The sequence below is a fragment of the Eubalaena glacialis genome, chromosome 18 (genome assembly GCF_028564815.1).
Source record: "Eubalaena glacialis isolate mEubGla1 chromosome 18, mEubGla1.1.hap2.+ XY, whole genome shotgun sequence".
Classification (NCBI taxonomy): domain Eukaryota; kingdom Metazoa; phylum Chordata; class Mammalia; order Artiodactyla; family Balaenidae; genus Eubalaena; species Eubalaena glacialis.
In genome coordinates this window covers 61,771,640-61,843,728 of record NC_083733.1, presented here as the reverse complement: position 1 = coordinate 61,843,728, position 72,089 = coordinate 61,771,640, and the positions used below count along the sequence as shown (strand labels likewise).

General features: G+C 41.1%; 4 protein-coding genes across 4 annotated transcripts in view; 3 read left to right on the top strand and 1 right to left on the bottom strand.

Annotated features, from left to right (window-relative positions):
• The first annotated feature begins 14,880 nt into the window (after nucleotides 1–14,880).
• Nucleotides 14,881–17,851, top strand: LOC133077719 (binder of sperm protein homolog 1-like). Its single transcript, XM_061172487.1, has 3 exons — nucleotides 14,881–14,974; nucleotides 17,195–17,326; nucleotides 17,709–17,851. Exons 1-3 carry the CDS (start codon nucleotides 14,881–14,883, stop codon nucleotides 17,849–17,851), a joined length of 369 nt encoding a protein of 122 aa, XP_061028470.1.
• Nucleotides 17,852–18,636: 785 nt separating this feature from the next.
• Nucleotides 18,637–46,045, top strand: LOC133077718 (binder of sperm protein homolog 2-like). Its single transcript, XM_061172486.1, has 5 exons — nucleotides 18,637–18,661; nucleotides 29,842–29,874; nucleotides 32,695–32,835; nucleotides 33,079–33,226; nucleotides 46,004–46,045. The coding sequence occupies exons 1-5, from the start codon at nucleotides 18,637–18,639 to the stop codon at nucleotides 46,032–46,034; spliced, it is 378 nt and encodes a 125-aa protein (XP_061028469.1). The 3' UTR covers nucleotides 46,035–46,045.
• A 10,710-nt stretch (nucleotides 46,046–56,755) lies between these two features.
• Nucleotides 56,756–68,418, top strand: SULT2A1 (sulfotransferase family 2A member 1). Its single transcript, XM_061172485.1, is given in 6 exon segments — nucleotides 56,756–56,785; nucleotides 57,294–57,326; nucleotides 57,328–57,421; nucleotides 62,526–62,620; nucleotides 64,320–64,495; nucleotides 68,304–68,418. Coding segments are annotated over 6 exon segments (543 nt in total).
• A 2,487-nt stretch (nucleotides 68,419–70,905) lies between these two features.
• The window catches only part of LOC133077716 (tetrapeptide repeat homeobox protein 2-like), a 2,423-nt gene continuing 1,239 nt past the window's right edge, over nucleotides 70,906–72,089 (bottom strand). The window contains exons 3-5 of the mRNA XM_061172484.1: nucleotides 71,974–72,089; nucleotides 71,787–71,855; nucleotides 70,906–71,679 (exon numbers count right to left, since the gene is read on the bottom strand). The exon at nucleotides 71,974–72,089 is cut by the window's right edge and continues 54 nt beyond it. Of these exons, the coding sequence (XP_061028467.1) occupies nucleotides 70,906–71,679; nucleotides 71,787–71,855; nucleotides 71,974–72,089 (959 nt within the window). The remainder of the gene's footprint in view (nucleotides 71,680–71,786; nucleotides 71,856–71,973) is intronic.

Sequence of the window (72,089 nt, the reverse complement as noted above, 5' to 3'; positions counted from 1 at the left end):
TGAAACTTATCCAAGGGAGAAAAGTGTGTCAGGCAGAAGAAGGCTCTAATATGGAGGATGTTTCACCATAGCTTGAGTGAACTATATATCATCGAGGTCTCTCTTTGTTCTGCCTCCACGCTTACCATACAATCTTTGAGTGGTTAATTTAGATTCCTAGATACATTGTGTGTAGCCTCACACCCACCAGAATGGATCTTATTTTTTAAAAAAGCAGAAAATAACAAGTTGGCAAGGATGTGGAAATTTGGAACCCTAATGCACTGCTGGTGGGAATGTAAAATGGTACAGCTGCTATGGAAAATAGTATGGTAGTTCCTCAAAAAATTAAAAATAGAATTACCATATGACCCAGCAATTCCACTTCTGAGTGTATACTCAAAAGAGTTGAAAGCAGGTTCTCAAAGAGATACTTGTAACACCTATGTTCATAACAGCATTGTTCACAATAGTCAAATGGTGGAAACAATCCAAGTGTCCTTCAATGAGTGAATGGATAAACAAAATGTGGTGTATATATCCATATACAAAGGAATATCAACCATCTTTAAAAGGAAAGGAAATTCTGACACATTCTACAACATGGATAAATCTTGTTGACATTATGCTGAGTGAAACAAGCCAATCACAGAAAGACAAATACTGTCTGATTCCACTCGTATGAGGTACCAAGAGTAGTCAAATTTATAGAGTCAGAAAATGTAATGGTGGTTGCCAAGGACAAGAGGGAGAGTGGAGTGGGAGTTGTATAATGGGTACAGAGCTTTAATTTTGCAAAATGAAGAGCGCTGGATATTGGTTGCACAACAATATGAATGTACTTAACACTACTGCACAGTACACTTAAAAATGGTTAAGATGGTATATTTTATGTTCTACCACAATTTTTAAAAAATGAGTATAAAGGGAGTGTCCAAGTAGGGGGGTCTGAGGTTTCAGTCCATTGGAATTATAGCGTCCCCCCTTTTAAATTAAAATATTTGCATTCCCCCTACCATGTGCTGAGTCTATGAAAGACGCTTATGTCTGTTATTTTATTTAATCTTGAAAATAGCCCCATTAGGTAAATGCCATTATTCCTCTTTCAAGGTTGAGAACTGACTTCAGAGAGGTTACATTGCATGACCAAGGTCACACAGAGAAAAAGTGGCAGACCCATGGTCCAAACCCCACGTCTGTCTGAGATTTCTACTAAGGTATATCCTCCCTACTTGGATCCAGTAATCTTTACTTTGGTCCATTCATTCTTTCCAGTTTCCAAACCCTCCCCATCATTTCCCAGTATACTCACCTCCACTTGTTTCACAGGAGTAGAGGAGGAAGGTCATGCATCCCAACAGGTAACTGGACCATCCATTCATCTTGGCTGGCTGCTTCTTTCTGGAATGAAGGAAGACAAAAATTTTACTCCCACGGGGTTCCTTCTTCTTCCACTAACTCCCAGGTTTGATGTCATGCATGCCATTTTCTTTCTATCCCCAGAGGGTAACAAAGCTTATTCTTACAGAAAAGACAAAATATATATACTGTCATTACGGAGGGGAGGGTGTGATGGAAAGGAGAGACATAGCATGTGCTGAGCACTTACTATGTTCCAGGCTAGATGCTTTACGTCACTTGGTTCTCATAAATCGAGAGACAGATATTTTTCTTTGGGGGGGGGCGTTCTCTTATTTTGTATTTTTAAAATTTATTTTATTGAAGGATTGTTGATTTACAATGTTGTGTTAATTCCTGCTGTACAGCAAAGTGACTCAGTTATACACATATATACATTCTTTTTTATATTCTTTTCCATTATGCTTTATCCCAGGATATTGAATATAGTTCCCTGTGCTATACAGTAGAACCTTGTTGTTTATCCATCCTATATATAATAGTTTGCATCTGCTAATCTCAAACTCCCAATCCATCCCTCCCCCATCCTCCTCCTTGGCAACCACAAGTCTGTTCTCTATGTCTGTGAGTCAAGTGACAGATATTTTTAATCCCCAGTTTAAAGATGAGGAAACTGAGGTTCAAGAAGCCAAGTAATCTGCCTGACTTTGTTACACAGGGAGGAAATGGCAAGATTCGAACCAACATAAATGGCTCTGAAGGCTCTACTCATTATGGGAACCGTAACTATAGCCTTAAACCCTCCTCATGCATCACACCCATCTACTTGGTTGGATATTAAAGTACCTTAATAATCAGCATTTACTATCCTCATCAATCATACTTTCTATTAGCTCTAGTTGCCTCTATGCCATTTCCTCAATGACACATAAATATGCCATTCTTAGCAGAAACAACAGTGCAGGTCTTGGAACTGGTGGTCTGGGTTTGCTTTGAGGTTCAGCTACTATTACCATTTCTACTACTGGCTACCAGTTATTGAGTGCCTACTTACTGTATGTTCTAAGTTTTGTATCCACACCCCAATTTACTCCTTCTAACAACCAGAGGAGCAGGCATGATCATCTCCATTTTGCAGAGGAAGGAAACTGGAATTTGGGAGGTTAAGTAACTTACCAAAAGACCACAGATGGTAAGTGACAGATATGAGATTCAACTGCAGACCTGTCAGTGTTTTTCCTAATCTCTCAAGTTATCATCCCAAGAGTAAAGCTTTGCTCTTCCCATCTCCTCCCTATGTCCTATTAGTCATCAAATCCAGTTGATTCTACTTTCCGAATAGCTCCTGAATCCATCCCTTTTTGTCTCTGCTGTGACTGATCAAAGTCAGGCTTTCACCATCTCTCCCCTAAACTGTTGTCCTGTTCCCCTCGCTGACATATTGGCCTCCAGTCTCTCCCCTGTCCAGTCTACAAGGCTGCTGATAGTGAATCCGAGTTCCCCTGATGAATTCATGATTAACCTCTCTATCCAAAACTTTATTCCCTTTCTTGTCCCGCCCCTGTTCCTCTCAGGAATGAGGAGTAACAAAGAAAAGGGGAGATGGAAACTGAGCAATCCCCAGATGGGCTTTTCTCTGTAGCAGACTCCTTCATATTCCAAAAGCTCTCACTTAAAGAAATACTTCAGTCTCCTGAACGTCCCTTGAGTTTCAGAAAGTCTGGCTCAAAGGTTAATGATCAGAGGAATGAGAATATTCAGAGACAAAGAACGGCAGTCGGGCAGGAGAACTGGTAACAATTTAAACAACAGATCAGCCACATAGCAGAGTCCCAAGACCTTAGTTCCTCCCTGAGGGACACAGATAACAATGTCTGATGGAGATTCCTAAACTGTTTTTACGGAAACCAGACTCCCACCAGATGAGAACTGCTGACCACAAACACAGAGACCCTAGACTGGTTGGAAACATCACCCCCTGTGACCTCACCATCAACCAATCAAAGGATTGTGCACAAGCTGATCACACACTCTGTGACCCTCTCCCTCACACTGGCTTTAAAAACCCTTCCCTGAAAGCCATTGTGGAGTTCAGATCTTTTGAGCATTAGCTTCTCATTCTCTTTGCTTCGTGCCCTGCAATAAACACTGTACTTTCCCTCACCACAACCTCGTGTCAGTGGATTGGCTTTGCTGCACGTTGTACGACTGGACCCAAGTTTGCTTCAGTAACAGTTGGATCTCTCTTGATGCATGCTTTTATGCATTCACTCAAGAACAGATATTAATTGAGCACTTACAATGGGTGGGGTGCAGGGTTAGGTGATGACTATACAGCAGTGTGTGAAACAGGCATGGTTCCTCCTTGCATGGGACTGACATTCAATGAAGGAGACAGACAAGAAATGAATAAACCAGAGACAAGCACATACAGTTGACCCTTGAACAACATGGGTTTGAACGGCACAGGTCCACTTATACGTGGATTTCTTTTCAATGGTAAATACTACATTACTATACCATTTGAGGTTGGTTGAATCTGAGGACGCAGAACCAGGAACCTCAGATATGGAGGAGCCATGGACATGGAGAAACTGAGGATATGGAGGGCTGACTATAAATTATACTGGATTTTCAACTGCCTGCGCAGTCCGTGCCCCTAATCCCCACGTTGTTCAAGGTTCAACTGTAACTCTTACTTGTGATCATTGCTATGAAGGAGAACAGAGACTGTGATAAAGGCTAACTGGGGCAAAGTGACTTTTGATCGGGAGGTCAGAGGAGGCTCTTCTGAGAAAATGACATTTGAATGAAGACCCGGAAGAAGAGAAGGATGAGTAGACATGAGGGGAGCCAGGGTGTGTGTCTGGGGGTCATCTAGGCAGAGACAGCAGGGTGTGGAAAAGGCTTGAGATAGAAAAGAGTTACATGTGGTCAAGGAACAAGTCGAGCCGGAGTGCCTGAGTGGTGCTTGGTGAGGTGGATGGAGACAGACCCTGCAAAGCCTTCCTTATATTCTAACGGCAACTGGAAACCACTGGAGGAATTAAAGTGGGGAGAAGCGGCATTCGTTAATTCAGAATTCTCCACCACGTTTGTCATAAAATCCACAGTCCATGCCAAGTCCTTCTCAAACTCTTTCCTTATCACTCTTCCCCTCCTTTGATCTGTTCCGGCTCCACTAGTCTTTTTACCATTTCTTGCACCAGCCAGCTGAGCTTGCTTATACCCCCATCTCTCCCCGTGGGGTGCTTCCTGCCCCACCTCTCCCAACCAGAACAGACAATTGCATGGCTTGCTTCCTTGTGCCTTAAAGGATTTTGTACAGACTTGAGGAGTTGATATGGGCGGCCATCCTGGAATATTAATGAGTCTACTTGGATCAAGTCGTGGATATGAATAGAAAATATGTTGGGGGTGGTTCAACGCAAGGATTGAACTGTAAAGTGAGCCTTAATATCCTTAATAGCTGAATGTCTGGAACATTCAGGTTAGGACCAAGTTACTCGTCAAGCACCTGCACATTCAAACGCTTTGGAGGACACTTTGTCCCAGGTCACGGGGTAGCTGGGGCGGGCATCCTGCCACAGTGACCATATTGTTGGCTGGTAGAAAACAGTGATGCTGGGGCTTTGGAGTCAAACCGAAGTCAGATGTGGGTGCAGTTTTCCCAATCATCAAGTGAAGGAGAATAAAACCCACCACAAAACCTTGTTATAAGTGCAATAGATGCTGGAAAGTACTTTGCAAATGGCGGAGGGTGTACAAGCTAGATAATAATTACCATTTATGGATATGGAGGGGAGACAAATTTTACCACTTCTTCTAAACTCTTTACCACCTATAATTTTATGCTTATATCCCTGTCTCACCAAAAAAACCCCCAATATCTGTACCTCCATTTATTAACCTCAAGCTTTCATTTCTATCCCTCTTCCTAAGATTCAAATTTAATTAATAATTTTTTGCCTGTATACTAAGATCCCAAAAGGCAGAATTTTGGAACGCTTAAAAGTGCCTGAACTCAGTTAGAAAGCTTTGCCTCTTACAACCTTTACAGCGTTAAGAAATTTACTCAGTGCTCTGGGTACCAGTTCTTCATCTGTAAAATGAAGACAATGAGGGTAATTGCAGCTGCTTCAGAAAGTTAGGGTGAGGTAGTTAGTAGATGCTAATACCCAGATACCCATCACCACCAAAGAGATGTCCACGCCCTAATCCCTGGAACCTGTGAATATGTTATATTACACGGTAAGAGGGATTTTGATTGAGTTAAGAATCTTGAGATGGGGAAGTTACCCTGGATGATCTGGCTGGGCTCAAAGTAACCACAAGAGTCTTTATAAGAGGGGGGCAGGGGACTTCCCTGGTGGTCCAGTGGCTAAGACTCCGTGCTCCCAATGCAGGGGGCCCAGGTTTGATCCCTGGTCAGGGAACTAGATCCCGCATGCATGCCGCAACTAATGATCCTGCGGGCCACAACTAAGACCCAGTGCAGCCAAATAAATAAATAAATAATTTAAAAAGATAAAAGGGAGGCAGGAGGGCCAGGAAATCAGCTGTAACAATGGAAGCAGAGGTTCAAGTGACGCAAGGAAGGGGCCACGAGCCAAGGAACACAGGTGGTCTTGAGAAGCTTGGAAAAGGATCCTACCCTATAGGACCCCCAGAAAGCACACAGCCCTGCCAGCACCTTGATTATAGCCCAGTGAGTCTTCGGACCTATAGAGCATAAGAGAATAAATTTGTGTTGTTATCAGACAGTTAATTTTTTACAGCAGCCCCAGGAAACGAATATAGACACAAATGGCTTAGAACACCAGCTGGCCCATAAAATGTGCTTAATAAATATTCGTCGTTATCATTTTCATCATCGCTGTCTCTGCCTGAGTCAGCCATTCTGGACTATGTCCAGAAAAGATTGTTTCAAATCCGAACCCTCCTCTCAAGCTGGCTGTGTGGCTCCAAGCAAGACATTTCACCCCTCAGAATTTCCATTTTCACAACTGTTGAATATATTCATTGTTGTGGCTTTGGCAAAGGACGGTCCAGATATGAATTCCAGCTCATCCAGGGAATCTTGAGCATTTTATGGAATGTCCTTGATTTTCAAGGTCCTCATCTATATATGCGAGTACTGAAATCTATCCCATAGGATTGTTTTAAGAATTAAATGAGACCATCTAAGCAGAATCCTTGGTACATGGTGGGTGCTCAATAAATAACAGTGGTCAGCATTTACTGAGCACTTGCTGTGTGCAAAGCATAACTTTGGGTGCATTGTTTAATTAGCATTTAATTATCACAAAACCGTATGAGGCAGGAACTAATATTAGCTTGTGTTACAGAAGATTAGGCGTGGAAAAGTAAGGTAACAGCCTATATAAAGGTAGACACATAACTCAAACCAGTAGCCTAAAGAGCCTATGCTCTTAATCATTATACCAAACTGGGCACACATTTCTACAGAGCCAAGTTTCCTTTTTTTTTAATTTGGAAAATAGTTTATTAATTCATTATAGGGACAGATACATGATCAGTGCCTTGGCTTAACACTAAAGAATATCATAGGGACTTCCCTGGTGGTGCAGTGGTTAAGAATCCGCCTGCCAATGCAGGGGACACGGGTTCGAGCCCTGGTCCGGGAAGATCCCACATGCCGCGGAGCAACTAAGCCCGTGCGCCACGACTACTGAGCCCTCAAGCCACAACTACTGAAGCCCGCGTGCCTAGAGCCTGTGCTCCACAGCAAGAGAAGCCACCGCAATGAGAAGCCCGCGCACCGCAACGAAGAGTAGCCCCCTCTCGCCACAACTAGAGAAAGCCCACACGCAGCGACGAAGACCCAATGCAGCTGTAGCAATGGAAGCAGAGGTTTATTTATAAATAAATAAAATTAAAAAAAAAAAAGAATATCATAACTGTAAGGAGGAAAAAAATGCTGGAAAAATAATTAAATAATACAGCAAAACTAAATACAGACAAATAAATGAGCAGGTACCAGTTACACTGTCATGCACCAAGAAAATGTTTTCAAATGAAACCCAAAAACCGTAAGGCATTGAAGGTAGGTGACAAAGGGATTAATACCCTGTAAGAGGCCAATGGACTCTTTTCTAATAAAAATACAGCTACAAAGACACAAATCTAACACTTCCAAATTACCCAGAGCCCAAATCATATATAATGTTAGTGAGTCATGGCCACGTTCTTATCAACTGTGAGTTATAGGCAGATACCAGATTTATTACTTATTTCAGAGCCAAGTTTCTTGAGAGAATTAAATGCAACTGTGGACTTTAAAACTCTCTTAACTATAAAATACCATACCTGTGGTTGTTACTAACCACTCTGCCTGCAGCCTAGAAGTATAGCCCAGCTTTGACATGAAGGGAAATGAGTCTGAGAATGGGGTACCACCTTAGGTTGGTTGAAGAATTAAGGATGCAAAGAAGTGCCTGCCCTAACTGTCATGACTTTCTCTACGCAGTTCCAAGTCTGACTTCAAAGCTAATATCTCAATCACATGTGGGACCGTTTGTCATTAATCTTCACCTTGCTTCCTCTAGCATCCTTTTACGATGACCTTATCAGCTATCAAACCAACACACCTCAAGCCTTTAAAGATTGTCAGCTCCCCCAACCCTACCACCCCCAACAATTCCCTTGTGACTCTGGCTCTCCTCGCTCAAACAAGGGTCACATTTCATTAAGTTTGTTAAAGACACGTCAATTACAGGAAACCACAATGTTCCAAAATATCTGGACAGGGGTGTTCATAATAGCAATAACTGGAAACAAAACTGAATGATGGGGACTTCCCTGGTGGCGTAGTGGTTAAGAATCTGCCTGCCAATGCAGGGGACACGGGTTCGAGCCCTGGTCCAGGAAGATCCCACATGCCACGGAGCAACTAAGCCCGTGCACCACAACTACTGAGCCTGTGCTCTAGAGCCCGCAAGCCACAACTACTGAGCCTGCGTGCCACAACTACTGAAGCCCGTGCGCCTAGAGACCGTGCTCCGCAACAAGAGAAGCCACCACAATGAGAAGCCCGCGCACCACAACGAAGAGTAGCCCCCCTGCTCGCCGCAACTAGAGAAAGCCCACGCGCAGCAACAAAGACCCAACACAGCCAAAAGTAAATAAATAAATAAATTAATTAATTAATTAATTAATTAATTAAAAAATAAAGTAGATAAACAACAAGGATTTACTGTATAGCGCAGGGAATTATATTCAATATCTTGTAATACACTATAACGGAAAAAATAATATGTATATGTACAGATATATATTTGTATAATCAAATCACTTTGCTGTACACCTGAAACTAACTCAGTATTGTAAATCAGCTATACTTCAATTAAAAAAAAAAGAATACAGTAGGGTGTGTTTCAGAATTCCCAACTAATCTTACTTTTCAGAGTTGTGAAATGTAAGTGACCATAAATGGTGCATTGCTTATTCCCAGAACTGCACAGCCACCGGCAGCTCATTAGCTAGATCACCAAGGGCCACCAGAGAACAGTGGCCCACACTGAAGGTTCACAGAGCTTACACAGAAGTGCTTGTATGAGCAAAGCAAACCTGCTTCCCCAGGCAGCCTCTCTGGCATCCTCCAGGGGATTCTTCAGCCCTGGCTTTCAAAGACTGGTAAGGTCCAAGATTTGGAAGAATCTCTGACTGCTCCTGGGATCCTTGTTATCATGGAAACAAATGGAAATTCTTCACTCTGACTCTTCTAATCCTTGTCTTATTGAATGCCAGTTTTTCATTAAGTACTTCTTTTTGTGTATGTCTTCCCTATGCAAGGGAGGTGGTTTGGCTTTGGGGCAGAGAGAGAGAGAGGAAGGATGAAGAGGAGGAGGGGGAGGGGGAGAAGGGAGGTGAGAAGGAGAAGGGGTATTAGAAGCAGGATGGGGACAGAAGAAGGAGGAGACTGGGGCTGATGGAAAAACAGGAGAAGCAGGAAAGGAGGAGGAACAAAGGAGGAGGAGAAAGGGGCTGTGGCTATAAAATCCTGAGGGTGAGCCGGTGGACCACTGTTCCCTGGATGGAGGAGCATGGCGCTGCCTGTGGGGCTTCTGTTGGTTTGGGTCTGCTGCCTCCACAGTGTGGCCGGTCTCCAACATGGAGGTGAGGAGCGATGTGACAGCATCTGGGGTTGGATACTTAAAAACCTCTCCCGCCATATGTAATCAAATCAGAGATGCCCTGAAGGGTAAGGGCCATCCTTATCTCATGTACCCTCAGAAAGAAAAAGATACTCTTTGTATTTTTCAGGTATTTCCATTGAATAGACACGATCCACGCATAGTTTTTTTTTTTTGTAAATAAGATTCGACAAATAAAAATACAAGGACAGGAATATGAATTAGAAAATTTTGTTGACAGAAGTCATGTTACTTGATTACCAGGTGTCTTCTTTTATGCTAATATACGTTAAATGCCTTATGGAGAGGTTTTGAAAATGGAACTAATTTTCAGAAAGCCTATTTAATTCTTATACCAAAATCATGTTGCCTTCAACAATTATAAAGTGAAATATAAGAGGGGATTTCATTACGGATTCATTTCTTACATGTCTTACACACAGTTGTGAAAACAATTTTTATGGGATGGCAAAAAACTATGATCTTGTGTGAACTATTTTCAAATATTCTTCAGGCCATCTTTGCATGGAAAAATAAATCAAACACAGTATTGATTAAACATTTTTTTTAAAAAAGGAAAAAAATGCTTTTGGTGTAACTATGACCACTGCTTTCTTATCAGTTAGAATTTTTTACACTTGTTGAAAAGTAACACTTTTGACTTGTACCTAGGTTTTTTACGAGATGTCACTCTTATACATACATTAAAAAGAAAATATACATGAAAGAAGCTGGTTAAGAGGGTCCTAAAATTTCTCCACTTTTAGTTTCTGGCCTCCTGAATTATCAGTGTCACATTTTCCCATATAATATTATCCTTTTGCTGTGCAGAACCTTAGTGATGGCAGCATTTCTCAAAACAATGCGTAAAAGAATTAAAACCCATTGGTCCTGGGCACGTAAGCCAGTCTTTACAATTAGGTGGTGATGGTCTACTCTTGAGTCTTCAGAACTGTTGCTTATTCACTACCTCTCTCTCCTCTCATAACCCAGGGGTTAAGGGAGCCTGTTCTTCCCTCTGGGAGTTTCTTTTGAGCCACTGACGTGCATACTACAAGTTTTGACGCTGACTTTTTGAATGTGATCATATTCAGTGCAGGCAATAACCACCACGTCCCCATAGCAACCTGGTCTGCAGATAATAAGATGCCTGCAAGTGTAAGGGGCATTCTGATTTCGGAGACGTTTGAACATAAAAAGCCACGCATTTTAGAGCGTTTTAGAAGCGATGAGGTGGTAGGTTTCAGATCCTGTTAGGGGCACAGGAAGCAGAGATTAAATGGCGTGAGTATCTCCACTCAGTGAGTTCACAGACTAAAGGGAAGAAAGACAAAGGGGTGTCAGTCCTAATAGCCTATACGCATATCTGGAGGTTGGAGACGTGATTGACCTGGCAAGGCTTCACAGAGGGCTCGTTTGAGAGATCTTGTTCCAGGACTAGAAATTTGCCATGCACAAAATGTAATTTCTCCGCTATGACAGGCTGTTGGGAGTACTCAGGGATCCCATGACAGTGCGGTCCCCTGCAAGAAAGACTGTCCAGGCGGGTAGACCCTGACATGCAGTGTGAACCTAAAGTCCTAGGATTGTCCATCCGTTGCCCATTACCTACCATTTCAGGATCCTGTGGGATTAGACCACCCACTGGATAATAGTTAAACTTCAGCAAAGGTTTGTGCTAAGATGTGAATCTTGCATTGAGAGAGGCTTTATTAGTTTATGGGGGCGAGGGAGTTCCTGGGCATCCCCCCCCCCTCCTTGCCTAAACTCCGTCTCCCTTGCCCATCTCCCTCCAGGCAGGGTCCTGTCCTGGCTCCATCTGTAACCTCCCGCAAGGCTCTGAGCCTCAGATGCTCTGAGTTCCTACATCTGAAACAAAAGGAGAATGATTCTTGCCGCCTTCCCATCCCAGGATTGCTGGGTGGATTTTATCAGTCAGCACAAAGTTCCCGACAGGGTTGCCAACAGTATGTCATTACTATTACTAGCACTGTTTTGCATGTACTACTACAGGTGCTATTACAGCTATTCGAAAGGCAGAATACAGGGTTTAGTAGTAAATATTCACAGAGTGAACCTGACTAGTTTAGATACTTCATATAAAGTGGAATCGTGCAGTATTAACCTCCTATGTCTGGTTTATATCACTTAGCATAATGCCCTGCAAGTCCATCTATGTCGTTGCCTATGGCCAGATTTCCTTCCTTTAAGGCTGAATAATACTCCATTGTATGTTTATACCACATCTTCTTTATCCATTCATCATTGATGGACATTTAGGATGTTTCCATGTCTTGGCTATTGTCAATAGCGCTGCTATGAACATTGGGGGGCAGGTATCTCTTCAAGATCCTGGTTTCAATTCTTTCAGATAAATACCCCGATGTGGGGTTGCTGGATCATACGGTAAACCTATTTTTAATGTTTTGAGCGACTTCCATACCTTCCTCCATAGCGGCTGCACCATTTTACATTCTTACCATGAGCGCCGCATAATTCTTTGCTATTATGATTAGGTCAGGTTTCCTTTTCAAAATATTTAAAATCTTTGTGTCATGCAAACATTCCCACATACTCAAAAGAATTGTCTAATGCCCTCCCTTCTGTGAATGGCAGAAAAAATTTCTAGCATTAAGCAGAGAGGGATGTTTGCGTGAGGCTCACATTATAATTTTATAGCACAGGCGATACTGTGATACAAGTATCTTGTGCACTGGCCTGAATATTACTAATGACAGGCAATAGTGATGAAATGATGGTGATGATGATGACAATATTTCAGTAGTTGTAACATTGTTGGTAACAATAGCAGCTATAAGCTATTAAGTGCTTTCTTTGTTCCAGGCACCTACTGTAAGTACTTTATATGCCTGATACATCTGTTCCTCAAAACGATCCCCTGGGGTAGCTAAAACTATTGCCCTCATTTTATGGAAGAGAATCCGAGGCACAGAGGGTCTAGGTCATGTACCCAAAGTCACACAGCTAGCTAATGACAACTGGGATTTGAGCTAGAGTCTAAGAAACCATATTTTTTTAGTCACGTCTTTACACTGTCAATTTTTATTTATGTGTCCCCCTACTGGAATCCTTCAGACTTGTAAGTGGCCCTCTTTGTGCCCTGTTTCCTGCTCCCAGGGAAAAAAATGTTTTCTGTGTTTTACAGCTTGCCTGTTCAAAATTTACAGGCAAATACACATCCGTCAAGACGCTGCCTGTGTTCTCATCTTAGAGAAGAGCAGTTGTAGATCTGTGAAGAATGGGCAATCCATTTATTATGAAATGCCCCAGCACTTTCTTTGAGATTTCTTGTAACTTCAGTATTTGCTGGATAGCAAAGTCTCTTAAACTTGAATTCTGGACAAAGTTTAAATGGATATAACTTCCCTATGGTTTGTGAAAATCTATTGCAAACTTGAATAAGTCTTGCATCTGATGGGGAGAAAATAATCATGATTATTGTAAGAAGAGAAAGCCTTATCACTGCAATAAAATTGTTACCATATTCAAAGTGCTTGCTAAGTGCTGTCTGCTGGGCTGAGCCCTGACATATGTTTTGATTTAATCCTCACAACAAACCTATGAAATTGATGAAAAGACCCTTTTTTAACAGATGCTAAAACTAATTGCATCTCATTTTAAAAGCCAAGGACAAGTCAAGCAAATGTTTGCTTCAAATCATACTTTCCAGATAGTACTGAAAAGAAATAGAATAAAACAAAACAAAGCAGAAAATAAACGTGAAATGATGAAACACATTTTTCCTATTATTATATGGTTTATTTTGTAGGGAAGTGTGGAAAAAAGTAAATCATTTACTTTTGCCTGCTGAATTTTTTTGTTTTAAAAATAACTTTAATTATTTCTTATTCATTAACAATATTTGGAAAATACAGTTGAAGCGAAAGGAAAAATTAGAAATCACCCACAATCACACTACTGAAAATAAACATTGAAATTTTGATGTATGACCTTCAAAATATTATTATTCTCTTAAAAATATTTTTATTTTTTATTTTTTTATAAAACAATTTTTTAAACTGAAGTATAGTTGATTTACAATGTTGTGTTAGTTTCAGGTGTACAGCAGCGTGATTCAGTTATACATAAAAATATATTCTTTTTCAGATTCTTTTTCATTATAGGTTATTACAAAATATTGAGTATTGTTCCTGTGCTATACAGTAGGTCCTTGTTTGTTCTCTCTTTTATATATAATAGAGTGAATATGTTAATCCTCCCAAAATTATTATTCCTACTAGAATAGAATTTGGTAAAATATTTTATTTTTATTTTATTTTAAAGGCTAAATCTAGTGAAATAAATATTTGTTTAAAATTGTGTCTTTCAGGTGAATATTCACCAACTATGGGTGAGTTGATCAAGACTTTTTTTAAATTTGTAATAAAATATGAATACTATACTTCTTTTCCTGGTAAGAAATCATATTTTTCGTGAAACTACTATTTTGTGTCATTATGTATAAGATAAAGTACCTTCCATGTTAAAAAAAATAGTTAAGGAAAAAGAAGAGAAAAATCATAATTTTACTACCTGTTAATAAAGATAGAATTTTTACTATCTGTTAATAAAGATAGTAATTTTACTATCTGCTAATAAAAATAGTATCTGCTTTACTGTTAATATTTTTGAGTGATCAAATATTTCATTACATAGAACTTCATAATGTGATTTTATTCTTGCAAAAATAGTCTTATATAATATAATGAAATAGAAAATGCCTTTTGTCACCTAAAGACAAAGTACAAATGTTTCCATATCTATTTATGTGCTCATCTTTGTTGATGCTTCCATGATATTATAAAGTTATATTTTATTTTAAAATTCCTTTAGTTTGATATTTTTGGATTGTTTTCTTTTTTTTTTTTTTTTGACTGTTATTAACTGTGCTGAAATGAACATCCTTAACCCTAATGTCATTCCAACTGAAATCAGGAAAGCACAGAGGTGTCTACTGTAAACAGTACTAATTAACATTATTGGGAGGATATCACATATTTTTCTAACATATGTGATATTTCCAAAAGGACATAATCTGTAAGCCTACAGAACATAACAGGCAAAATTATTTTATGATTGTATACTTAAAACCCCTAGGAAAACTAGTAAAGATGACTAGTTTTAGAAAGAGAATCAGGTTATATGGCTGGATTTAAGATAGACATACAACAGTCAATGGTTTTTCTCTATACTGGTAAGGACCAACTAGACATTGATAGAAAAGGAAATCATTCTGCTTTATATCAATGTCAAAAAATGCTTTGGGGTTACATCAGCAAGAAATATGCAGGACTTATATAAAGTAAATGATAAAATCATATTGACGAACATAAAGCAATTTCTAAAAAAAATAGAAGATCATGCCATGATCTTGGTTGGAAGACATGAGAATAGTGAAATAAACGTCAGCTTCAAATTTTATTTTTCAGAAACTATAACTCACCTTCCGGAAGTCAAAGGTAGGTTGATCAGAAAACTTCTGCTAAAAAGCACATTTTCTTTTAATTTTGTAAAAATGGGGAAATCAATGGGATTTTTTTCCTGGTAAAAAAATTTTTTTTCTCCTTTCATGAGATGTAATATAACAACCTTGTAAACAAATAAAGAAAAACAAGAGGATTCCCTGGTGGCACAGTGGTTAAGAATCCGCCTGCCCATGCAGGGGACATGGGTTTGAGCCCTGGTCTGGGAAGATCCCACATGCCGTGAAGCAACTAAGCCCGTGCGCCACAACTACTGAGCCTGCGAGCCTGTGAGTCACAGCTACCTAGCCCGCATGCTGCAACTACTGAAGCCCGCACGCCTAGAGCCCGTGCTCCACGACAAGAGAAGACACCGCAATGAGAAGCCTGCGCACCGCAGCGAAGAGTAGCCCCCGCTTGCCGCAATGAAGACACAACACAACCAAAAATAAAAAAATAAAATAAAAAAGAAAAACAAGAAAGAGAAATCACTCTGAACTTCCCCTGGCACTTTATGTTTCTACTCTTTAATTTCTGCCAATCTAATAGAGAATACCTGATTTTAAAGTTCATACAGAACAACTCATATGTAAAAAAAATGTCCAATAGTAATTAGGAATATTATGAACAAAAATAGTACTGGGGTGGAGAAATACCTTGTATTATCAGATATTTAAACAAACCACAAATATAGTAATATAAATAGCATGGTATCTGCATAGAAATTGTCCAGTAATAATAATAATAATAATAATAATGAAGAGAAGGAGGTGAAGAAGGTGCAGGAGAAGGAGGGGGGGAAGGAGAGAGGAGAAGGAGAAATATTTTCTGTTGTTTGTTGGCTCCAGACCCTGTCCATTTTACCACCATCTACCTCTCCAGTAATTTCAAGACCCTGATAGAAAATGTAGAATGGATCCCAGAATATATTAGAATTTAATACATGGTTTCAAATGTGTGGATGTTTAAATGTACAGGTGGTTTATTTTACCATCAGTTTGTCTTACTGAATATCTACTGGGAAGAAAATAAAGTTGAACTCCCCTCTTGTATCATATACAAAAGTAAATTCCTGTCCAATCAAATACTAAATGTAAAAGAAACAAAAAACATTTAATGTAAGAAGAAAGTGCAGGAAAATATAGATGTGCCCTAAGAACCAGGAGATCTTTTAAAGCAGGAATCGCCTGTTAGAAAAGTCACCATTTAAAAAAGTGTAGAAATGCTTCATGCTGGTGAAAATTCAGGTAAAAGAGCTCATTGTTAGGAAGGACGAATTGCTATTATCCTTTGAGAAAGCAATATCCATCAATGTTAAAAATTCATATACGATTTAACCTAATAACCTTGCTTTGGGGATTCTATCTAATAGAAAAAAATGCTTTGATACGTAAGAATTTACATACTGGGATGTTTGCTGAACTTTATTTACAGCAGGGAAAAAATCTGAATATGGGAAATTGAATAAATTGTGGTAAAATCCATATCACAGAATAAGAATCAGCAATAGGAATGAGAGCTACAAAAGTTAAAAGGATAAGTTTAAAAGGATTTCTATGATGTGTTAAGTTAGAGACTCAAGTTATGGATATAAAGTATGATTCATTTTGGGAGGGAGCAAAAAATCTGTGTATGTGTGCCTGTGTGTCTCTGTGTGTGAATAATAATGATAATAATAATAATAATAAATAACATATATGTTGCATGGTTATATATATGTTTTATGAATGGAAATAGATGATTGAGAGAGAGAGAGAGAGATACCCACATGGGCATGGAGAAAAGTGTGGAAAGATACAAACCAGGCTATCACATTGTGTGTGTATGAGTGTGTATGATGGTGGAAGAGGGTGAAGAAAAGAGATACAGCGGGATGTGGTGGTAATCATTTAATAGATAGATGCCCACATTTATGTTTCTAAGCTTAAGGTATATTTCTGGAACTGGGGCCAAATGCTAAGCAAAATTTCAAGACTGTTTATGCCATGGATAAAAGTGGGACAGAAGTAGGAGTATAAAACAAACAAACAAACAAAAAAACCTTTCTTAGTAGAGATCCAGCAGCTCTGCTATTGTGCGACTCAATATTGTTCAATAGAACTAGGTCCTAGCTCAGTGCAACCCCTGGCCCTCTGCCCCTACACCCAACAGGAAGTACCTTTGTAGCATCTCAACTAACAGTCCCAGAGAGAGATGAAGAATTTTTGTTTTCTCTAGATGGCAAGTGTTTCTTTCCATTCCACTATAGAGATGGAATCTTCTATGACTGTGTCAAGTTCAATGCAAAACACAAGTGGTGCTCCTTGAATGAAACTTATGGAGGATATTGGAAGTATTGTTCTGAAGAAGGTGAGTGTCTTGCCTCTGAATACAAGGTGGTCATTTTTGTCTTGGGCGCTGAGGGTCGGTGAGATCACAAGAGGGTTGTGAAAAGGGAATCTGCAGTCAATTAATTTGTGAAAATAAGGGATGCACAGTTCTCTGACAGTATGAAAATCACATTGCACCAAACGTATATTATGAGTGCTTCAACCATGTTACCTTGAAAAGAAATCTTTCAGCAGAACCTCAATCCCTCACCAGTACTGCTTTCATATGCTTCTGGTGGAACAGAGCAGAGCAAATGGAGTGGGAAGTGTGTGTGTGTGTGTGTGTGTGTGTGTTTGTGTGTGTGGCAAAGGGGAGGTACAAAATAGAATTCTTATTCTGACTGCTTCTCTCTTCTCTGTAGACTTTGCAAAATGTGTGTTTCCCTTCTGGTACAGACACCTGATATACTGGGAATGTACCGATGATGGGGATTCATTTGGGAAAACATGGTGTTCACTGACCCAGAATTATAACAAGGACAAGATTTGGAAATATTGCGATTGACGGTGAGATTTATTGGGGGAGGAGATGAAGAGATTTAATCGTTCTCATGGGAAAGATTCTACAGTTTTTGTCGGGAAAGGAGGATGTAAGACCCTCATTAAAAGGGTTTGTTTTGTGTTTTTTCTGAGATATGAGTTGAAGGTCATCCAGCTGTAAATAAGTTGGGGTTTTGATTATGGACTATAGATTTTGATATGGAAAACTATATTCCAGCCTCAGTACTTTTCTTGCTAACTGTGTAAAAGTAGACCCTTAAAAAAAAGTGTATGGACTTTGGGCGATAATGAGGTATCAGTGTAGGTTCATAGACGGTAACAAATGTTGGGGGATTTTGATCATGGTGGAGGCTGAATATTATTCCATTATCTATATATATATATAATATCATATGATATAATATATAATATGTATGATATAATATATCATTTTCTTTATTCATTTATTCATCGATGGAGACTTAGTTTCTGTATCTTGGCTATTGTGAAAAATGCTGCAATGAACTTGGGGGTACAGATATCTCTTCAGGATAGTGACTTTATTCCCTTTGAATATATACCCAGAAGTAGGATTGCTGGATCACATGGCAGTTCTATTTTTAGTTTTTTGAGGAACATCCATATTCTTTTCCACAATGTCTGTACCAATGGCTGAAGACCTGGATAGACATTTTTTCCAAAGAAGACGTACAAGTGGCCAACAAGTATATGAAAAGGTACTCAACATCACTAATCATCAGGGAAATTCAAATCAATACCACAATTAAGTATCTCCTCACACCTGTTAGGATGGCTATCATCAAAAAGTCAAAAGGTAAGTGTTGGCTAAGATGGGGAGGAAGGGGAACCCTCACATGTTCTCCTCGAGGAATCCACTAGGGGTCAGGCTGGAGCCCATCACTGTTCAAGCTCCATGTAAAAGATAAAGTTCTTCCTCACCGTTGGAGGAAAGCGTGATCTTGTGAACTTAGTAGGCCCTGTCCAAAGAGGTCATGTAGCATCGTGGCTTAGAACACTCTGGAATCAGACAGCATGGGGTTTGAATCCCTACCCCACATTTTACCAGTGGTGACACTTCAGACAAATTAACTGATTTTGACCTTGGTTTCTCCATCCACAAATTGGGTTCATACTATTGCTTACCATATAGAGATTTTGTTTGGATCATATAATATAATGATAATTCTAAAATGATAATTTTATTATTATTAGTTGTAGTAATAGTTGTCCTAGCAGTAGCAATTATTAAAGAAAACAATTTTATAGCGCTAGAGACTGTTTAATTGCACTGCACATAATAACCCGTATAATACAGCAATCTTGGAAATTTGGTGCTTTTGTTACCTACGTCTTATATATCAGGAAAGTGAGGCATAAAGCAGTCTAGGTCACATAGCTAGTAAGTGGAGGAGCCAGGAATTGAATCCAAGCAGTTTGACAACAGGAACAGAGTTCTTAACATTAATAAATATGACTTACATAATTATGACTAACATTAATAACTTATGACGGTGATTTTCACTCAGGAGGATGTTTGGCCTGATTGTTTTACCACATTAGCTCGTAAATCCCTCACATCAAGCCCGTGCATCCAACAATGGCTGTCAGACAATATATATATATGTGTGTGTGTGTGTGTGTGTGTGTATTCTTTTACAGATTCTTTTCCATTATAGGTTATTACAAGATATTGAGTATAGTTCCCTGTGCTTTACAGTAGGTCCTTGTTGTCTACCTATTTTATTTTATTTTATTTCTTTTTTAACATCTTTATTGGAGTATAATTGCTTTACAATGGTGTGTTAGTTTCTGCTTTATAACAAAGTGAATCAGTTATATATATCCATGTGTTCCCATATCTCTTCCCTCTTGTGTCTCCCTCCCACCCTCCCTATCCCACCCCTCTAGGTGATCACAAAGCACCGAGCTGATTTCCCTGTGCTATGCAGCTGCTTCCCACTAGCTACCTATTTTACATTTGGTAGTGTATATATGTCCATGCCACTCTCTCACTTCGTCCCAGCTTACCCTTCCCCCTCCCCATATCCTCAAGTCCATTCTCTAGTAGGTCTGGTAAGACGGGAATAAAGACACATACTTATTTTATATATAGTAGTGTATATCTGTTAATCCCAAACTCCTAATTTATCCCTCCTCCCCCTTTCCTCTTTGGAACTGTAAGTTTGTTTTTATGTCTATGGGTCTATTTCTGTTTTGTATTTAAATGAGAAGACTTTTCTGAGCAGATGACATCAAATCACAGAATCTGAAGAAAGGGAGGGAGGGGAGTCCTGCCTGAAGTCTTTGAGGAATAGAGCTTCTGAAAGACAGGCAAATGTAAAAGACAGTGTGCTTAGGGTATTCAAGGAATAGTGTGTGTTGGGGGGGAGTGCTTGGTTTGAGGGAGGGATGGGGAACGTCGGAGGTCGGATCGAGTAGGGGCTTGGGCGTTCTTTTCTAAAATCTTGGAAGGCTATCAGGTATTCTCATCCTAGAAGCAACAGTATCTTTCTCTGGCTACTGTGTGGAGAGAATTAGGGGAGGCAGAGGTAAAAATCAGGGAAACTGGTTAGGCAGCTGTCGTGATTCACTGGGAGAATGATTGTGGTTGGATTAGAGAGAGAACATTGGCGAAGTGGGAAGTGGTTGACTATGGAGAACAGTATGGAAGTTCCTTAAAAAACTAAAAATAGAGCTACCATATGATCCTGCCATCCCACTCCTGGGCATATATCCAGAAAAAAACATAATTCAAAAAGATACCTGCACCCCAATGTTCATAGCAACACTATTTACAATAGCCAGGGCATGGAAGCAACTCAAATGTCCATCAGCAGAGGAATGGATAAAGAAGATGTGGTACATATATACAATGGGATATTACTCAGCCATAGAAAAGAACAAAATAATGCCATTTGCAGCATGGAGGGACCTTCAGATTGTCATACTGAGTGAAGTAAGTCAGACACAGAAAGACAAATATCATATGATATCGCTTATATGTGGAATCTAAAAAAAAGAGTACAAATGAACTTATTTACAAAACAGAAGTACAGTCACAGATGTAGAAAACAAACTGGTTACCAGGGGATAAGGAGGGGAAAGGATAAATTGGGAGATTGGGATTGACATATACACACTACTATATATAAAATAGGTAACTAATAAGAACCTACTGTATAGGGACGTCCCTGGTGGCACAGTGGTTAAGAATCTGCCTGTCAATGCAGGGGACACAAGTTCGAGCCCTGGTCTGGGAAGATCCCACATGCCACGGAGCAACTAAGCTCATGTGCCACAACTACTGAGCCCACGTGCTGCAACTACTGAAGCCTATGCACCTAGAACCCGTACTCCACAGCAAGAGAAGCCACTCCAACGAGAAGCCCGCACGCCACAACTAAGAGTAGCCTCCGCTCGCCGCAGCTAGAGAAAGCCCGCGTGCCATGATGAAGACCCAATGCAGCAATAAATAAATAAATAAATAAATAAATAAATAAATAAATAAATAAATAAATAAAAAAGAACCTGCTGTATAGCACAGGGAACTCTACTCAATACTCTGTAATGGCCTATATGGGAAAAGAACTTAAAAAAAAGAGTGGATATATGGATACATATAAATGATTCACTTTGCTGTACACCTGAAACTAATACAACATTGTAAATCAACTATACTCCAATAAAAATTAAGAAGAGAAAAGAAGAAGTGGGAAGTGGCTGGATTCAGGATAGATTTCAGTGGTAAAGTCTGCAGGGTTGGCTGGTGGATTGGATATAGGGTGAGAGAGAGAAATCAAGGGTGACTCCAGTGGGACCCATGCATCCAGGGGAACGGTTGTGTCATGTACGGAGACGTGATAGCAGAATAAGTAGTTTGGTGGGGAAAATAAAGAATATTTTGATGACCCCAATTTTATAGATGAGAAAAACCAGATTGGAATAGGTGAGTCCAATTGCCCAGAGTCTCACAGTGAGAAAGAGGTGGATATTACACTGAAACCCAGACGTTTCTGGCCACTAACAAAATGCTCACCCACTATCTCTTCAATCCTTCTCTGTGTGCCTGTGAATTCTCACATCTCTAGTTCCTCTCTCTCTCTCTCTCTCTCCCTCTCTCTCTCTCTCTCTCTCCCTCTCTCTCTCTCTCTCGTTTTTTGTTTTGTTTTGGCAGCACCAGCACGGCTTGCAGGATCTTAGTTCCCCAACCAGGGACTGAACCCGGGCCTTTGGCAGTGAAAACGCGGAGCCCTAACCACTGGACCGCCAGGGAATTCTGCCTAGTTCTCCCTTGAAATTATCAACTGCATGAGAGCTGTAGATTAAATTAAGTCCCAGTTGTCTACACGTGGGTATGGGTCTTTTCCAAGAATCAAGATATCTTTGCTTTTTTTTTTTTTTTTAAACATCTTTATTGAAGTATAATTGCTTTACAATGGTGTGTTAGCTTCTGCTTTATAACAAAGTGAATCAGTTATACATATACATATGTTCCCATATCTCTTCACTCTTGCATCTCCCTCCCGCCCACCCTCCTGTCTTTGCTTTTTTATGGTGATTCTCAATGCATGCCTACGATCTCAGATTCTCCCATGGTGTAAATGAGGCTGAGATCAACAATCTCATTTTGCAGAGATAAATCAGGGTATTAGGGACTGAACTGTGTCTCTCCCCAAATTCACATGTGAATGCTCTAAGCCCCAAAGAGACACCAGAGATCTCTTGCCTTCTTTCTTTCCTTTTCTCCCTCCCTCCTTCCCTCCCTACCCCCCCCCCCCCCACTCCCCATATGAGCACAGAGCAAAGACCTGAAGCACAGCAACAAGGCAGCCTCTACAAGCCAGGAAGAGAACCTTCTCCAGAAACCGAATTCTCCAGCACCTTGGTTGTAGACTTCTAGCTTCCAGAACCATGAGAAAATAAATGTATGTTGTTTAAACCACTCAGTCTGTGGTATTTTGTTATGGTCTCCCCAGCAGACAAATACACAGGGTTTCAGGATTTACTTACCTTATCTACAATTCCTCACCCTTAAAAAACAACAGATACTAGTAAGGTTCAACACCTGCTATTCGTCTTGTGCTGTGCATCTATGAAATACAGACATGAAGCAACCCTTGCAAAAAAAAATTAGCGGTTAAGTTATTTAGTTAGTGTCCCCAGTGAATAAGTGGGAAAGTTGGTATTTCAAAGTTTGTCCTTCTGACATTAATACTCATATATTTTCCACTGGTTCTCGAGTTGGCATTGCAAGAATTCAAACCCAGTGGCATACATCTCTTCATCTTTGCAGAAGATAAAACTGAGCCCCACATCATCCCCTGGCTGCTAGAACCATTGGTAATTTCTCTCTACTTCCCTGTGGTTAGAGGTATTCATATGGAATCTCTAGGGTGCAAGTCAAGCTCTGCCTCTTGGTACGTTCATGACTTTGGTCAAGTTGTCTATTCATCCTCACCCCACCCCTCCCAGTACTGTTGGCTAGACACCAACTTTGGTTTTGAAAGATAGCTTCTCACAGTGGGTTGAGCACCCTGGAGCATAATGACCATTCAATTGAGTAAGAAAGGAATAATGGGTTCTCTCTGACGTTTACTTCAGCCCGTCCAGGGGGTAGGATGTCCCGAGTCCTGCACACAGTATCCTGCCCATGACTTTAGGGTGTGGGGTGGGATGACTCTCTAGAAAGTGCCTCACCAACTCAGCACACATTCATCACCGCCTCTGTAACCTCATAAATATTCAGGAATATAACCTCCCATTATCTTGGGGAGAAGTTATAATTAGCACTGAGTATTTTTAAAAATTCACCAAAAAAAAAAAAAGATACAAAGTCAAAGATGCACAAACTATCTTCCCTAATCAATGACAAGAACTCAAATATCTGTCACAGATATCAGCCCATTAAATAATAGGTATAGAAAATAATAATTATAATAGATATAGAAAACTGACCTCGCATTCCCCTGATTTTGTTGGTAGGTATCCTGGACAGTAAGAGTGATAGACTACGGTGTGATGGAAAATGATTAATTGGAATTACTCAAAAAAAAAAAAAAAAAGAGTATTCACTGGGCTCTCAAATTGGATGCAGGTAGCCCAAACGTTTTAGAGATCTGGCGTGCAAGCTCAGAGAGCAAAAGTAGTTTTCCAGAGCTACTGGAAAATTACTAGCAAGTGTCAGAGATGAAGTAAGTTCATGGGTACAGAGTAAGAGTTGAACTTGTGACTCTGAAGAGACCAGGCTTCCTATGAAGGGACCTGTAAGACCTCGCTAACAATGGGTTGGGCAAGAGAAAGATGGCTTGATGCCAGACTGCCCGGATTGAATCTGTGCCCTTCCACATCGGCACAAGCCACGTAACTCTGACAAATGATGTTGCCTCTTGGAGCCTCAGTTTCCCCAGATGTCAAACCAGGGATATAATTCCCACACCATGAAGTTGAACGAGATGTCTCTCAGCTCTGCGCGTGATGCCAGCCACGTTGCCTACTCGTGATTGACAGGTGACCTCATTACCTGCAGAGCAGCCAGAGGCTCTGTTAAGATCTATCAGTCCAGCAAAATAGAGAAATAGAAAAAGAAAGAGCCTACATGTCAGACAGGAGAGACTCAGCTTCTCCATGCCTTTATCAGTTCTTCCACTTCTCCTGTATTCTGTTTTCTCATCTCTATTTGGAAAAGACAAATGTGTTTCTAAGCAGTACCCAGTTTTCCTATGTTTTGCAAATGGGGCATAAGTGATGTCTGAAAAGATCTCAGCACAGACAGGTGCTGAAGGATGAGCATTAATTCCCTCCCTTCCTGACGTTGTCATGATGCTTGATCTCCGGGATGGTTTGTTCCTCATCTCGGATTGCCCTGCACCAGGATACCTGCCTCCTTAGGGGAAGTCACTCTTCCAATCCCTTCTCTCTCTTATAAAGCGCTCTTCCCAGATCCCTCCAGAGATGGCAGGTGGGAAAGGAATTCTAAAGTGGACCAAGCCCACACATAGGAACTGGGATTAAGATCTGTCCTTTCCACATACTGGCTGACCACAAGGCACAATGCTTAGCCTTTCTGAGCCTTAATTATCCAGGAGGCTAAAGCTGGCTTTGCCTTTCTTGCTGGACTTCTCTCTCTCTCTCTCTTTTTTTAATAATCAAGGGAGTAAATGATGTGGAATGGATATGAAAGTGTTAAGCGAGCTCTAAAGCAGTGGTTCTCAAACTTTTTCAAACATTGGACTCACCGGCAGGGCTTGTTACAACATAGGTGACTGGTCTCATCCCCAGAGTTTCAGCAGGTCTGGTGTGGCGGCCTAAGGATTTGCATTTCTAACAAGTTTGCAGATGAGGGTGATGGAGCTGGTCCAGGGACCACACTTCCAGGATGCTGCTAGAGAGCATTCTAAGATGAATGTTCCTAATTTTTCTAGGCACTCTGAGATTTAGGGCATGGAAGAAGATGCTATGAAGTGAGTCTGTGTGCTGTGGGAGCCGCTGGAGTAGGAGGGGCAGAAATTGGAGAGAATAAAATCAGAGGCAACACTTGCTACGGTGCAGGCCATCTGCAGGAAGTTGGAAGTGATGACAAATCTGGCGAGCTGGGTGTCCCTGGTTCTCTGTATATGTAGGCTGAAAGCAGGTGAGATGGCAAGATGAGGGAGGGAGGGGAGGAGGGGAGGACAGAGGAAAAAGGTGAGACCTAGAAGGCAGTGGTTTGGGGTGAGACGGGCAGGAAACAGATTCTATCTAATGTCTGTAATATCTTTTAAATATTGCATAATGGTTAGTGCCGAAGAGAGGATTTGGAGGATTCTGGGTTCAAATCCTAGCACTTCCTCTTGCTGGTTGGGTGATCATGAGCAGGTAACTCTGCCTTACTTTAAGCCTCAGCCTTCTCATCTATATAATGGTTATAACACTCTTTAAGAAAGAGAAAGATGGACAACCTGCCTGATGGAACAACACGGATGAACCTGGGGGACATAACGCCAAGTGAAATAAGCCAGTGACAGAAGGACAAATACTGCATGATTCTACTTAGATGTAGTATCTAAAATAGTCACACTCATAGAATCAGAGTGTAGAATTGGTGGTTGCCAAGGGCTGGGGAAAAGGGGCAATGGGGAGTTTGTTTAATTGGTAAAAATTTTCAGTAATGCAAGGTGAAAAAGTTGCAGAGGTCTGCTGGAAAACATGGTGCCTATAGTTAGCAGTACTGGTTTGTGCCTTAAAATTTTATAAAGAGGGTAGATCTCATGTAAAGGGTTCATACTACAATAAAAATAGAAAGATAAAAAGAAAAAAGAGAGAAAGAAAGAAGGAAGGAAGGAAGAAAGGAGGAAAGAAAGAAAGAAAGAAGGAAAGAAAAAAGAAAGAAAAGGAAGGAAGGAAGGAAGAGAGAGGGAGAAAGAAAGGAACAAAGGGAAAGAAAGAAAAAGAAAGAAGTTTATTATGTATTGCTTTAGAAAGTTCTCCAAGATCTTTTGTTAAAGGAGCAAGTTTCAAAATAAACAGTATGTAGGCTAAGCTCTCCTTTGTGTAAAAAAGGGAATAAAATGTTATTAATACATGCACTTGAATATTCATAAACTGTCTCTGTAGATTTCACAAGAATTACAGCATGGTTATCTGTGGGGAGGCTGGGGTCAGGGATGGGCGGGAAGACTTATATGATTTCCCTTTCATAACTCGTTTGAAGTCTGAACCATATGCACTGCCTTTCAGAAAACAAATAAATTCAATAGAAGGTAAGTGATCTTTATCTCTTATCATTGTTGTAAGGATTCAAATAGAAAAGGTAGGCAAAATCCTTGGAATTGTCAATGCCCTGCATCTAACCCAAGCCCGCCAGATACACAGGGATGTTGAACAAATTGGTTTATCACTCACTGGAGACAAGAAGACCACACAGCATGGGGTACCATGGGCTGTCTTATTGAGAGGTTGTTAGGACCTATTCTAGGGTTTGGGAGATTTCGGGGGTCTTAGGTTAAGGAAGCTGGGCCTCACCCAAGATTGGATGCTCTAGGAAAGTGGAGGCAATTCTATGCCTGGGTATCTCAATAAATCTTCTCTAGAGTGAAGACAGAATAGCACAAGGAGAAAGGTGTAATCAACAAAAAAGCAGCAGTCACTCTTTTTGGCCAAGGGGAAGAGGTGTTTGGTAATTTGTGACACAGTGAAGTTGCTTTTGCCTGTGCTTGTACACAATGCTGAGGTGGTCTTGCTTTATCTCATTTTCTCATGATCTCAGAGTAACCTTGTCTGAGGTCATGATTCTGTGAGTTGTGTTATGCCTGATTGGAGAACGATATGGCTAGGTAGCCCCCAGTGTCAGGTCAGCTTTCAGCTGTCCGGGGGGCTGCCTTTAGCTTCCTCTTTCTCAGAACACATTGGGTACACTGTTAAGTCCTCAGTCGATATTGGTGGTGGCATTTCTTCTCATCATCAGCTGTAGGAGGAGGAGGAGGAGGAGGAGGGGATCAGATGGTAAAAGTGGTAATGTTTGGCCAGGCGAACGATGTGATTTAAGGACATAACAATGACAGGGGATCGGTAAGGATTTAGTCTTGTTCAGCAATATTAGCAGATGAAATGGCAAAGGACCATTTCCAGGGTAGTGAAAGAAATAGCTTATTTCCTGGAATCAGACAGAGCTGGATGAGAGTCCAGGCTGCACCCATTTTGGACTGTGTGGAAAAGGTTTAAATGAAAGTTTCTCTCTGCTCTTTCATCTGTAAAACGAGGAGAAGACTGTGAAGATTAAAAACTGTCAGAGAAGAGGGTGTAAATGTTAACCGCCATGACTGGACAAAGCAGAAGACTCACCCAGCTACTGTTAACCTTTATAACGAAATTTAAGCACCCATAGTTTTATCCTAAAGTGACCCTCATCTGCACACAGCAGAGCTTCAGCTCTGGGGCAGCACCTCCTAGAAGAGTTTCGGAGTCGGAAACAGCGCCCCCCAGAGGCAGGATTATTTCAGAGGCTCAGTTTCTGGAGTCAGAGCACCTGAACTACTTAGTTCTCTGGCTTTGAACAAGCGATTTCCCTCTATAAGACTCCGTCTCGGTACCTACAAAATGGAGATCATCGTTAATAATATGTAACCTATAAATATAATATGTAAAAATACCGACTTTACGGGGGCGCTGCAAGCATCATTTCTGTGAGATAATTAGCAGAAGGCATTAAGTACAGGAGACCACTCATAATAATCGTTTATTTAACCACGACTTCGAAAACGTTGACACCTTGTTAGCTACTTTCTGAAAAGCAAGGCTGCTGTTGGCTAATACGGATGCCATACTCACCACACAGCACCTCCTGCATTACAGAATCTCACGAAAAGCTATGAATTAGCATCACTATATCAAAGATCAAGAGAGTGAGGCACATCAGTTAAGTCACTTGCACAGGTAAGTGACAATGCCAAGGTAATATCAATATCGTGTCTAGGGTATATGCCCTGTAGTGGGATTGCTGGGTCGTATGGTAGTTCTATTTTTATACCCTGAGAAAACCATATTCAAAAAGAGTCATGTATCACAATGTTCATTGCAGCTCTATTTACAATAGCCAGGACATGGAAGCAACCTAAGTGTCCATCAACAGATGAATGGATAAAGAAGATGTGGCACATATATACAATGGAATATTACTCAGCCATAAAAAGAAACGAAATTGAGTTATTTGTAGTGAGGTGGATGGACCTAACTGTCATACAGAGTGAAGTAAGTTAGAAAGAGAAAAACAAATACCGTATACTAACACATATATATGGAATCTAAAAAAAAAAAAAAAAAAAAAAAAGGTTCTGAACCTAGGGGCAGGACAGGAATAAAGACGCAGACGTAGAGAATGGACTTGAGGACACGGGGAGGGGGAAGGGTAAGCTGGGACGAAGTGAGAGAGTGGCATGGACATATATACACTACCAAATGTAAAATAGATAGCTAGTGGGAAGCAGCCGCATAGCACAGGGAGATCAGCTCCGTGCTTTCTGACCACCTAGAGGGGTGGGATAGGGAGAGTGGGAGGGAGACGCAAGAGGGAGGAGATATGGGGATATATGTTTATGTATAGCTGATTCAGTTTGTTATACAGCAGAAACTAACACACCATTGTAAAGCAATTATACTCCAATAAAGATGTTAAAAAAAAAAATAGAAAAAAAAAATCGTGTCCAGAACACAATCTCCAAAATAAGACTTCTTGAGTTTGAACCTTGTTTCCACTAATCAGTGGTCGTATAACTTCCATTAGTTCTCTGTTGCCTATGTTTTTCTTGTCCGTAAACCTTTCGGGGTCAGGGAGGAGAATAGGGTTCTAAATTGTAATCTCTCCTTCATAGGGCTGTTGTGAAGGTCAACTGAGGCCAATAGCTGGAACATAGGAATGCCCAATTAAACATTAGCTAATGTTATTGATTAACAGGTCTTTGTATTTCCTTCCTAGTCTTTAACAGGGTCCAACTCGCTTTTATGGTGGTGGTGTCACTGAGACATGTCCTGATAAAGGTTCAGGGATGATAAAAGAGCAAAATGATTTTTTTAAAAATCAAAAAATATCACCAAGGCTGCTGGAAATATTCAACCTCTAGCACTGAACAAACAAACATGTTGTTTTCCTGAAATGTTGGCTTGTGGGCAAAAGCTAGAATGTTCCCTCCAAGCTTTGGACTTGTGGAATTTCAACCAATGAGTAGAAGTTGAGTGACCTTGGATAGGGTGGATTTACTCTAAATTACACAAAGGAAGACCTTGGGAATAGTTGGAGCTCATACCTGAATTAATGGGCTGTCTTGGGTGGATCCTGTCTTGGGTGGGACGCCGCCCCCCTCCCAATTAGAAGTTATCATAAGTCATCCAAAATGTGATAGTTTTTCTGCAACAGGAGAGCAGTTGACTGCATGAACGTCAAGGTACTTATAATAGCCATTAGTCTAGGAATGGAGTATTTTAGGAGGTGGTCTAAATTTTACCCTTTTTTTTCTCTTTCAGACTTGATTGTCCGTATCCGTCATCCGTATCCAGGTAGGGAGACATCTTTTTATTTGTTAGCATCTCAAATGTTAGCCCCCCACCCCACCCATGAAACAATGTTATCCATATCTCCAATGAAAGTCCCTTGCACTTACCTCCCTGTTGTTTTACTCTTTCCTTCACTGTTCTTCTGGCATAAAAGGCCCTCCCTGATCATGGTAGCCAAGATTTCCTTCCCTGCTCCTCCAGAAATTAACATCAGCATTTGTGGGTTTTATGGTTTGTGTGTTACTTTTAACAGCCTTCTATGTAGAGATATTATCTACATACCATAAAATTCATCCATTTTAAGTGTACCATTTAATGATTTTTAGTAAGTTTACAGAGCGGTGTAAACATCATCACAATCCAATTCTCGAACACTTCCATCACCCCAAGAAGATCCCTTGTATCCATTTTCAACCACTCGCATTCCCATCCCTAGGCACAGGCAACCACTAATCTACTTTCTATCTCTATAGATTGATCTCTTCTGGACATTTCATAGAAATGGAATCATACATGTGATTTTTTTGTGTGTCTGTTTTTAAAGTTTAAAAGTTAATCATGGAACTCTTATGGCTTCATCATAGATAGCTTTGCCACAATACCCCAATTCTTGGAAGAGTTCAACCATATCCACATGCAGACAAATGGGACTTAATTTTAACCTATAGCTCTCGTGAAGTTGAGAGTTTCAAGAAAGAAACAGAGATGTGGGAACACTGTGTGGGAATAGTCAAGCCAGTGAAAGGGAAACTTTAGTTATAAAAAATATTGATTGGCTTTTTAACTATTTCAGCCACCAATTACTTGTTTGGGGGTTGAACCAACACAGCCTGGAGTTTATGGTGGGAAAATGTGGCCTGTCAGCCCTCTTGTTTTGTTTTTTTACTGTGTTTTTATTTATTTTATTTGTTTATTATTTTTGGCTGTGTTGGGTCTTCGTTGCTGTGCGTGGGCTTTCTCTAGTTGTGGTGAGCAGGAGCTACTCTTCGTTGAGGTGCCCGGGCTTCTCATTGCGGTGGCTTCTCTTGTTGTGGAGCACGGGCTCTAGGCGCATGGGCTTCCGTAGTTGTGGTGCGTGGGCTCAGTAGTTGTGGCGCACGGGGTTAGTTGCTCCGTGGCATGTGGGATCTTCCCGGACCAGGCTCGAACCCGTATCTCCTGCATTGGCAAGTGGATTCTCAACCACTGCACCACCAGGGAAACCTGCCTTCTTGGTTTTGAGGTCAGAAGAAAGTTATTTTCAGAGCAGTGGACAGCAGGGTTTCTTTGTTTATAAATTGGGATCATATGCTGAGGACCAAAGCTGACCCTGGGAGAAGCTGACCTTAGGTAAAGCTGACAGTACCCAGTTCATTGGACTGATGTAGGATATCATTAAATGTGCTAGTCTTTGTAAACTGGGCACGTTATGTCCAGCACAGAGTAAGCTATATAATAGTTCATTATATAAATAAGTTATAACTAACTCACAAATAATGAACATAGTCATAACTAATTCTAAGTAATAGAAAATTGTTAAATAATAATTTAAAATATTAAATGATAAATATTATAATTACAATGTAATTAAATAATAAAAGTACTAATGGGAATTCCCTGGTGGTCCAGTGGCTAAGACTCCATGCTTCCACTGGCGGGGGCACGGGTTCGATCCCTGGTCGGGGAACTAAGATCCTGCATGCTACATGGCGAGGCCAAAAATAATAATAATAATAAATAAATAAAATTTTAAAATAAATAAAAGTACTAACATACTTGTTTAAAGTAATACTATAATTATTAAATAAAAATATAAATATGTATATTGATAAATAATAAGTAATTGCTAAATACTAAAACTCAATGAACCTTGCATCAAAATTATTTCAGGCTTATGAAGGGCCAACCAATATTTATTAAGTTTCTAGTATGGACCAATCCCTATCAGTTGATACCATGGGTCTAGCATTGAACAAGGTATGTGTGGTCACTTCCGACAAACGAGACACTGAACAAGTCATTACATTTTAAATAAATATAAGAACTTATAAGAAATATAAGGGAAGTTGGAAGTTCAGTACAAGTGGATCTGGCATAGTCTGAATGTTCAAGGGAGTTCCATGGAGATTTACATTTAGGCTGAACATCAGAGGAGGGTAAACAGGCAGAGGGTGTGCCAAGCAGAGATCATGTCTATACAACCCCAAGGCAAGAAAGATGGTGGTACACTTGGGAAACCTTACAAATCTTGAGCACAAGGAAGGGTGGGCTAAGGTGAGGCTGGAGGTGTATTTGGGAACCAGATCAAGTAGGGTATCATAAGCAATTTCAATCCTATTTCCTATCTTAAGAGTAATGGAATCTGAATAGATGCATGGCAGAGTCAGGTTAGTATTCAAGAACAAACATACCCCCTCCAGTGTGAAGAACAGACAGGACAAATCGGTTGGAAGCATCCAGAGATAAGTTACTGAGTAGTCAAGGCAAAAGGTGTGGAAGGAAGTGGAAAGCTTTGTGTGATACTTAGGAACTAACTTTGACAGGCTAAGAGATTTATTTTTCTAGGAGAGAGAGAGAGAAAAATCTAAGAAAGACTAGAATTTCGGCTTAGGAGATCTGGTGCACAGTCACTAGAGGACTTACATGAAAAGGAAGCCACCGACTCCAGTCTGCTTCCAGGTCCGGGTTGAAATAGGCTTCCTTTGATATTCACTTATACATTTTGTGCCAAAGCCAGCCAAAGGTGGATATGGGGGCAGTTGGTGCCAATAAGTGTGATAGACGTTAGAAAGTCAATTCCCTTTGTAAGCTTGCCCCACATTCTGCCTGCTTTCTCTTTTCCAGCGTTCCTTAACCATTCCTGTACCTTTCCATTTGCGTATGGCGACGTTATCTACTACAGCTGCATCTCCGTCCACAGTCATTATGCCTGGTGTTCTATTGACGAGGTATTCCAAGGCAGATGGCGGTACTGTACCGCGGAAGGTGAGGATCCCTGTGATGGGTTGTCTTAGATGCCTAGGATCCAAGAAGCAAGTGACAGCAGCTGGCTACTTGGTTTTGGGTGTCAGATAAACCTGAGTCCAAATCCTGACTTTTCTAAATGGTTTAACCACCTTGAAGACAGCTCTGTGTGGTAGAAAAAGCATGTGTTGTTGGTGTAACAATGGTTAATCTTAAGACTTTTTATGTTCATATTTCTCCTTCTTCTCCACCCTTTCTCTGCAGATCCCCCAAAGTGTACCTTCCCTTTCTTGTACAGAAATCAACTCTTTGATAGTTGCACCAAGGAAGGCTATGTTTTGAGTCGGAGTTGGTGCTCATTGACAAAAGATTACAACCAAGACAGAAAATGGAAACAATGCTCTCCTTACAAGTAAGTTGGCTGGGGAAGAATGGAATGGGGGTCTTACAGATCTCTTAAGGTGGGGACCCTCTGGATTAATGGAAAGAGAAGCTTGGGGTCTAGATCATCTAGTGATGGCTTAGATCAGAGGTCAGCAAACATTCCCTATAAAGGGCCTACTAGTAAGTAATTTAGGCTGTGCAAACCATGCTCAACTCTGCCTGGTAGCACAAAAACAGCCACAAGTAATTAAAAAAATAATAATAATAAACATGGCTGTATTCCATTAAAACTTTATTTATAGGTCCTGAAATTTGAATCTCATATAATTTTCAGATGTCACAAAATATCAGTCACCTTGTGATTTTTGGCTTTTGTCAACCATTTTTTTTAATTTATGTATTATGTCTGCTTGTCTATTATATTAATTTTTCATTAATTGGAAGTACAACCATTGTTGTCAACCATTCAAAAATGAGAAAACCATTAGTTCACAGGCCATCCAAAAACAGGTGGTGGGTTGGATTTGGCCTCCGGGCTCTAATTTGCTGGCCCCTGGCTTGAATGATTTGTCCGTGACCTCATTCGAATGAAGAAATGAGGTTAGTTTTCATTCAAAAGAAGATATGGGAAAGAGAAAAGTGTGGTCAACAGACATTGGAGAGTTTACCCATTTCTATGCTCGAATTATATTGAGGATTTTATTGGGTGCACAGTAGTGTCTCATGCAACCTTCATGATGCACTCAGGAAGTGATTATAGGTGTTATTATGCCCGAAGAGAAACGAGGAAGCTAAAGCATACGAGGCTAGGTAATACCCAAACCCAGTGTCAAATCCCATCTTCTTAATAAAGTTTCTTGCAGAGACCACTTGCCAACCATCTCTATTAACTGAGCCCATACTATACACTCTATTATGAGCTTTCCACTAGATATCTCTCTCCCCAACAAAACTGAAAATTTATGGATGTAGAAATGGACATTGAGAGCCAGGGCATCTCAGCCAATCAGCTAGTAAGAGATGAAGTAAGAGATTTAGCCTGGACTCAGTATGAATACTGATGGCTAAAATCAGTATTCATTTCCACACCCACAGCTCTATGCATTTGTCAAAACTCATATAGCCATTAATTTGGAAAAGTCTTTAATTTGGAGAAGTCTTTGCGGTCATTGTCAACAACACCAGTAACACACAGATAAAGACTCATGTGGGGCATTCCCTATCCGCATTGTAACTCTAGTGAGTGATTGGGTTGACCTTTCTTGTTGGGCTTCCAGAAGAGTCAAAGCCCCATCTGGGACCCAGATACAGCAACTGTGTTGTTTTGTATAAAAAGGGGTCCCACTTTCTCCCCCAATTGACTTTGATTGATTCTTGAACCTTCTCTGGAGTTCGGCCAATAGTTATTCATTCCTAGGCTGGTCTGCAGATTTGCAACTTGGTAAGATGCCAGGAAGGTTCTGTGGTTTCTAAACTTGGCTTTGAATTGGATGTTACTCATCCGCAAGCTTTTTTTTTTTTTTTTTTTTTTTTTTTTTTCGCAAGCTTTTTATTACCTTATAATAGGGTATCAATGGTGCTGGCTATAGCCATCCAATTTCATCGTTTGTATAGTGATTTTTTTCCTGGGATTTCTCAACCAGCTAGTGTATGCCCCTCCACAGGATACCATCCCAGTTCAGCTCCAGGGAGAGTTTTAACAATTGGACTGCCACCTTGCACCAGGGGCTGTGTGTTCTTCACCTACCACCACTAATGGGCTCCTCCTTGCCCTCAAGGATTGGGAGTGATCCGGCTCCAAATCCCCATCTGATGCGTACTTTCCTGGACCACTCCCAGTACTGTCACAGACTGGGTCCTCAGAAACAGATGTTTTTACTCTCTCTCTGCCTTCCTTCCTCCCTCCTTTCTTTCTTTTTTACTCCCTTGGTCCAGAAAGTTTGAGATGGCTATTAAAAATAATTAGCTTTATAATAATAAATTTAGTTAATAGATGAAAAATCAAGGAAAATTCAGAGTCATATAGCAAGAGGTAAAGTTAACACTGTATAGGCTGTACGATGAGACTACAGTTGGGGCAGAGCTTCCTAGCAGCCAAGTAAATAGGAATCTATGTTTAGTTCCATTAATTACATTATCCATAATATTGAAAACCTACTTTCAAGAGAAGACTTTTAGAGGGCTTATCACTCTCCCTCATGAGAGATGTTCAGTTTTATGCATGAAAATAACTTTTTCCTCCACCCCATCTTCCTATGCTCCTGCTACCTTTCTGCTTTGGAAGGCCATACTCGGCAGTGGCTAATCACTAATTCACCATTTACTTCACCTCTGTGAGCCCACTTTCTCATCTATTAAATAGATTTAAAATGGGTATTTTATAGGCAACCATTCATAACTATTTATGGTGCTTATGAAGATGGGCCTAATACAGAGTAAGTGTGATGTTGTGTTTGCATTTTCCTCTGGCTTCCTTTTTTTCTCTCGTTCTTTCTTTTTTCCCCCCGTCCCATACTTTCCCAATTTTTTTTTTATAAAATGAGATTTAAGGTGGAGTGCACAGCCATATAAAATAAAAGATAACAATAATTAGAAGTAGGTTAAAAATGCAGAAGGATGAATGGGATGAGGATGAATGGGATGTAGAAGGCAGCCTGCCTTGAAATTAACAGATTGAAAGAGAACACAGAGCCTTCCTACCCGCTACAGGTGAGCAAGGGTTTGGGTAACCTTGAACTCTCCTTGTCAATAAATAGTGATGCCCAGCAATTGCCATTCTACGGATGTATCCTAAAGAAAACATTGGACGACTGCACAAATACGTATGTAAGGCAACGGTCATCACAGTGACCAAAAAAAACCAGTTAATATATCCATCAGTTGTTATTGAATGAGAAGAGTCACAGTAAAATAGAGTATTGAAAATAGATGTGTAGGTTGGTATTTAATGACACGAAAAATGTTCAAGATACAATGTTTATATTAGAAGGTAGACGACCTTAAGAAAACACAACAATTTAAAAATACTCACAAGTATTTTATTATAAATATAGAAAAAAGGCCCTAGACAGATAAGTATGAGGAAATGTTAATAATAGTCACATTTGTGCTGGATTGTTGGCAGGTTCCACATTCTTAGTACTTCATATGCTGTCTAATGTTTGTAGTTATATACATGCATTACTTTTATTTTATTTTTTAAAATATTTATTTATTTGGTTGCACGGGGTCTTAGTTGCGGCAGGTGGGCTCCTTAGTTGTGGCTGCGAACTCTTAGTTGTGGCATGCATGTGGGATCTCGTTCCCTGACCAGGGATTGAACCCGGGCCCCCTGCATTGGGAGCACAGAGTCTTAACCACTGCGCCACCAGGAAAGTCCCTACTTTTATTTTTTAATATGTATTTTGATTTACACAAGTAATATGTGAGTAAATGCTCACTTAAACACTGAAGCAGCATGTGAATATAGGGAGTAAAATGCTACTATTCCCTCCTACATTCCCTCTTGCCTTTCTCCTCTCTTTCACGGCAGCAAATACAACTGATGATTCAGGATGTATTCTTCCAGGTTCATTCTATGCATTTACACAAATATAAAATTTTAAGGTCTTTTAAAAAGTAAGTGAACTATACTGTCCCCTTTGTCCTGTGACTTGATCTTCATTTAAATATATACATTATGGAGATTTTTCCATGTGAATGCCTAAGCCTTCCTCACTTTTCTTCATGCTTTTAATCAAATTTCATAATATGGATATACCATTCCCCCATCAAAGTACAATTTGATTGTTTTTAATATTTTGATATTACTATGACCGAATGGGTACTGTCTACACTGGTTTTTTAGTAAGTGTGTAAGGGGTTTTTAAAATTATTATTAAAATAGCTGAGTGAAATCACTGGGTCAAAGAATATGTATGTGTTAAGTGTGTGTGTTAAATTTTAAGTTATTCCAAATTATCCTCAGTCAATATTATGAGACTGACCGTTTTTAACAACTTCCTTAACGTTGAAAATTATCAGCTTAATAAATTTGTTCAAATGATGGACTAGATAATTTATGTTAAATTAATCAGCAGGGCTTCCCTGGTGGCGCAGTGGTTAAGAATCCGCCTGCCAATGCAGGGGACATGGGTTTGAGCCCTGGTCCGGGAAGATCCCACATGCCGCAGAGCAACTAAGCCCGTGTGCCACAACTACTGAGCTCTGCGCTCTAGAGCCCGTGAGCCACAACTACTGAGCCCACGTGCCACAACTACTGAAGCCCACACATCTAGAGCCCGTGCTCTGCAACAAGAGAAGCCCCTGCAATGAGAAGCCGGTGCACCGCAACGAAGAGTAGCCCCTGCTCACTGCAACTAGAGAAAGCCCGCACACAGCAACGAAGACCCAACACAGCCAAAAATAAATAAATAAAATAAATTTATTTTAAAAAAAAATTAATCAGCAAATTAAAATGATCCATAATGGCATATTGAATGTGAGAGTGAGAGAGAAATACTGACACCTTCCTTAGGCCACTGATCGCCTATGTTCCTCTCTTCTCCTGTTCTACTTATTCATGCTATTTTGTTCTTAGAGGTAGACCATATCTCCCATCAGGGAGGAGCAAGGATTATCCTGTCTTGAACGGTGACAGACTGTGATACTGATTCTAATCTCTTTTTTCTTCCGCAGTATTTAGATAAGTCACAGTGTCCTTGAAGAGGCAGAAGTTATGGGATTCATCAGCTGCCTCTCAAAATACGTCCTACCCCTGATCATTCTGACCAATAAAGATTTGCTCTCTCTTCCATGTGAATGACTCCTTTTCCCGAAAAAAGACACAGCCAAAGCTCAGTGCTGATCATCGTAATGCTGGCCGTGGGGGAGGGGTGGGGGAACCAGTAGGGCATTTGTGGGGAAGAACCTGCATTCCAAGTCTTATAAATAAATAAATAAACAAAGAAAGAAAATTTTTTAAAAATCCGGATGAATTGCTAACAGTATAATCTTTGGCAAGTTAACGAAATGGTCAGAGAAACTCACTTCCCCTTACACAATTTAAAAAATTTTTAATTACAGTATACAATTTACCTCAATTTTGAGGTAAAATTTAGGATATACAATTAACCATTTTATTTATTTATTTATTTTATTTATTTTTGGCTGCTTTGGTTCTTCATTGCTGTGCACTTCTTTGGATACTCTTCGTTGCTGTCCGCAGGCTTCTCATTGCAGTGGCTTCTCTTCTTGTGGAGCAGGGGCTCTCAGTGCATGGGCTTCAGTAGTTGTGGCTCACGGGCTCAGTAGTTGTGGCTCACAGGCTCTAGAGCACAGGCTCAGTAGTTGTGGCGCATGGGCTTAGTTGCTCCTCGGCATGTGGGATCTTCCCGGGCCAGGGCTAGAATCCGTGTCCCCTGCATTGGCAGGCGGATTCTTAACCCCTGCACCACCAGGGAAGCCCCAATTAACCATTTTAAAGTGAAAAATTCAGTGGCATCCCAAGAGGAAACCTTGTACCCATTAAGCAGTCATTCTCCAATCCCTCATCCTCCCAGCCCCTGGCAGCCACTAATCTTTCTGTCTCTATGGATTGACCTCTTCTGGATATTTCATATAAGTGAAATCATGCAATATGTGACCTTCTGTGTCTGGCTTCTTTCACTTAGCATAATGTTGGTGAAGTTCAACGTTGTAGCATGTGTCAATACTTAATTTCTTCCTATGGCTGAGTAATATTTCATTATCTGGATATACCACGTTTTGTTTATCTATTAACATGTAGACTTCATAAAGTACATATGTCATGTGTGTAGAGCTATGTGAATTTTCACAAAGTAAACACTCCATGTAACTGACAACCATATTAAGAGATCATTTCTAGCCCTGCTTCATGCCCCCTTCCAGGCACTACCCACCAAGGGTAACCACCAGCCTGATTTCTGACAGCATAGATTAGTTTTGTCTCTCTTTGTATGTTTCATAAAAATTGAATCATACCTCTGTGTCTGCCTCCTGTCATTCAAGATTATGTGCGTGAGATTCATCCATACCGTTGTGTGTAGATGTGGACCCTTCTTTCTCACTGATGTATAATTTTCCACTAAGTGAAGGCACCACAATTCATTCATCCATGTTACTCTTGATCATCATTTGGGTGGTCTTCATCCAGGAACATTATGGTCAGCACTACTACCAAAATTCCAGTACGTCTCTGGCAAATATACGTACTAATGTAACAGAGGGGAACAAACCTGACTCCATATTGAATCTATTCCTTCAGCTCTAACCTCTTGTGCTGTGTTTGCCTGTGCTTTGTCATGCTGGCTGTGCAGCTTTGTAAAAGAATGTTGCCGGGACTTCCCTGGTGGCGCAGTGGTTGAGAGTCTGCCTGCCGATGCAGGGGACAAGGGTTCGAGCCCTGGTCCGGGGAAGATCCCACATGCCGCGGAGCAACTAAGCCCGTGCGCCACAACTACTGAGCCTGCGCGTCTGGAGCCTGTGCTCCGCAACGAGAGGCCGCGACAGTGAGAGGCCCGCGCACCGCGATGAAGAGTGGCCCGCGCTCGCCGCAACTGGAGAAAGCCCTCACACAGAAGCGAAGAACCAACAGAGCCAAAAATAAATAAATAAATAGATTTATAAAAAATAATAATAATAATAATAATAATGTTGCCTATAGCCTGAAATATACAGGATAGGCCATTCTCAAGGCTCTTTAAAGGAATCACACTTTTCCATTCATAGAGAGTTAAAACGTTACAGAGCAGAGAATAACATTTTTCTCGTTGGAGGTTTATAAGAACACAGTGACCATAACTACGTGTACAGCTGCAAGAACACAGGATTCCGGCACCAAGAAGTTTGTGACGACAAACCACATCCCTCCCCTTTTAGTATAAAAGAAGCCTGAATTTTAACTCGGGGAAGATGGTTCTTTGGGACACTAGTCCACCGTTTTCTCGGTCTGATGGCTTTCTGAATAAAGTCACTATTCCTTGTCCCAACAACTTGTCTCTCGATTTATTGGCCTGTCGTGCGGGGATCACTATGAGCTTGGACTCAGTAACACTAAAATAAGAATTGCTGAGTCAGAAAGTGTAGCACGTTCAACGTCAGTGGTGACCGACTAACCCTCAGACCACGGAACTAGCAAGGGCATCAAGATTTAGCACATTAAATTGTATCCCTGGTCATGGACTCATGACCCAATCAGAGTCATGATTCTTTCAACTGGTGGCAGAGGTGAGGGAAGACTTCTCTGTGTTAGCTAAACTACTGGGAGGTCAAATGAAGATGCTTAAGCCTCGTTTCCCACCATGCAGCAAAAGCCCACGTGCTGTAAGAAAGAATGCGGCGGACAGTTTTACCTCCAGTTATCTGGAATTCTACCTCTGTCTTTTCCTTGGTTTGGTTATTGGAGCCAATAAAGTCTCCCTTTTTGCTCAAGTTAATTTTATAAGTTACATCCAAGAAGTCCCATTCCTAGCCTTCTCAGCCCAAGGACGAGGAGACCCGTTTTGTGAAGGCAGGCTCACACGCGTGCAGCTGACTCACCAACTGTGGTCCCAACTATAGACCTGGAAACAGCTCTGGACCCTGAGGAGTTGGCTACAACCCTGTTTGACTCTGGTTCTGTCACAAGCACCTACGCCCAGGGACCCTGGAGGAGCCTCACCCCCTGGTGCATCAAGTAATAAGCATACAGATCTGGGTCCCAGCTCTGGACACTGCAGTGGTCTGTGAACCACTCCAGCCCCTCTTGGCTCTGGGGTCCAGGAGCCCCCAGAGGACACTGAATTAGACAATTGCCCACAGACAAGAGAGCCTTTGTGTTAGTCCTGGAGTCCAGCAGGGAAATTTCAGCACACAGTTGGAGGAAGAAAAATGCAAGATTGGATGCACTGAATAGGGTAAGAGGAACAATTCGACTTTATCCACGTCACCCCTCCCTGAAGATGGCACAGCTTGGTGCCAAGGGTGACCTTTTTGGCTGTGATTTCTCCCTGGGGTGAAAGTGAGAGTTTGGGAGTCAGTGCCTGGCTACCCCAGCTGGGGGGATGCTGCCAAAGACACCCATTGCTCTCTCACCTCATTCAGAGTACAGGTATACCTCAGAGATACTGCAGGTTCGATTCCAGGCCACCACAGTCAAGCAAATATCACAATAAAGCGAGTCAGACAAATCTTCTGGTTTCCCAGCGCATATAAAAGTTATGTGGGGACTTCCCTGGTGGCACAGTGGTTAAGAATCCGCCTGCCAATACAGGGGACACGGGTTCGAGCCATGGTCCAGGAAGATCCCACATGCCGCGGAGCAACTAAGCCTGTGAGCCACAGCTACTGAGCCCACGTGCCACAACTACTGAATCCCGCATGCCTAGAGCCCGTGCTCCGCAACAAGAGAAGCCACCACAATGAGAAGCCCACGCACCGCAACGAAGAGTAGCCCCCACTCGCCGCAACTAGAGAAAAGCCCGCACACAGCAATGAAGACCCAAAGCAGCCAAAAATAAATAAAAATTAAAAAAAAAAAACTTTACTACAGACGTCCCTGGTGGTCCAGTGGTTAAGATTCCATGCTTCCACTGTAGGGGGCACTGGTTTGATCCCTGGTCGGGGAACTAAGATCCTGCATGCTGCACAGCGCAGCCAAAAAAATAAATAAATAATTAAAAAAAATACTTTATTGCTAAAAAATGCTGACCATCCTCTGAGCCTTCAACGAGTCGTAATTTTTTGTGGGTGGAAGTTTTGAAATATTGTGAGAATTAACCAAATGTGACACGGAGACATGAAGTGAGCAAATTGTGTTGGAAAAATGGCACTGATAGACCTGCTCGAAGCAGGGTTGCCACAAACCTTCAATTTGTTTAAGAAGAAAAAAAAGTTAACATATGTGAACTGCAATAAAACGAGGTCTACCTATACTGCATCATGAGTGGCAAGACTGGGGGTGGTAAGCAGCTGGGGGAATAGCAGCCAGGGGTCAGAACAGAACAGATCTCAGTAACCGCACCAGGGACCCCCTCGCAAGGCTCACCCTGGAGCCAGTGGGGACACCTCCCCTGTGTACCCCCCTTGCTGGCCCAGAGACAATGCCAGCACTCCACACACCTTACCTCCCCAACACCTGTGACCTAATCCCAGGACACACACCCCCACAGCGGCAGGAGCGAGCTTTTACAGACAGCTAGTGAGTACGCACAGAAAGCCAGACCCAAGGTATGGAAACAAGTTGTGTCCATCAACATTTGAATGGATAAAGAAGAGGTGGTGTGTGTGTGTGTGTGTGTGTGTGTTCACACAGTGGAATATTATTCAGCCATGAAAAGGAAGGAAATTCTACCATCTGTGATAACATGGATGGACCTTGAGGGCATTATGCTAAGTGAAAGAAGTCAGACAGAGAAAGACAAATACCGTATGACATCACTTATACATGAAATCTAAAAAAGCCAAACTCCATCTTCCAGGAATAGGAGGGCAGGGATTGAGGCCTCATGAGTCTGGGTTAAGGTAGAGAGAGAAGACAGTGGTTAAAACCAGAAAGTCTAGAGTGGGGTGTCGTTACCTCCAGAACTTATGACTGTTAACTCAGCCTGGGCTTCATGAGTCATAGAAGTGGATCCCTTAATAAAATAAGAGTTTACAAAAAATTTTTTTAATAAAATAAAATTAAAAAGCCAAACTCAAAGAAACAGGGTAGAATGGTAGTCTCCATGGGGCTGGTAGGTGAGAGAAATGGTAGATTTTGGTCAAAGGGTACAAACTTCCAGTCGTGAGATGAAAAGTCGAGGGATGTAAATGTACAGCATGGTGACTCTAGTTAACAATATTGTATTACAAACCTGAAAATTGCTAAGAGCGTAGATCTTAAATGTTTTCACTACACACACACACAAAAAGGTAATTATGTGAGGTGATGGAGGTGTCAACTAACCCTATTGTGGTAATCATTTCACAGTATATATGTGTATCAAATCATCATATGGTACCCCTTAAACTTACACAGTGTTATTCAATTATATCTCAACAAACCTAGGGAAGAAACTGTTTTTTTTTTTTTTTTCACACACTCTGTATTTTATTTTTACAAGAGATGAATAGACTGACACCAAGCGAGAAACTGTTTTAAAAAGAATTATGGATAAAGCAAGTTGGCTTACTAAACATCAAATAAGTTCATAGCTTTTTGGAGAAACATACTTTTTTTATATGCTTGCTCTTCTGCTATGCAAAGAAGGGGATTAGTTTCGACCAGAAAACAAAAACAAAAACAAACAAACAAACAAAAACACCAGAAGAATGAGCAAGGACTTACAAAAGTGGCGTTTAGTTCATCATTAAAAAAAAATGAAAGGCTCCTAACAATTACAGCTCCCTTAGAGACACTAGAATTCAAGCAGCACAAACACCTTTTTAAAAATGGGGAAGAAACAATGGAAAATAACCTCCAACAAATAATAAGCAAAGACAAAAAGAAAGAAGACAGGAGGACTAAGGAAAGAAAACAGTTGAAAGGCTGTAAGATCAAATGCGTTAGTGATAACAGTCAATTAAAATAAGTTAAATACCCAAATTAAGGAAGAAGAAAACAAAAACTATTTCAAAGGAACAAAACTGCATTATATGGTGCTTGCAGGAAGCACGTTGAAAAGGTGCAGGGATGGGGTGAGGGCATGGGATTGTAGGAAAGTCCTTGTGAGAAAGCAGGGGTCCTTGATCACTAGACGATTCACATAGCTGTCACCCAGCACTGCTCATGGGCTCTCGGTATATCTAGTAAAATAGTAACGAAACAGCCTTTTGGTTCTCGGAAATCAATAGCACTCTGTGTATGGATGAGAGCTGTATAAATGTCATTAAGGTTAATGAGGTGGACAGCGGAGCTTGATGCTTTGTTCTATCTCTCAGATGCCAGAACATTCTGTTCAAAGCAGAGATGGAGCTCTATCTGAAAGTACCATTAAACGGCCATCACTGGTGCCCTGGGGTCAAAGGATGGCCTCAGGCCTTTTCTCCATTCCACGCACTCCTTGCTCAAACGTTTGCACTCGTCTCGACTTCTCTGGTAGGGTTATGTGCATATTCTGCAAATTCTGGGACAAAGCGGCTGGCGTGCAAAGCTATACAAAAATCACTGGATTTCTTTCAAATGCAACAGCATTGTGTGTTCATTTTTGTACGGTATATATGTGGCTAAAGATCATACAGAATAAGACAGAAGTTCTGAACTCTGTGTTGAGAACTTCGTGTTTCTGGAGTCTGTCCTCCCTTCCTGGCGTCGTAAATGGTCTGGAATCCTAGATCTCACCTGAGATGAGTGAGATTTGGAATGATGTGAGACAGCTTCAGCTTTGCGCAATGGAATTGATGGGATCAACTTATAGGGAAGACTCATGTGGCCCTGGAAACAGCAGTGTAGCCCGGAATCGAAGAGCTCTGTATTAGTCTCCTGGGGCTGCCATAGTGAATTACCACAAACTTGGAGGCTTGAAACAGTAGAAATGCATTCTCTCACAGTTCTGGAGGCCAGAGCCCCAAATCAAGATGTTAGCAGGAACATGTCTCTCCAAAACTCTAGAGGAGGATCCTTCCTTGCCTCTTCCAGCTTCTGGTGGCCCCAGGTGTTCCTGGGCTTGTGGCCGCATCAATCCAATCTCTACCTCCATCTTCACATGGCCTTCTAACCCTAACCCTAACCCTAACCCTAACCCCTTAACCCTAACCCTAACCTTAACCCTAGCCCTAATCCTGAGTCTTCTCCTATTCTGTCTCTCATAAAGGCACTTGTCATTGGATTTAGGGCACACCTGGGTAAGCCAGGATGATCGATCTCATCTTGGAATCTTTAACTTTATTACATCGGCAAAAAAGTTTTTCCAGATAAGGTCACATTCATAGGTTCCAGAGATTAGGACATGGCTGTATCTTTGGGGACCACTATTCAACCTGCTCAAGCACAGACTCTGGAAAGAAACTGCCAGCGTTCCTATCTCAGCTCTGCCACTTAGCAACTACGTGATAAACTCTTTATTTTTTTTTAACATCTTTATTGGAGTATAATTGCTTTACAATGGTGTGTTAGTTTCTGCTGTATAACAAAGTGAATCAGCTATATGTATACATATATCCCCATATCCCCTCCCTCTTGCGTCTCCCTCCCACCCTCCCTATCCCACCCCTCTAGGTGGGCACAAAGCACCGAGCTGATCTCCCTGTGCTATGCGGCTGCTTCCCACTAGCCATCTATTTTACATTTGGTAGTGTATATATGTCCATGCCACTCTCTCACTTCATCCCAGCTTACCCTTCCCTCTCCCCATGTCCTCAAGTCCATTCTCTATGTCTGCGTCTTTATTCCTGTCCTGCCCCTAGTTTCTTCAGAACCAATTTTTTTTTTAGATTCCATATATATGTGTTAGCATACGGTATTTGTTTTTCTCTTTCTGACTTACTTCACTCTGTATGACAGACTCTAGGTCCATCCACCTCACTACAAATAACTCAATTTCATTTCTTTTTATGGCTGAGTAATATTCCATTGTATATATGTGCCACATCTTCTTTATACATGATAAACTCTTAACCACTCTGAACTCCCATTTCTCTAAATCTAAAATACAGATAATGATAGTTCCTTAATATAGAAAGCATTGCTAAGACAGCAAACCTTGTGTTTGTTTTCTCACTCATACTTCATTTTATACATTTGATTTTTCATCCATCCTAGAATTCATTTCTTGGATGTGACCCAAGGAAATTTCACATCGTTCTGCTTTAATGAACCCGTTTTCCTGCTGACTTCACAACTGCTCAGGTCTTTCTGGACATGCCTCACAGCAGAATAGAAGAAACCACCTCTGGACTTCCCTGGTGGCGCAGTGGTTAAGAATCCGCCTGCCAGTGCAGGGGACATGGGTTCAATCCCTGGTCCGGGAAGATCCCACATGCCGCGGAGCAACTAAGCCGGTGCACCACGACTACTGAGCCTGCACGCCTAGAGCCCACGAGCCACAACTACTGAGCCTGAGTGCCACAACTGAGCCCGCATGCTGCATCTACTGAAGCCTGTGCGTCTAGAGCCCGTGCTCTGCAACAAGAGAAGCCACTGCCATGAGAAGCCCACGCACCACAACGAAGAGTAGCCCCCGCTCACCGCAGTAGAGAAAGCCCACGTGCAGCAACGAAGACCCAACGCAGCCAAAAAAAAAAATTAAAAAAAAAAAAAAGAAACCACCTCAAATCACCTTCCGCCTGGTATACCTGGAATTCTGTAATTGGGACTCCAACTTACTTTTCTCTTACTCAAACCCCATGTCTTGTTTTGTTTTCTTCTTTCCCTTCCACAGGCCCCCTGTTGGGTTGGCCACAGGGAATATCAAAAGCTAGTGGGTCTCGAAGGGAACCAGCAGAATCAGTATCACTGGGGCACTTGTTGGACATGCAAACTCTGGGGCCCCATTTGGACCTCCTGAGTCAGAAACTCTGGAGATGGAGCTCGGCAACCTGTGTTTCAACAAGGTCACCAGGGTTATTTCCGTGTCTTGGCTACCGTGAGTAATGCTGCAATGAACATGGGGGAGTGACTATCTCTTCGAGATCATGATTTCATTTCCTTTGGATGAATATCAAGAAGTGGCGTTGCTGGATTATATGGTGGTTCAGTTTGTAATTTTCTGAGGAGCCGCCATACTGTTTTTCCATGTCTGTACCAATTTGCATTCCTTCCAACAAGGCACGAGGGTAGGATAAAATTTGAGACGCTGGATTAGGGATGAGATAAAGTTCAGAGACAGGGCTCTGATTAAGGAGAAGATTGTGTTTAGAATGTCTAATAGTGAAAGTATTAAGAGATTAAAATTAGAGATCATGATAATATTAAGAGACCTCATTGGCTGAGCGCTTAATCTCAAAAGTACGTTATCTCAAAAAGTGTTCACGTTGGTGCCTAGAGGATTATACAGAACTGGAGAGAAGTTCTGAATTCTGTGTTGAGAATTTGCTGGTTATTGAGCTCCCTTCCTGGCAGCAATAACCTGGAATTTTTAGATATCCAGCAGGGAGACCCAGACACTGTGGCATGTCTTGAGTTGAGTCTAAACCTAAATGGTGAGGGGAAATCATTGGACCAAATTAGGACCCAACACATAGTAAGTGTTCAAATCATTCATGGAATGTTAGATAAATGAAAGGATCAGAGGGGTAATTTGTGGCATAGGTGAGGGGCAGTGTATCAGGGTTCTCCAGAGAAACAGAACCGACAAGAGATTGACTGATTAATTGATTTTAAGGAACTGGCTCATGCAATTTAAGTAATTCGCTCATGTATCAATAATAAGAGATTGACTGATAGATTGACTGATTGAATGATGTTAAAGAATTGGCTCATGCAATTTGGCTAGCAAGTCCAAAATCTGTAGGGCAGGTCAGAAGGTTAGAAACTCCGGGAGGATTTGATGCCACAATCTTGAGTCTTGAGGTTTCTCCAAGAAACCTGTTTTTGCCCTTACGTCCTCCAACTGATTAGATCAGGCTTACCTATGTTATCAAGGGTTATCTCCTTTACTGAAAGTCAGCTGATTATAGATGTTAATCACATCTGCAAAATACCTTTGTAGCAACACCTCAACTAGCATTTGATTAAACACCTGGATCCTATAGCCAAGCTAAGTTGACACATAAGACTAGCTAACCATCACTGACATTGTCAGGGTCAACTGGTAGAAATTAAAGGACTTAAGTTAGTGTCAATAGTTCAGTAAGAACACATAAAACTGAATAGACATTGGGGGGATTGAGGAGTGAGTTCTGGGCATCCCTGATCTTTGGCTTCACCTACTGACTTGTCAAGAGTCGGGTAAACAAACTATAGTTATTCTGTTTGTCTCATCTGGTCTATGCTTTTATGGCTTCTTGCAAGAAATCCCATAAATTAGGAACCCTGGATTGAAACAGGGCATATTGTCCCCTCCCCTTATGAAGGGGTAGGAGCTACCCAGGCAGCTGGAGGGGATGTGCTTCCTGGGGATGGGAGACTAAAATAGGAGTCATCAATAAAAGCAACTCCTCATTATTGAATGGTTACTAAATGCCAGGCAATGCCAGTTCTTAACTCCTACCACTGGGTCTGTTTTCTTCTACAATGGAGTTATGTGCACAAGGGTCAGGAGGCACATGAAAAATGTACCACTTTCATTGATACCAGGACCATTACTGAAAGTCTCAGAGCTGCAGGACTCCTCTAGCAAATGAAGCCAGAACTAAAGGCTTAGACATGGAATTTATGTGAAACTTGTGTTCTCTCCTCCTGCAAATCCAGATCTAGTGTCTATAGCAGATGAGAGAGAGAGAGAGAGTAAAATGTCCAGGCTTGGACTGTAGAGGCAGGTAAGAATGCCCTGCCCCAATATGCTACTTATTGGATCAGAAAGAGCAATAGACATGGAGGAAGGCAACTAGATGACAATATGCCCTGATAATAGTTCCTTATCAGCTTGTAGAAAGTAGAAGCAAACATATTTAGCAGAATCCCAAATGTGAAACTCCCTGCTGTAAAGGGAACACGCCCGTATGTGGAGTTTGGACCACAAGTGTCAGGGACTCCTGACCTAGGATAGAGTACAGATGAAAGTGTGGAGTGAAAAATCCATGCTCCAGGGCCTGAGGCTGACCCATGAGTTGTCTGAACCTAGCCTGGCTAGGGCTTAACACACCCTCCCATAATGCGCACATATCATCCAGAATAAATGTTTCTTTCTCTCCATGTCTATCAACTCTTCACTCCTTGAGGGCTTCAATATTAAGCGTTGAGAAAAACATCAAATAACTAGTATCCTCACAGCCAAGTGAATTTTTATCAATAACACCCTATTCAGATTTCTGGAGTAAACAATTTACCTTAGGGAAGGTATAAAACCTTCTGCTATGAGCAGTGATCACATAAAGGTATATATTTATATCCTGGCCTTATTAAATCTGAGTTTGTGTGATCTTTATTGGGCCACAAGAATATCAGCATCTGGAAGTCAGCAAGTTATCTCAAAAAGCAAATGGCTGGCTCATTGCCAAAGATGGTGCCCAGAGAACCATACATCCCAGCATTTATTCCTTTGTGTAGTCCCTTCCTCCCAAGTCTGTGCTGGGTCCATGACTAGGTTTTAACCAATAGAATAAGGCTGAAGAGATGATTGGGATTTCTAAGGTCAGATCACAAGAAGCATTGAAAGTTCCACCTGAGTCTCTAGGAACATTCTCCCTGGGTAAAGCCAGTCACTAAAAAGCCTGACTGTCTGCAGAACCGCCATGCTGTGAGGAAGCCCAAGCTAGCCACGTGGAGAGGCATCTCTGAGAGAGAGAGATGCCCAACCAGGCACAAGCTATCCCAGCCACCTGGTGCTAGGTATGCAAGTGAAGAAACTTCAGATGACTGCAGCCCAGGTTTCATCTGGCTGCAGCAGGATGACAGACTCCAAATGAGAACCACTTAATTAAGCCCAGTGAACCCCCAGAACCATGGGATTGCATTTAAAGCCGGGAGTCAGCAAACAACAGTCTGTGAACCAAATCTGGCCCATGACTTGTTTTTGTAAGTAAACTTTTGGGGTAACACAGCCACACTTACTCATTTATGTATTGTCTGTGGTGCTTTCGTGCTACAACGGCAGAGGTTAGTAGTCGCAACGGAAACTTTATAACTCTCAAAGCTGAAAACAAGTGCTATCTGGTCCTTCTCAAAAAACATTTGCCAACCTCTTTTCCAAGGTGAGTTTTGGGGGTGGTTTGTTATGCACCAATGAATAAGCAGGACACTGACAACTTTGATTCCACAATCGAAGGACATTTAAAACATTGTCTGATTCCTAAACTAGTAAGTATTGTAAAATATCCCAGGGTTGGACTTCCCTAGCGGTCCATTGGTTAAGACGTCGTGCTTCCACTGCAGGCGAAGGCGGGTTCCATCCCTCTTGGGGAAGTTCCGCATGCCTCGGGGTGCGGCCTAGGGTCACTTGTTCCTTTGCAAACATGATCTTTTACCATTGAAGTGTTCTGATTCCACTCACAGAGTTATGAGTCAGCACGGGGATCTAAACCCACTAGATTTTGAATCACAACTTGGTCACTTTCTAACTCTGTGACCGAGGACGCGTTACTTTATCTTTTTTCCTGTTGGATCAAACTGATAATTACAGTGTTGTAATTAAGAGCACGCTTTCTGGATTCAGACAGCCAATGTGTAAATCCACTTCCTTCTCTTCCTGAGGGCTAGTAATCAGTAGCATGAAGACCTCAAATACACCAGCTATTGTTGCTGTTGTTGTTTACATTATTGCTATTGCAATTGCAGTACGTTCTTGCTTTTAGGATTCAGAATAATGAACGTGAAAGATGGAAATATGTGTCCATTTGGAAGATGGCATCTATTATAAATATACTTCCAAGTGATAGTCTGTCCTTTCTCTCTGCCTCAGAGAGGCGCTCACCCTCTTTGCCTGGGTAACTTGTCCTTATTCTTGAGAATATCAGCTTTCACATCCCTTCCTCGAAGACACTGATTCTCTACCAGGGGCCATGTGGAACATTTTTGGTTGTCATAACTGGGGGAAGGGGTGCTACTGCCATCTAGTGGGTAGAGGCCAGGAATACTGCTAGGCATGCTATAGGTACACAGGACAGCCTGCACAACAAAGAATGATCCGGGCCAAAATGTCCACAATGCCCAGACTGAGGTCTAAGGCTTGCTCTAGCCCTGGCACCTCTCTCACAAGGCTTGGGCGAGGGACTCCCCTGAGGCCTTCCTCAGGATCTTCAATGTTTTCACCTACTACTTTGAAATGACCTGCATTCTCACCTGTCCCCCCCAGAAGTTCAAGGAGATCAGGGACTGAATCTGTTTCGTACCTCTACCTCCGAAGCACATGTGTGGCATTTCCTTGCACAATTTCCTTGATAAGATAAAAGAATAAATTAGCGTTTGCTTGAATATCACACACTCAGCGCTATCCATTGGAACTCTCAACTGAAGAAAAACGCACGACTGAAAACTTGTGAGTTAAGTTTTATTCAGGGATCTTACTGAGGACTCTAGCCTGGGAGACAGCCTTCAGATAGCTCTGAGGAACTGCTCCAAAGAGGTAAGAGAGGAACAAAGATATACACCAGGTTTTTTTGTTGTTTGTTTTGTTTTTGTTTTTGTTTGTTCTTGTTGCTGGAAAAAAAAACATGTAGTTGAACATCAAGAGAATACTGTGAATTACAAAGAACAGATTTCGCAAGTTAATCATTTTAGTGCTTTTTTATATATGGGAAGATGCAAGAATCTGGATTCGTTGAAATTATTCCTTAGATACGCAGTCTTAACTATCTAGGGTCAGTATCCAAAGCAAAGAATTCTGCCTGTTTTTCTCCATCCTGAATTCTCTTGAGGTGTACCATTGGTGGGCAGCTGCAGTGGCTAATGGCTTGATCCTTGTAGAACTGGAATGGCAGGCAATATTCTTTGTTTACAGTGCCCCCTGTTGGTCATAAGTTCGACCAAGGTTTGGGAGGCATCTGGTGACCAATTTGTATCACAACTCTATGACGTCTCATTCCTAGGTCAGAGGAGAATTTCATTGATAGGACACTCAATATGCTATTTTTGGATTAGGCCCTGTTGATAAACTAAAGTTGTCTGGATTGTCTGTCTTACTAGTCTATTATGATCCTGATAATGTTTTCCCTTGTTGCTTCTTCCTATACCTAGAGTTGCACTATTACAATTATTCTATATAGTTGTATATGTGATCAATTGCCTTAAGACATTTAGCCATCATTCATTTTGTCAGAGGCCTGATTACACCTTGGGTAATGCAAGAGACAGCAATCTTATAAAATAGACAGGATATAAATAATATAGCTAGTAACATTAATAAGGTCATAGTATAGCAGAGAAAGACACAAAGCATAAACAGTTTGAAAACCACAAAGAGAGAGCAAATTAAAATGATTAGTATAACTAGTTTTAGTCTGGATTGCAATAAGTCTTCAAGTCCAGAGGGGAGTCAGCTGGAGAAGCCAAAATCTGGAGGGATCAGGTAGAGAGAAAAAGATAAATGTCTCATCTTTGTTTACAAAGGTATACTTTATCATCTTGCTGTAAGATATATTTAGCATAAGAGGAAAGGGTTTCTGGAAAACAAAGATTAAAAGCCAGTAATATTTCAGACAGTCATAAAATTATAAATCATATTTATCAGTTCATTCAGTCCCATGTAATTAATTCCTGTTGATCTGGATGAAACCATGAGGTTTTCCATTAGAATTTTAAATTTCTTACTCAGTTCAATGGTATGATCTGAAAGTCATCAGAAACCTTATTTGTCAAAAAGTCTATTTTATGAATCGTCTTGAAGATCTTCCTTTTGTAAAAGCATCAGAGTAAAACAATGACTGTCTATAAATGACAAAAGACTTAAAGTGGCATGGTTAAAGATCTGATTATAATTCAATTGAAAAGAAACTTGGTTATTTCTGTGACATACAACATTTTAAGACAATAACTAGAATTATTACTGATAACATTACACCAGGACATACCAGGTTTTTAAGAATTCCATATAATTTTTGAAATATCTATATTAATGATATTTACCCATACAGTATAACCTAAGAAGGTTTATCACAGCTTATTTGACAATGTTTCCCATGTAATTTAATATACCAAATAAACTCAATTAATTTAATTTATCTCTTTGGGATGTTTCAGGGGCCCCTTGAAGCATCATGCCAAAGTTAGCTAGAGGTCAAAAGAAATTCATTTAGAATTTGACTTGGGGAAGTTTGTTAAAGATATCAAAAGGTTTTAAAATACTTGGTCAAATAAGATCATAGGTTATTGTGAAACAGTACTTATTCCTTCAACCAAAGTGACAATAAAAAAATTTAAAGGCAAATACAGAAAGTTACCACAGATTATTGAAAAAGTAAAGAAACTTTACAGTCCGTTGTCAAAAGCAGATCAATATTCCAAAAAAACTTTGTCCTCTTAACACAGAGAGAAAACAAAATTCTCGTTTTGTACCAGCTTACTATTAATATTAAAAGGTATTTACTCAAATTTTATTTTAACTAAGGTGTAAGCAATTACAAACCGTCTTTTACATTAGCATTCTGTAGATTGGCAAAATTATAGACACTATTTATGATTTCTAAAAACTTGTGCTTTTTTATAGAAAACTTTTTAGTGTGGCAACAAACATTATTTATTAATAGTCCTAAATATATTTCTCTGTGAATTCAGTTTGGGGTGAGGGAGACTTTGCAGCAGTTTGAGTTTTAAAAGGCCTCTTTTTGAATGAAATAATGCCATTTGCAGCAATATGGATGGACCTAAAGATTATCATACTAAGTGAAGTTGGAAAGAAAAAGGCAAATACCATATGATATCACTTATGTGTGGAATCTAAAATATGACACCAATGAACTCATCTATGAAACAGAAACATAAGTACAGATATAGAGAACAGACTTGTGGTTGCCAAGGGTGGGGGGGAGGGATGGATTGGGAGTTTGGGATTAGCAGATGCAAACTATTATATATAGGACGGATAAACAAGGTCCTACTGTATGGCACAGGGAACTATATTCAATATCCTGTAATAAACCATAATGGGAAAGAATATGAAAAAGAATATATATATACAGATATATATATATATATATGAATCACTTTGCTGTACAGCAGAAATTAATACAACATTGTAAATCAACTATACTTCAATAAAATTTAAAAATTGTTTAAAGTCCTCTCTGAGCCATAATGGAATGGCTTTGTATTTTCCCAGCTCTAGCTAGCTAGGACCAAGGACACAGCTGAATTTCACAAGTCATGATGAACAGAAAAACACACACAGTACCTTTTGGCAAAACAACAATTGAAACTGCTCAATTATTTATCATTTTGGAACTTCATGAGAAGCTGGGAAGTCTAAACAAAATGAAAATGTTCTCTGAAGGTTCCAAGGATATTTAAAAAGTTTTCTATTGCCCTTTTAGAATGTTTGCAGTTTATTACCTTATTGGAAAATACAAGGAAATGGGGGGGAGGGGGCATGGAAAACAAAGAAACAAACAAACAAAAAACAAGGAAATATAAATGTATATACACGTTTATGTGTACTTGAGTTTATAACACCAGTATTTTGTTTTTTAATGTTTTATCGGATGCTTTCCTCATAGATTACATCTTTATATACTATAACATAAAGACAAAGGGATTGTGAAAAAAAAGTGATCATAATAAACCTATTTATGGACATTAGATTTTTCAAATAGTTTTAAAATTTGTTTAAAAATAAAAAGACGTCATTTACTCCCCTCATTCTTTTTTTCCTTTGGTTTCAGATTCTACCTGATTGAGCGAATTAGGTTCAGTCTCATGTCATTGTGGGCTCTATTTACATTTCTGATTTGTAGAGATTTGCAAGACAAAGACAGTTGCTTTTAATTTCCCAAAGAACTGGTCTGCTGTCTAATTGATATCAAAAGATTGATTTACCCAACTACATTTTCTTTAATTTGCTTTTATTAGTCCCTGAATATGAGCTCCCAGTTTTTACTTTATAGTGTGTGGGCTCAGGTAACCCTATTGGTTTCCTTTAGTATGTTTAATTAATACTGTCTGAGGAGCAGGACTTCCCTGGTGGTGCAGTGGTTAAGAATCCGCCTGCCAATGCAGGGGACACGGGTTTGAGCCCTGGTGCAGGAAGATCCCACATGCTGCGGAGCAACTAAGCCCGTGAGCCACAACTACTGAGCCTGCGCTCTAGAGCCCGTGAGCCACAACTGCTGAGCCCCCGTGCTGTAACTAAGAGTAGCCCCTGCTCGCCGTCACTAGAGAAAGCCCACACGCAGCAGCAAAGACCCAACACAGCCAAAAGCAAATAAATAAATAAATTTAAGAAAAATATTGCCTGAGGAGCAGATTTATATGCCCTGTCTTATAACATCAGGCAGGGAAGCCATTCCCCAGTAAGACATAATGTCTATCCCATAATATAATTAGGCAAGAGAGAGGCAACCATCATATAAAGCCCTTTCAAATACACCAATCATTATAAACTTTCATCTCAATTCTATCAACACTTATACCTTTATCTTCAGCTTTCGTTAGGGCCCCATCAACAAGTCTTGGTCTTACAAGGAGTCCCAGAAAGTTTCCTTTTTATCCCCCAGCCATTTTATCCATTTTTGTGTAGAAGGCTTTGAGGTCCCCAGTGAGGGGTCAAGCAAAGGGACTCAGGACATTTGTCAATCTTTAACTTGATTCGTTGATTTAACTGTTGTCTCAAGCAATTGCTGGGCAGGTATCTCAGTGTAATTTTCTTCCAGCCTTTAAAAAGAATTATTTTAATTAATTTATTTATTTATTTATTGGCTGCATTGGGTCTTCGTTGCTGCATGCGGGCTTTCTCTAGTTGCGGCGAGCGGGGGCTACTCTTCGTTGCGGTGCGCCGGCTTCTCATTGCGGTGTCTTCTCTTGTTGCGGAGCACGGGCTCTAGACGCGCGGGCTTCAGCAGTTGTGGTGCACGAGCTTACTTCGCGACATGTGGGATCTTCCCAGACCAGGGCTCGAACCCGTGTTCCCTGCAATGGCAGGCAGATTCTTAACCACTGTGCCACCAGGGAAGCCCATGGCTGGTTTTTCTAACCACTATGTCTTTCTATATACAACTGTCTATTGAGCTTAACAGCCACATGGCTCTCGCATGGGGCTAACAGATGATGCCCAGAAGGGACCATGAATATCCAGGATCTAGCATATCTCAGATTGTTTTTAGAAACATGATTTCCTGGAAGGTGCTAATTGGTTTGTGATTTTTTTTTTTAATGTTTTATGCTTAAATTAGATTGTGAAGCAACAAGGATACATTGTACAGCACAAGGAAGTATAGCCATTAATTTTTCTTTCTGGACTTTTTTTTTTAATGTAGATTTTTTTTTTAAAGTCTTTATTGAATTTGTTACAATATTGCTTCTGTTTTATGCTTTGGCCCTTTGGCCATGAGGCATGTGGGATCTTAGTTCCCCGACCAGAGATTGAACCCTTGCCCCCTGCATTGGAAGGCGAAGTCTTAACCACTGGACCACCAGGGAAGTCCCTCTCCTGACTTTTAACTCTATAAATTAGTTTTGCTTGTTCTTGAACTTCATATACATAGACTTATGCCATATGAACATCTGACTTCTTTCACTCACCATAGTTGTTGGTGCACAACCTCCTCAGGAGCTTGCTGGGTATAATCTGAAACTGGACCGCATATGCAGAGGGCAGGAAGAGATCAAAGAAAGAGGCAGACCATTCCAGATTGGTAGGTGGCAGGTTTAATAAGCAAGAGAACTTACTTATGAGGCAGGTCTTAGGCAGCCACAAGACGGGTTGATTTCGGCACCTGCTCCCCCAATCTTAAAAGTTTATATAGACTTTACCTGGCTTGAGTCATGTACACAATCCAGATGGTTTCAACACCACATTACTATCTCAAGGCTATATCTTTAGGCAGCTTCTAGTGCAGGGAGGGCAAGTGGAACATGCATTCCAAGGACAGGGGGAGGGGTAAGGTGCCTGCAATTGCCTAGGTCCAGCTCACGGGTCAATGGCTCAATGGGTCAAACCTCCATGATTTCCCCCAACAATAAGGTCCATGAGATTCATTCATGATGTTGTGTGTATGTATGGATATATATTGCTGTGTATCTATAAGGATAGCATAATTTGTTAATGTATTCTCTTATTAGTAATCTTTAAACTATAGTACACAAATATAATATCACTCACATATTAAAATCTTCCAGTGCTTCCCATTATAAGTAGACTATAATATCCCAGATGGAAAGGACAATACTTTTCTCTTCCTTTGTCATATCCTTAGTATCATCCCAGTGACTGGTTCGTAGGAACTTTAAAATACATATTTGATTAATGAATGCAATAACTAATTTATTAAAAGAATCCATTGATATTTAAAGGGCATTTTCTAGGAATTGGCTTTTTCTCCATTTTTATGAAGATCAAGAAGGTTGGAAAATGACTGTATTGATTTTTCATTATCCTATTTTTCTCTTTAAGGTGATTTACCTCATCAGAAATCCCAGAGATGTTTTTTGTGTCTGGTTATTTTTTCTGGAGGATTGCAACATTTGTTAAGAGACCAGAGTCACTGGAACAATATTTTGAATGGTTCATCCAAGGAAATGGTGAGTGAATATAAAATACGGAAGCTGGGGTTGCCAGACTGCTTTATCAGACCTCTTTTTTTTTTTTTAACCCAACTTGATGTCTCTACATCTCACCAACACGTGGTTATAAGGCTCCATCACCATTGGAACCCAAATTTTCCAAGTCCACGTAACTATCTTGCAAAGCAGCAGAACCTCAGCCAACCTTTATGCTTGCCCCATCAGAAACTATCCTAGCTATTTTCTGAGTCTCCAGGACCTGTCTAATACTAACACAGAGCACTCATATTCTTCTCCTCTACTCTCCTAATTTGTGGCTTTCTGAAAGTCAGCTTTCATTGGCTTCCTGGACAATATAGTCCTGACTTTCCACCATTTTTCAGATGCATCTTTCTAAAACTCCCTTAATTCTCTTGTCCTATCTGTCTCAAAATGTATGCATTGCCGTAGGATCTCTATACTTTTAATTATGCAGAATTTCTAGGCATTCTCGGATACTTGAAATTTTGCAGTTTTTCTCAAAACTATGTGATGAGTCTGATATCTCAGCTGTGATATATCTCCCTGGCTTCAGACCTGTTTCTCTAACAGCCCATGGACATCTTAACTGGAGAGAGCCATCGATAACTCTAATTCAATATGCTCAAAATTGAACACATTTCCCCCCATATCTCAAACTTCTCCTATTACAGGTTTAACTTATTCAACAAATAGAACCACTCCTAACCCAAGGGCTACCATGATTCTGACATTTAACAAGTGTCATCTTTTTCCCATCCCTCATGCCCCTCACCACTTTCCTTTATCTAATTATTATCCAAGTCCCACGACCCTGACTAATATCTTCATTCTGGTCTTGTAGTTAGGGAAGTCACCCTTTTCAACACTATATAAAATAGCACCTCTCCCCATCTCTATAGTTTTATCTTTTTTTCCCCCTTAGTACTCATCACCAATGAATATGTATTCTATTTATTTGTTTATTCCATGTGTCTCCCCACTAAAATTTAAGTTCTTTGAGTTGTTCATTGTTGACTCCAGGCCCTAGAGTGGTGCTTGCCACATAGTAACCAGCTAATACACCTTTGTTAATGAGTATTTATTTTCCACCCCTTCCATCCGTGCTTTATTAACAAGAGCCACTGTTACTTCTCACCTAGAGTAACATTACAGAATCTTTATTGGTGTCCTCATCGGCATGTTCTTTGTCCCTTCTAGGCTATGTTGCAATCATCTGTTCTATATTGAACAGTTCACGTTCCCTGACTTTTTTTGCCCAGCATTGAAGTCCAGTCTTCAAAGGTTGGAGGTCATATTTCTTATTGAACTGATCCTGGGTGAACTTTGCAGCCCTATCTACTGCTTAGCGTCAAGCTACTCTTTCAGAAAAAGAGCAATAGTTAAACTACCTGATGGAAACCCAGACATGAAGAGAACACCCCCCCCCCTTCAATGCTATATTTGATCTTGCCATTTGGTGTATAAAGTAGTCTGAATTGTGCTTCAGCTCTCACCAGGAATCCAGGAAAGTCCAATCAATAGCGGTGGGTGATGAAGACATATCCTGTAAACCTTACCACTGTCCCAATATCTTGCTTATTTGTGCCCTAAAAATCCCACACAGACCTATTTCTTATCCAATCAAGAACTACCAATACCAAAATCTTTATTGCTATCAACTAATACCAATATCCTGACTTGTCTGCAGCCCTGCAGAAAGTCGATTGTAACCCTTTTCCACGTACCAATGAAGAAATCTTGGAAATTTAAGTCCCAGGAAATATGGACCTTAGACCCAAGCAACAGAGTCCCTGCTCTGGACCTTGGGTCTTGTAGCAGAGTTCTGGATTATACATGATAACAAAGCCTTAGGACACTAAAGGAATTGCATTTCCAGAGAGACACATCAAGAGGGCTGGAAAATGGGCACTCCAAGGGAATTCATGACAGGCTTTCCTTGCCAGATGTCAGCACCCCTGATGAACAAAATAGCCCAAGAGAATTCCCAGACAGACCCTTTTGTCTACATGGATGATTCCAGTATGAACTTCAAGGATGATTCACAGTTACCAGCTGGTCCCAGACCTTAGTTCCCTGACCAGGGATTGAACCCAGGCCATCACAGTGAAAGCGCCATTCCTAACCACTGGACTTCCAGGGAATTCCCTGTTATATCTTTTCAAAAATCTGTTCAAAAAACATTTCCATCATAAAAGGGGAAGTTATAAATTTCATATCAAGGTCAAGTGCCTTTGGCCCATGTTTGAGCAAATTATGATAGATAAGCTGAGAACACAAGATATAGAGAAAGTGAGAATGTTTTTCTAGGAGAGAAGAACTGAAGCATAGATAGAAATACAGAAAGCCTCTTTTCCAAGGTAGGATACAATCCTGACACCAATTCTGATATGTGGTATGCGTTTTTTTCCCCCACATTTCTCCCGACACAAGCTGGGTGTCCTACAATTCAACTCAATTCTGATACTATCTACCCAGAGAAAGCATCAGATTCCGTAGGTTAAGGGTTCAGTCCCACAAGACTGTCCTTACTTCAGATGCCAGTCACAAACCCAGGTTGTCTGTGCTTCTGACCAACTGGATATAAATCAGAGGTTCCCATGACCCCCCAGCTTGGGTTTGATTAATTTGCTAGTGGCTCATAGAACTCAGGAAACCAGTTCACTTACTAGATTACCAGTTTATTACAAAGGATATTAAAGAAAATCAACAGCTGGATGGAGAGATACATAGGACCCAAACAAAAGAGCTTCTGTACTCAAGAGTTTGGACCTGGCTAGGCAGCCTTTGGCTGATTCACCAACATAGAAGCTCTCTGAACCCGCCCATCCTTTTAGGTTTTTATGGAGGCTTCATTACATAAGCATAATTGATTAAATCATTGCCCACTGGTGATTGACTCAACCTCCAGCCCCTCTCCCCTCCCCAGAATTCAAGGTGTGGGGCTGAAAGTTCCAGCCTTCTAATCAGGGTTGGTTCCCCAGGCAACCATTGCCCCCATCTTTAGAGGATTTCCAAAAGTCATCTCATTAACAAAGTCAGTTAAAGCCGCCTCATTAACATGAAGTCAGTTGTGGTTGAAAGGGGTTTATTATGAATATCAAGACACCCATTTCACCTTTATGGCTCTGAAGAAATTTCACCTTTATGGCTCTGAAGAAATTTCAAAAACTGAGGACAAAAGACCAAATATTATAACAAAAGATGCTCCCATTGCTGTTATGGATTAGGAAATTCTAAGGGTTTGGGGAGTTGTGAGCCAGGAGCCATGGACAGAGACTGAAATATATATTTAGTGTACATCACAATATCACAAAAGAATATTGCGGTCCAATATTGCTGGTAAATGGGAAAAAAATCTCATTATATATATAGAGTAGTTGTGTATTAATATATACACAGATTTATTTATTAAAAAAAAAGAGCCTTAGGGGGTCCTGTGCTCTGGACACATTTCCTCCCCAGCAATGTAAGGAATCTCTAGGATTCCTGTAGCTTGCAACTCAAGATCATCACCCATGTTCTGGAAGCTTGAACACTAGAATTCTCTATGCAAAAGATCTCAAGCATGTTCTCATAGCCTATATGGTCCTCTGCTCCGGGTCCCACCTCCCAAGGAAGACCAGACTAGCAGCATGAGCACTGCTAAGTTAGGTTTGGCCAAGGGGAGAATCAAAACGAATGAACCGTGATTGCTGTTTGCAAACATTGCTGAAGCCATTAGTTTTTTGCCAAATGCTTCCCCAACACTTTATAAGTCCAAAGTTAGAAATTAAATGAAATGTTTCAATTTTGGGGCTATTAAGAATAATGTTTCTCTTGTACATGTGTGCATGACTTTCTTTCTGGTTTTTGTTTTGTTTTGTTTTAATTATTTATTTATTTATTTATTTATTTATTTATTTATTTATTTATTTATGGCTGTGTTGGGTCTTCGTTTCTGTGCGAGGGCTTTCTCTAGTTGCGGCAAGTGGGGGCCACTCTTCATCGCGGTGCGTGGGCCTCTCACTATCGCGGCCTCTCTTGTTGCGGGGCACAGGCTCCAGACGTGCAGCCTCAGTAGTTGTGGCTCACGGGCCTAGTTGCTCTGCGGCATGTGGGATCCTCCCAGACCAGGGCTCGAACCCGCGTCCCCCACATTGGCAGGCAGACTCTCAACCACTGCACCACCAGGGAAGTCCCCAAAAATGTTATTTTTAAACATTATTGAGAAAATTGACAAATATAATTGTATATATTTAAAAGTGATTATTTGATATACATATACATTATGTAATGATTACCAAGATCAAGATAATTAACACATTCACCACCACACATAGTTAGGTCCATGTTTTGGCTAAAAATATATTTATGTTATGCTCATTCTTGAATGATAGCCTAATTGAGTAGAATTCTCAGCTGGTAATAAATTCCCACTACAATCTGGAGTTAAGAAAGGTTCGGGCATGGTAGACAGCCATTCGAAAGTATAAAATAGTTAAGATATGGAGGATGGAGTGAGAAAATTTACCTCCCAGGAAGACAATATAAAATACTGGGAAGAGCAATTTTCAAGAAAACATGCCTGAGTACTTCCTCATGTATGAAATCTCCGTTTGGAGAACCACACCTAGCGTCACAAAGAATTATTACAAATAAATCTTCACCTAGCCTCTAGGAAAGCTGTGGTAGAAAAAAGGAAAGAAAATCTTAAACCAGAGGAAAGACAGATAGTTTCCAAAGGAATAATAATTATAACAGCAGCAATGAAGGCAAGAAGAGAGAGGGGAAAAAAAAAAAAAGGCAAGTGCTATGAGAATATACCTAGCAACCAAAAATTCTAAATGCTGAACAAATGAAGGGCAACAAGAACTCCTCAGGCCACATGGTTCTCTGGACAAGATCTCCTTAGAGACCCTTGAAAACTGGGTACAAAACCTGCTCCAAATGAACTAGGCTTGTTAAAGGTCAAACGTATGATGTTGGATAATACTTATAGCAAGACCAAATGTGCCCTGCATTGTGCTGGCAATTGTGCCCACAAGAGTGACCATAATATATGGATCCCTGCTTTCATAGAGTTTGTAATCTACTCACTCTTTCTGCCTTCCCCCCTATGCACTGCCATATGGATCATGGTTTAACCATGCTTGTGGCTGGATGTTCATGAGAGACAAGGAGAACTTCCTGATACTGAGTTATGAAGAGATGAAATGGGTAACTATTGTTCTTATAGTCAGCACACTCTCTCTCACCACTGTCTTCACTCCCTCTAACTTCCCTCCATTCCTCTGTGTCTCTCTTCCACCTTCTCCGTCAAAGTTTAGCCTTGTGAATGGTCATTAGGAGTGAGAATAGTGACCTGGTCTTCATTGTCCTAATTCTGGTTGACACTTCCTAAGCTCCCTGTTCCCTTTCTTCATGTGTTCTTCCTTATCTCACCTTACAACAACCAAAGGGCTTTTTCCATGCACTGAGACAGAGTACAATGGCTTGTGTTCACACTGGCAACTGGTTCTATAATTTCTAGAGGTAAGTTGCATGATGCTGTTGATAACCTAGTGGTAGGAGGGGTCTGAGAAAGAAGACAGGAATGGGTAGAAGCAAGTTTGGTTGAACACAGAGATGTGTTCAACTGTCTGACATACCAGATTGACTGATAAGAGAAAAATTAAGTCATAAAATCAATCTGTGTGATTATTCTGAGGCCAAGAACTGGACTGACGAGGGATGGGCAGGAAAAGCTGTCATCTGATGTTCAAAACCAATAAAGGTGATGAAACCACAGGAAGAAGAACTTTACCTATTAGTGGTATCTTGGAGAAAAGAGAAAATAACACAAACACCAGCTTTTGCTTCTATCTGAGAAAAATTACTTTCCATCATCTTCTTCTGGCCACTTCTGTTCAATCCTCTATGGCCTCCACATGAATTTCATTTTTACCAAGGAGACTTTTGTAACAAGTTTAGCTACCTCAGGTTCATGGTCCCATACCTTCCTGTAATTATGCTTTCAAGCCACAAAATGAACTTTTACTCTAATAATCTCTACAGTTGTGTGTTTTCTTTCTTTCTCTTTTCTTTTCTTTTTTCGTTTTTTGTTTTTGTTTGTTTTTTGGGGTTTTTAAACATGTTTTGTTTGTTTTGTTGTTGTTGTTGTTGTTTTCTTTTTCCTTCCTTTTTCTGTTTTTTTTGGGTTTTTTTGTTCTTTTTTTGTTTCTTTTTCTTTTTTTTGTTTTCATTAGGATTTTTGTTTTGTTTTTTTGTTTTTTTTTTACAGTTGTGTATTTTCTTGTTAGATCGTATGGAAGGCTCATGGAAAAAAGAAAAAAAAATTAAAGCATTATAGCTCTAAGAGGAAAGTCTCTGATTCAAAGCAAAGCCCTTCTGGTTATAAAAATCTGTTTTCTTATCACAATCTCCCAGGATCATGTGCCAAGTACTAATTACTGAGATAATAAATAAGAAGATATGGTAAAGCTCTCTTGTATGATTCAAATGTTAGTTATGGAAAACAGTATTATTTGAGCACATAGCCACGATTTGAAATCGATTCCTTAAATCTTTGTCAAGTTCTCCCTGAAACTCTCCTGCCTAATCCTCATCATAATCGTCTAGAAGCCCTTCTAAAGTCTCTTTAGAAAACCCAGTATTTTAGTGTTAAGTTGTCCTGAATTCAACTATACTGGGAAATCCATCATGATCCTTCCATCTTTCGTATACTTTGTACTCCTTCTTTACCTTTTCCCATTTCTTCCTCCTGGTCACATCCAACTCAATCCCGACTCACGTCTCTACATTTATTTCTCTTTTCCTCTTCCCTCGCCTCCTCCTCATTCTGCTATTTCCTCCTTCTCATCTCCTTTTCTATGTTCTTTCTCTTTCATATAATCTCTCTTATTTTCTCTTCTTCTAGGACACAAGAAGGACGGTAGAGAAGATCTGCCAGTTTCTGGGTAAGAAACTAGAACCAGAAGAACTGAACTCAGTCTTCAGAAACAGTTCCTTCCAGGTCATGAAAGAAAACAATGTGTCCAATATTTCCCTCCTGGAGGTTCAGTTTTTAGAGGAGAATGGAATTCTTTTGAGAAAAGATAAAAGAAAATTTCCACCTTCAAAATGTATCAGAATATGTAGAGGGTATTCTTGTGCTTACAATAGGGCACTAACCATTGGAATTAGGGACTGTTTGAATTGCTCATCACTTGGGGACTTCTCAAATGAGCCCTGATCAGGGAGTCTCTTATTATAGTACTGATGTGGTCTGCAGGCACTTGGAGAAAGTTTATTAGACCTGGCATGGTCATCGGTCTTATGCAAGGTCATTCAAATTCTCTCTCCTCAGAATTGGACATGAAAGATATCTATTCTACAAGCAGTAACCAGATTAATCCATTACTCTTGCCAACTCACCAGCTGTGATTGACCTGGAAAATAAGGACAGGATTGGGGAAGGTCATGTTGGTGTTACTCCACTGGTGATTTAGCATAGAGAAATATCCTGAACAACAACAACAACAAAATGTATAAAGAATGACTCAACTAGAAAAAGGAAGGAGGAGAGGCTTTTCACTTAGCTGAGACTGTCTTGTTATCAGACATCGTAAAGCCCCCTGTGATGAAAAATTAATCATGTCCATATCCTTGGGCTCAAGATGAATGAACAGTATATACTGCATGGAGTAGGAGGAGCCCATTTTCCCAGAACCCTATAGTTCAGATATATCCAGGATAGTGATCCATGGAAGGAAGGAATTAAATGATTCAAAAGACCTCAAGCAGGTGAGGGTTGCTACCCAGGGCAGAGGGGGCCACCACCCCAGTGGGCCAGGAGGTCAGAGCATCAAGACAAAGAGGCTTATTCTCAATCCTTGCAATCTAATGGGGGACTTCCCTGGTGGCACAGGGGTTAAGAATCCATCTGCCAATGCAGGGGACACAGGTTCAATCCCTGGTCCGGGAAGATCCCACATGCCACGGAGCAACTGAGCCCAAGTATGCCACAATTACTGAGCCTGCACTCTAGAGCCCGCAAGCCACAACTACTGAGCCTGCGTGCTGCAACTGCTGAAGCCCACGCGCCTAGAGCCCGTGCTCTGCAACAAGAGAAGCCTCCGCTCGCCACAATTAGAGGAAGCCTGCGTGCAGCAATGAAGACCAAATGCAGCCAAAAAATTAAAATTAAAAAAAATAATAATAATAATAAAACAGATAATACAATCAAAAAAAAATCTAATGGAACTTGCTCTGCTAGGTTTTGGATTTGCCTGAGACCTGTGATCCTTTTCTTCTCTCTGATTTCTCCCTTTTGGAATGGGAATACCTACCATATGCCTTTCCTACCATTGTATTTTGGAAGCAGACAGCTTGTTTGGTTTCACAGGTTCACAGCTGGAGAGGAATCTTGCCTCAGATGAATCATACCTCGAGTCTCACCCATGCTTGATTTACACTATAGATAGATAGATAGATAGATAGATAGATAGATAGATAGATATAGATATAGATATAATATATATATATATATATATACACACATATATGGGATTTTGGACTTAGAGCTGATGTTAGAATGGGTTAAGACTTCTGGGCTGTTGGGACAGGGTGAATGTATTTTGCATACGAGAAGGACATGAATTGGGGTGGGGTGGCCAGAAGGCAGAGTCTCATAGGATGAATTGTATCTCCTCAAAATTCATATGTGGAATTTTAACCCCCAGTACCTCAGAATGTAACCATATTTGGAGATAAGGTTTTTAAAGAGGTAATTAAGTCAAAATGAGTTTTTTAGGGTGGGCCCTAATCCAATATGACTGGTATCCTTGTAAGAAGAGGAAATTTGGACATAGAGATATACAGAGGGAAGGCGATGTGAAGACAAAGGAAGATGACAGCCATCTACATGCCAAGGAGAGAGGCCTGGAACAGATCCTTCCCTCAGGGCTCTCAGAAGGAACCAACTCTGTCAACACCTCAATCTCTGATTTCTGTCCTCCGGAACTGTGAGGAAATGCATTTCTGTTGTTTAAGCCTCCCAGTCTGTGGTACCTTGTTACAGCAATCCTAGAAAACGAATACACAAGAGCTCGGGGAGATTTTTAAGAGAGAAGGAATAAGGAGAGACATAAACAGAAATTAACATCTGAAAGATTTGTAGGACTTTGAAAACGGGTAGGATTTAGAACTACAGAGACACCTGCATAGAAATATTGGATTCTTTCATCTAGACTGATGTTTAATAGGGGGTGACAGTATTGAATTTCCAGAGATTTTGGCTTCTGTCTTACCAAGAATCAAGTGTGTTATGGATGACACAGAGCATAAGAAATCAATATATGAAAAATTGTTCTTATAATGAAGGTAATGTTGAGCATGAGAGTAAAGTGTGTAGAGGGCATCAATTACTTATTAAACATTCTGTTGTAATACTTCTGTGCATATAAGAGGATATAATTTATATTCGTATATTATTAACTTGTATATAATTATCATTGTTATATGTTATATATTAATTTAATTAACATATTGATTTAGTTAATATATTAATATGATACATACATATTAATTTATATGATATATAAAATAATAATATAATCATATAATTAAGAGTATGGCTTCTGGAGTCAAAATCTTTGGCTTCAAATCCACATCCATCAATTTCTTTCTTGTTCTGTTTTGATTTTTGGCCGTGTCATGCAGCTTACAGGATCTTAGTTCCCCAACCAGGGATGGAACCCGGGCGCACGGCAGTGAAAGCACCGAGTCCTAACCACTGGACCGCTAGGGAATTCCCAACATCCATCAATTTCTAAGTGTAACATCTCCAGGTTTTTTTTTCCTCATCGGTAAAATGGAGTTAATAGTAGTACATTCCTCATTCTTTTAGTCATGCTTTCAACAAATATTTGAGTACCTACTATGTGTCTATGACTCTTCAAAACACTGTCTTTGGTAATTTAAAAAGAAAAATTTGTGAATTTCTAAAACTTACATCTATTGGAGATACATACCATATAACCATGTACACAGAGGAAATACATATAGCATATCATACATGATACGTGTTATGAAGTAAAATACGGCAAGGATGGGGATTTACAGTTCTAAATTGGGTGGTGAGAGAGACCATCACTGAGAAGTTTGCATTGGAGAAAAGACTTGAAGACGCAAATGAGAGAGACATGGATATATCTGAGAGAATAGCATTCCAGGAAGAAGGAACATGAAATGCAAGTAGTCTGAGGTGGGGGAATGCCTAGCATGTCTGAGGCAGCATCAGAAGACTCATTTCGACGGAGTGGAGCAAGAAAGTGGATGGTCATAGGAGATGAAGTCAGAGAAATGACAGGGGACCAAATCACCTGAAGCCACAGAGGATGCCATAAGCACTTTCACTGAGCGAAAACAGAAGTCCTTGGAGAATTTGACCAGGAAGTGACACGATCTGGCTTAGCTTCTCAAGGGATCAATATGGCTGTCATGCTAAGAATAACTTATAAAGGAGAATGATCAAAAACCGAGAGACTAGTTAGATGTCTAATACAATAACCCAGGTGAGAAATGACGTTGGCTTGGACCAAGGTGGTAGAAATAGAGGTTGCAAAAAGTGGCTAGAGTACTGGTTGTATCAGAAAATAGAGGCTGCATTATTGCTGATGAATTATATACAAGATGAGTTGGGGGAGAGGAGAATGTAGGAAATTGTTTCCAAGCAGGCAGAGGTGTAAATGGGTATGACTGCCAGGCAGTATAAAAGCCTACCAGTGAACCATTGGTCATTCTGCTATATTAGCTACAATTTCCATGTCAAGTAGACAGAAGAAATAGATCCAGGAAGATATGTATTGGGGTCTTCAGACCTACCCCTAGATCTGAGCTGACTCTCTATCTTATGTTTGTCAGGCATTACTGAAGACTGGAAAAATTACTTCACGGTGGCCCAAGCTGAAACCTTTGATAAAATATTCCAGGAGAAGACAACAGATCTTCCTCAATAGCTGTTCCCATGGGAATAATGTTCCAAAACTTCTAGATCTTATATGGAGATTCGTATTTGTTCTCCTGTCCTTATACATGTGAATGACTGGCAGTAATTGCATAAAACCTGTTATTTCATCCTGGAGCCTTGAATTATCAAATCTCTGCATCTTTGATGACTTGACTGTTAAAAATTATCAGAGTACCCCTAGTTCACGTTGTGGCATCCCAGTTTTTAAAAAATGTTTATAATGTTTCATTTCATTCATACAGAGTGGTAAAGAAATAATATAAGTATTACCTCAAATTATGTCAGTTTTTAATAAAATGGAGAAATAAAATTATGGAGCAGTTAAGGCTCCTTCTCTTTCCATTGTCTGTATCTCTCCAATTTATTATTCTTATGACTTTGAAGTATATAATTCCCAAACTAGCATTATTCTCTTACTATGTGGTGTTTGACCATAAGCAATATATTTATGGAGGCTTTTTTCAACTTAGAAAAATGGCATACTGTATAATGCATTCATCAACTTATATTTCCACTCAGTATTTTATATTTGGGTGTCACTGCATGTTGGTTATATAACTAGCTCAGTATTAGGTATTGAGATTTATAATGTAGTTACCCATTCTCCTGCAGATGAATTTGGATATCTTCCATGCCAGTTTTTCCCTATTTAAAACACTGCTTTAGCCTAACCTATAGTCTAACCTGGAGAATGCTCGACAGGTAAGTGGCTAAAGAAAATGTGGTATATACAAACAATGGTACATTACTCAGTCTTAAAGAAGAAAGATATTCTGCCAATTGTGAAAATGTGGATGAACCCGAAGGACATTAGGATAAGTGAAATAAGTTAGATGGAAGGACAAATAGTGCATGATTCTACTTGTATGAGGAATCTAAAATAGTCAAACTCATAGAAAGAGAATGCAGGATTGTGGTTGCCAAGGGCTTCCTTTAAGGATGGTCAGGACACAGCCTGATATTGTGGAGGGGAGGTGGAATAGAGCCCAGGAGAGCCTCCTAGGTGATGGCAAAGATTCCTGGATTCAGAGGGGGTGGGAGGATCCTTAGGGGCACCACTCTCCCTCCCCCCTGCCCAGGGTGAATCTGAATCTTATCTCCCTCCTCCCCTGTCCCCAGAATGCCCATAGGGACTTCCCCACCTCAGCTCCTTCTCCTGGAATAGACGGAAAATTAGATCCTCCCTGCCCTCCGCTACAATGTCAGGGTTTGAGTGGGTGGGGTTTCAGTGGTTTTGTGTGTGTACATTCCCACCAGAGTCTGTCGGGTAAGCAAGAGGGGCTTTCATTATATCCTGGCAGTCTGCCTCTCCCTTCTCCCCAGCCCTCCACTCCAGAGCCTGTCACGTGAGTGTCCCCCTACCAAATCTGATCTAATTCTCTCTCTGCTCTGCTGAGGTTGGCCTGGCCTAAGAGGATTGGAGCATTTGCTAAATGGGACCAGGACAGGGTCAGAGAATCGGCCGTGGGGAGACTCAGGGGCCAGGGAGGCCACAGGGAGGCGGTAGAGGAAGAGGTTGATGGGGAGACAGAGGTGCAGAGAGAAAAGATGAGAGATAGTCCTACAGCGTTTGGTAAAACCAAAGGCGGGGATAACACTCCCTGGCTCTGTAGGAAACAGTGTTTACCAGATGACCATGAACTTTATGAATTTTCAAATTATCAAGCCCAAAACAACATCCAGATAAGTTGTTAGAATTTTTTTAAAAAATTGAGCCAGGTCCCTGGATACAAAATAAATATATCAGTCAAATCCTATATAAAATTAAAATTTTCTAATTTAAAATTAAATTATGATCATAAAATAAAAATTATAAAATAAACATTTCAATACCATCTAAAATGTCAGGCAATAACAAAGTGCTAGAAATAAACCTACAGAGAGATATACGTAAGACTACTGTGGTTAAATAATAACACTTAATGGAGTCTTTGTAAACAACCAAATGGATGAATCAATAAGTAATATACCTAGGTTGGAAAGCTCAGTATTGTAAAGATGTCAATTAATTCCAAAACCGTTTATGGATTTAATGCACTTTTTAAAATTCACACTTATTTGAAACTACAGGCAAGGGTAGGGACAAGCCAAAACAAAAATTTCTAGACATCAAGGGAAGGTAAAGATTTAACGCGATTTTAATTAAATTCCCTCTGAGGCTGGTGAAGGTCCGATAGAAAGTTCTTGGGAGCATCCACGAAAGCGAAATGTACACTGTGAACGTAATTCCACCTCTGACTTAGGCACTGACAGAAATGCCCACGTGCCCCCCAAATACTAACGGGGGGGGACATTCAGAGCTGCACAACTCGTGATGGCCTCACAGTGACACAAAAATGCTCCCTCCCCGGCTGGATCAAGGGAGGTGCGGTCAAGTGGCTGAGAGTAACCAGCTGTGAAGACAAGCGGCCACCGCTTCCCGCATCCGCGCCCATAACGCCCTAGTTCTCTCTGGCCCCGCGGGGTCTGCAGGACTTTGCGGGGACAGATGACCCTATAAATTCAGTAACCGGCCGGGGCCTAAGTCGTTCTCATCCACAAAGCTATCTTCTGTTTGGTACCCAGACGTCGGGGAGGAAGGGTCTTGGCGTGAGAATATCACTGGAATTAGAAAAGGATCTGGGCCAAAGTTGGGGGCGTATGGGTCCAGAGGCCAGACTGGGGGCGGGGCCGGGGCTGAAGCAGCCTGGAGGGGCGCCTGGGCGCCTTGTGCCGGGGCCCACATGGCCCGGCCGTGGCTGGAGACGCTGGGCTCTGGCGCTGGGCGCATCCCCGCGGGGCTGGGCAGAGGGGGCCTGCGGAATCCCGGGCCGTCTGGGAATGCGGGGCCGGCAACTGCAGCGGCAGCAAAGACAGAAGCGGGGGCGGTGACAGGGGCGGGCGCGGGGCCCAGGGCGCAGGGGATCCCGGGATCCGTGGGAGCATCGCGGGCCCTCTGGCCTCCGCCCTCGGCCAGTCGCTCCAGCCGGGAGCGTTGGGCCCGGCGGTTCTTGAACCACACCTGGGGAAACAGGGGACCGGGAGGAGGTGTAAGAGGCGAGAGGCTGCGCGCATTCTCCTCGGCCCCGGGTGTGAAGCCGCCCCGTCCCGGTGAGAAGCCGGCCAGCCCTCCCCCTCCTCCTCCCAGACCCAATTTGTGGCCCCTGGTGTTCAGGAGGCCGCCGGGGAGGGGTGCAGAGGGCAGGAGGGAGAGCGCTTGGGCCCCCAGGAGCCAGGGGCCAGGGACGGGTCGGCCCGAAAGGGTTCGCGGGTTCAGAGGCCCGAAGGTCTGGGCACGGGGAGACCAAGGGGCGCGTCAGTCCCGGCCGGGTGGGGTTGGAGGGTTTGTATGGCACAGGGTTGAGGCGGACTCGGGGTCCAGCCCTGGGTCCGCACCCGGGAGACCCCTTGCTTGCTGCGTGACCCAGGGCAGCAATGGACCCCTTTGGCCTCGCTGATCCTCTCCTGCAGAGCGGAGAGGGCAGAAAGGTAGCCCAGAGGCAGGGCACTTGATAAGCGGGGAGGTGGGAGCACGGCTGGTGGGGGCGGGGAAGGACGGGGCCCGGTGGGGGGCGCATCAGACCTGCAGTTTGTGCTCCTCTAGGCTGAGCCTGGCCGCCAGGCGCAGGCGGTCCTGGTAGCCGGGGTACTTATTCTTCTGGAAGTATTCCTTGAGCACGTCCAGTTGCTCTTTGGTGT

Coding starts and splice junctions, on each gene's coding strand:
- LOC133077719 (XM_061172487.1), top strand. CDS start 14,881: ATGATCTTGGTTGGAAGACATGAGAATAGTGAAATAAACGTCAGCTTC. Junction 14,975..17,194: donor TCACCTTCCGGAAGTCAAAG/GTAGGTTGATCA, acceptor TGTTTTCTCTAG/ATGGCAAGTGTTTCTTTCCA. Junction 17,327..17,708: donor GAAGTATTGTTCTGAAGAAG/GTGAGTGTCTTG, acceptor TCTTCTCTGTAG/ACTTTGCAAAATGTGTGTTT.
- LOC133077718 (XM_061172486.1), top strand. CDS start 18,637: ATGGCTATCATCAAAAAGTCAAAAG. Junction 18,662..29,841: donor TATCATCAAAAAGTCAAAAG/GTAAGTGTTGGC, acceptor TTTCTCTTTCAG/ACTTGATTGTCCGTATCCGT. Junction 32,836..33,078: donor GCGGTACTGTACCGCGGAAG/GTGAGGATCCCT, acceptor CTTTCTCTGCAG/ATCCCCCAAAGTGTACCTTC.